Source organism: Gossypium hirsutum, chromosome D05, assembly GCF_007990345.1.
Source record: "Gossypium hirsutum isolate 1008001.06 chromosome D05, Gossypium_hirsutum_v2.1, whole genome shotgun sequence".
Taxonomy (NCBI): domain Eukaryota; kingdom Viridiplantae; phylum Streptophyta; class Magnoliopsida; order Malvales; family Malvaceae; genus Gossypium; species Gossypium hirsutum.
Window position 1 is genome coordinate 52,593,982 of NC_053441.1, and position 72,089 is coordinate 52,666,070.

At 33.0% G+C, this 72,089-nt stretch overlaps 2 protein-coding genes, 1 long non-coding RNA gene, 1 other non-coding gene and 1 pseudogene across 22 annotated transcripts in view; 4 read left to right on the forward strand and 1 right to left on the reverse strand.

The window, feature by feature from the left end:
• Window positions 1-16,820: 16,820 nt before the first annotated feature.
• On the forward strand, window positions 16,821-18,033 carry LOC121216740 (uncharacterized). Its single transcript, XR_005912909.1, has 3 exons — window positions 16,821-16,975; window positions 17,080-17,148; window positions 17,727-18,033. It is a non-coding gene; the product is annotated as an uncharacterized lncRNA (long non-coding RNA).
• Window positions 18,034-18,813: 780 nt separating this feature from the next.
• On the reverse strand, window positions 18,814-21,122 carry LOC107903799 (protein unc-45 homolog A-like; annotated as a pseudogene).
• An 18,811-nt stretch (window positions 21,123-39,933) lies between these two features.
• Window positions 39,934-40,832, forward strand: LOC107902942 (E3 ubiquitin-protein ligase RHA2B). The gene has a single exon (XM_016829043.2). It carries the CDS (start codon window positions 40,056-40,058, stop codon window positions 40,467-40,469), a length of 414 nt encoding a protein of 137 aa, XP_016684532.2. The 5' UTR covers window positions 39,934-40,055; the 3' UTR covers window positions 40,470-40,832.
• Window positions 40,833-42,335: 1,503 nt separating this feature from the next.
• On the forward strand, window positions 42,336-42,442 carry LOC121218104 (small nucleolar RNA R71). Its single transcript, XR_005914367.1, has one exon. It is a non-coding gene; the product is annotated as a small nucleolar RNA R71 (small nucleolar RNA).
• A 28,482-nt stretch (window positions 42,443-70,924) lies between these two features.
• Window positions 70,925-72,089, forward strand: part of LOC107903836 (transcription factor bHLH103-like) — a 3,501-nt gene continuing 2,336 nt past the window's right edge. For 10 of the 19 annotated variants that reach the window (XR_005912911.1, XR_005912912.1, XR_005912913.1 and 7 more), the window contains exon 1: window positions 70,925-71,465. Coding sequence is in view for 5 of the 19 variants with exons in the window: in XM_041092136.1 (XP_040948070.1) it covers window positions 71,418-71,465 (48 nt within the window). In the remaining 14 variants the exon portion in view is untranslated. Of the gene's footprint in view, window positions 71,466-71,991 lie in introns of all 19 variants that reach the window. The other 9 variants (XR_001685978.2, XR_005912920.1, XR_001685976.2 and 6 more) reach the window with 2 other exon arrangements.

Genomic DNA, 72,089 nt, shown 5'->3' on the forward strand with positions numbered 1-72,089 from the left:
TTATTTAACATACATTAACATGTATTTATAGTTTACTATTTTAACCTTATTTAAATAAATTATAAAACATATAATATAAGGGAAATGTTGACCATTTCCACCCACTATCATCTAAATGGCCTAATTGCCATTTAAAACCCCCATTTTTAAAAGACAACAATAATTAGGTGCTTTTATATTGGACCCTTAAATTTTCATTTTACGCGATTAAGTCATTTTCTTTAATCGGCCATTCAAATGATAAAATTTAAATACGAAAATTTCACACAATCAAATTCACACATAATAAACACACAATATAATATTAAAATATTTTTAACTCGAATTTGTGGTCTTGAAACCACTATTTCTGATTAGAGTCGAAATCGGGCTGTTACAGACCATGTGTCCCACTCCTTGAGCACTACAGTGTCTGAGCTATGTCACACAGCCTGTTACCCCTATTTTCAAAATTTCTAAATTTTTCTCAAATTTCTTATTTGTTTCAAATTAGTCCTGAATTGCTTCTAAGTTGTTTTAAGAGCCTTGAAAGCTCGATTTAAGACCCAAATGCACATGTATGCTAGGGTTATAATGAGTTTTAGGTAATTGTTGTTAAATGATATGATTGATATTAATTGTTTTGATTTTCTTAGTAATGCTTCATAACCCTAATTCGACGACAGAGACGAATTAGGGTGTTACAGGTTTGGTTGTCGTAGTTGCTAAACTTTTACAGTCAAAAGCTTCTACCAAAGCACGAATTTCATCTCTTAATCTCCACTCAAACTTATCACACATTTCTTTCTCGGACTAGAAAATGTTTTTAGTATATCTACAGAGTCTAACAAATTATAATTCATATTCCATCACATACATCATTCATTGTCTAAGATACATAAATTATTTTTTCATTTGTTCTACATACATCTGATTCACATACCTTTTTTTTAACTTATCTAGGAAGAACACCCAATCGATAATCTCTTTAGGAGTCACACTAATCAATGTTTCCCACATTTGATTGGTTTCTCCTTTCAATAATGATATAGCACACAAGTCTATATTCTGGTGTACATTTAAGTTCTTTTATCACTCTGTAAAATCGAGACAACCACTGCTCAGCCACAGTGGGATCATCACTTTTATTGCCAATAAAAACTTCAGTTTTTAAAATTTTTTCAAAGGAAATCAATGAAGAAGAAGAAAACATAAAGGTGTTCAAAAAGACCACCGCTATCCTTATATACACCACTATCCTTATATACTTAAGTACGGAGACAAAGATTAGTGGAAAAATTAGATAATTCCACTAACACTCTTGATTCTCTTGATTAAGTGCACTTAACATAATTTAAGTTTTATCACCTACAATAGTCTATCTTCGTTGTAACTAAATCTCAACTTAACTAACCAAATTACCATAATTAAATAATAAACAAATCTAAACAGCTGCAAACGTAATGATTTTGCCCAAAGCATCTGTATTGGGAAAATTCTTAATAGAAGAATCTGCCAAACCACAAAACGGCCAAAACTAAGAGTTCACCAAATGGCGTAATACACATAATTCTATATTTAGCCAAAGAAAACATTTTACTTACTCATATATATCCTTATTTTACCAAATATACACCAAATAGTAACTAGGTATAGAGGCTTCGTCGGGTGGGCTATTACTTAAGAATAGAACTAATTTTAGAGGGTTGTGGACTTACTTGATTTATATATTTGAGTATCTATCCTAATGTCTATTTTCAGATAATAGGGGCCAAAATTAATAAGTATTGAAAGTGATATTGAAATGTGATATGATTAAGAATGTTGGAAAAATGATGTGATGAGTTTAATAGGTAAACATTAATGTATTTGATATTTGTTATAAATTCTTAATTCAATTTCTTTTTAATGCATTGCATTTTAATTATATTAGAATCACTGAGTAATCAATACTCAACGTACAATTTTGTTTATTTTCGTTCGCAAGTCTCATACTTGGATTTCCATAGGTTGAAAATGTCAAGGTATCCATTCTCAACAACTCAGCTCGGGAATCATTTTGCTACTTCTGTTGTATGTATATGTATATACATAAATGTTTGTGTTGGAATGACATGTACCTAGGTTATTTTGGGTTTGTTTACCAAATGGTCACTTTTATTTACTTGGTGCTTAACCTATATGGTTTTATAAGATGAATTTTAATCTTTACTTAGTATATAACTATGTTAGTTCACATAAGTTTGATTATGAGAAATAGTTGGTTAGATGATGATAAATTGAAGGTTATGATTTGATGATGTTTGATGGTGTTTATGTGTTAGATTGATGGTATTAATATAATGTATAGTGTAGGTGTACTTAAGGTTCCACTTGGTATAGTTTGGATACTTGAAAATATGAAAATAGGGTCAATTTACCATTAAGGCTCAAGACAACTTGAACATGCCTTGAGACCATAAGAACCAAATTTACTTTATTTTTAACTTCCATGCTTAGTGTCTCGAGACTTGGAAATTTAGACTCGAGACTTCTTATTTAAGTCTTAATACAAATGGCCTTTGTCTCGAGACAACTGAACTTTGAAGATAAATTAGTTTTTCCCTACTCCAAGTCTCGAGACAAGAACTCCTTGTCCCAAGGCATCTAAATATATGAGACCATGCCTTAAGACACAATTCTTAATGTCTCGAGACAGTCTAACTTTGAAGCAAAAATACTTAAAATAAATTGACAGCCATCTCGAGGGAAGAAGCCCCCTTTCTCAAGACACATCGTTGAAATTTGATAGTTGAGTTTAGGTTTGAGTTCCAACTCTTAATTTGACTTTTTATCATCTCATAATTTGATGAGTTAGATTAGTTCACTTAACGAATGTAAGATTATGTTTGAAATAGATGTTTGTTTTGATATAAATGATAACCATTTCTAAATGATATGATAATTGTTGTAAGTTATCCTAAGTTGCTTCTGCAACGTAATATGATATCACATATTCAGATTTAGCGATCGGGTCAAGTGTGGGGTGTTACAACAAAAATAATATAAAAAATAAAAAAATTAGTAATTTTTTAGAAATATTAGAAATTTTAATATTTCTAAAATTTTATAAATCACATTTATTAGAGCTTGAACATGATATCATTGTCTCTTGGAAGGATATCACCTACAATAATTATTTTATAATTCAATCAATTGGAATTTATAATTGGTAGATATTTTTAAGTGATATAATTGGAAAAAAAAAACTTATCCAATTTTATCACCTAAAAAGAACTACCAATTATAAATTCCAATTGATTGAATTATAAAATAATTATCGTAGGTGATATCCTTCCAAGAGACAACAATCTCATTTTCAAGATCTAGTAAATTTGATTTATAAAATTTTAAAAAATTTTAAAATTCCTAATTGTAGCGACCTGAAAGTCAGGGGTGTTGGGAAACATACTTTCAGGACCTCGTTTATGTGAATCGGGTTTGTAAATAATTTCATTAAATATTTTTAGAAGTGCCTTAGAAGGGAATTGAATGATAGTTAGATAATTTTAAGTATTAAGTGTTTAATTAAAGTAAGGAGACTAAATCAAATAAGTGATAAAAGTAGGAATTTATATTAAATTATAAGGTGGATCAATATCAAGGGACTTATTAAATAAATAAGCCATTGTTTATATAAGCATGTGATGGTGGACGGTTTTAATCAATATTATTAGTATTATATATGTGTTATGTTACTATAATAATTAAGTTAAAAGTTAATATAAAAGAATATATATTATTAATAATAATAGATGAGAAATATAGTTAGTGGGGAGAAGAAAGCCAAGCAGAATATCTTTATTTTTTTCTTCTTTTCGAAACAAAAAGGAAAGGGGGAAGAAGTTGCACGGCCAAAAGCTTTGTTGCATGTTTAATTTGGTTAGTGAAATTGGGTTATTTTTGCATAGAATTTATGTTTTTGAAGTCTTAATGTTATGAGTTAAATTGTTGATGTTGAAATTTTGAGAATTAATGATAATCGTGGAAGTTACTGTGGATGAGAAATTCAAAGGTTTGGTGTTATTTTGTAGAATGTTGAATATTCTTGAGGTGATGATTAAAGTATAAACCTTGTAGGCTAACTTGGTCAAATTAGGTAGTGATTTTTGTTGATATTAATTTCTAGGGACTTAAATGTTGTAAATTCAAAGTAACATATTTTAAATTGTGATTTATAGTGGTTAAGGGAATGCTGGAAAATAATATAAATTGGTTTGACGGGAATTGATTCGGGAAAATTAAAATTGGGAGGGGGTTTGAATTAAGGATTAATAGTATATATATTGAATGCACAGATGTGAAATTTTTTTAAAGGGTTAAATGTTTGAGTATAAATATTCTTAGTGGTTGGATTATTAAATTAAATTATTGTTTTTAGATCAAAAATCGAGTGGATCAATTACTAATCGTGGAAAGGAGAAGGTTATCGAGTGATTCTCTTCGATTTTAGTAGCTTTCGTAATCCGGTAAGTTCGTAAACTCGAATTTAATCTTTTTAATTATTTATTTATTTAATGTTATTTAAATACTTGATATACAATCTTCTATTTATATTTGAATGATGATGTTATTTAATGAATGAGGAAATTGTGGAATTAAATAATGATAATTCGTTGGTTAATCCAACTAGAGCTGGGCTCACTATTAATTCGTCAGTTTATCCAACTAGCGCTGGGCGCAAATATCGTGGTATATCTAACTAGAGTTGGGCTCACTATTTATTTGTTGGGTTATCCGACTAGTGTTGGGCTCAACTTCCATAAGTTTATCTAACTAGTGTTGGGCACACAATTGTCGGTTCATCCAATTAGCGCTAGGCGCAAACTCTTTCACGGTTTATCCGCTAGGCATCGGGTGTCGTGTATCAACTGGACTTTACCACAAGGTTATATGAATCATCGAATAAGGATGGTTATAGGTATTACTAAAGAAGATTATATTACTTATGTATATATATTTATTCATTGGAAGATATGATATATTATTGAGGTAGATTATTAAAGTTGTGAAATAAATTCAAATGCTTTAGATATACTTGTGGTTATTCAAATAAGTGAAGTTTACTTAATGTGGATTGGTTTCCATGTTTACAGGTTAGGTAAATTGCAGACTCGGACTCAGCATCCTACAAGAATCCCGTACTCAACGTCAGTGATGTCCTCTTTTGTATTTTTGGCATGTACCTATGGGGTATTAGTTGATTTAAAATCTTTTGAATATAGATAGTTTGTATAGGATGTTTTGTAGTGGTATCTTGTGAATATGTTAATGGTGTTTTGGTATATATATGTTTTGAAGTTTGTATTTGGTTTGGTAAACCTTAACACCTCACTAAGTTATGTCATTTTGGTACTTTAAAATGCTAGTAAATAAGATACTCTTGGTATGTTGATGATAGTTTTGAAATGGTCATTTTTTGCATATTTGGAACATAATTGAACTAGGTTATCATCCATGAAATGAAGCAATATTGGCATGTTTTGTTAGTTGAAGATTTGATACAATTGTGGTGCCTTTGAATCGCATATTGGTTAGGTAAAGTAGGTTGTTTGAAATAGAATGTTTATGTATTTTTGGTTGATATTTGAACGCCTTGAAAATGTGCCCAAATGTATGAATGGTTAGGTAGGAATTGGTTTTGAAATGACTTCAGGTAATTTTTTGGTTCACACGGGCTATCACACGGCTGTATGTCATCTGGGAGTTTCTTGGTGTTTCAAGTCAGTGAGTTACACGGCCAAGCACACAGCCTGACACACGGGCATGTGTGGCAACTCAAATAGTTACACGGCCTGACACATGGGCGTGTGGGGCATCCCAGTGAGTTACACGGGTGAGGACACGGACTAGGACATGGCCATGTGTCCCTTGTTCAAAAGTTACACAACCTGGGGTGATGTCACGCTAGACATACGGCTGTGTGACCCCTATTTTTCTATTTTTGCATCTTTTTCTTAAAACTTCTGATTTGTTTCAAATTAGTCCCGAATTTCCTCAAAGCTATTTTTAGGGTCGTGAAGACTTGATTTCGGGACAAAATGCTTTGGTTGTTCACTAATAGATGCCCTTCATCAAATGATTAGACATAGCCTTTACTCAGGTTTGTTCTTTAAATTTATTTAGTTCTTTCTTCATATTCATCATATACTCTAGCCCATTTTAATCTTTCTGATCTTGACTTAAAGCCAAGCAGATATTGAACCCATTACAGAAAGATTCATCAGTTTATTAACTTTAATCATATTTTAACCTTGTATAATGCTTTCCATACACTTGATAGATACCTGATACCATATTGATCTTACAAAAACCTTTACAGAATTATACTAAGCACTCTATATAGCTTTGTACAGGACACGCCACAATGGAATCTATTAGAATACTCCACAAAGGCTTTCTATTCAGAATAAGCTATAGGCTTTCCACTCAGAACACGCCACAAAGGCGTTCCTTAAGAGTATGCCACGAAGGCGTTACTTATGGAGTTTTTCAAAAATGCTTCCTTTTTCATAGATTGCCACAAAGGCTTCCCATTTTTTCTAGCATGTTCACGATAGGGATTCACCTAGACTCACATCTCGTGATGTTTTCCCCTCATTGTCTTGGGTCACGTAGAGAACCCCCTTTAGGTAATCACCTTCTTTTAGTTCTTTTCCATATGATGCCATGGCCCAATCATGGTCTTACACAATATGGTGTCATAGCCATGGACTTTTCCTTTCAGAAACTGTGTTTAAAGTCCTGACGGACCCCCTTTTAGACTCCACCGCGGTGAACAGACACAAACTCACGTAACAAATCATTCATGCATTATCACCAAACTTAACATATAACTCAGACATGTTCTTACAATCATATTTTTAACTCTAGATTTCTTATCACATACTATATACTTGACAGATTCATACAAACTATACATGTAAATCCTATCCACATTCATATATTAGCATACTCATCGTACCATCCTTTTCTAATCTCAGCTCATAGTTCATACGATTGTTCACAGAGATATTTTGAATAAACAAGTATGCATACACAGGAGTTAGCTTAGGGACTCACCTGACAATCACGAGTAGCAGCTTGAACCTTAGATCTAGCATCCAATCAGGGATTGCAGCAACCACTTCCTTATAAAATAGAAAATCACCATTAAAACTCATTTCAAATAACCTTGTCGTCATCTCTGACCCAAATAACCCACATAAAAAGCCTTACTTATTCAACTTACGATTCATACATTCTTAAAAGCCTAATCTTACATAACACACATGAAGCCATAAAACTTACCTTGATATGGAGAATCATCCATATAATCCACGATTTTCATCTTCAACTCAAAAAAATACATTTTTGCTTCTTAAGCCTTATATAACAATATTCTATAAAAAGGAAGAAGATAACTCCCTTATCCAAATCTTAAATATCCATTAATATAATATAAGTCCCTACTGGAACTTAACAAGTGTCACATTTTACTGTATTGCCTTATCTAAAAGTTCACAACTTTTGAGAAACCTACTTGAGTGCCCTTTTATCTTTTCTGTATTCCAGTTCACATTTAGTTGGTTCTTAACCAACTTACCTTGTAACATAACTTGCATAGTACCACAATTAAAGGCGCACTATTCTTCTAGCGTGAACTCACACTTTCAATACCCTTCCACTTGGTCACTACCTTATTCAAATTGACATAGTCATTTGACATAGCATTTTCATTAACTGAAATGCATAATTGTATCCGCCACCAAAATGTACCTGGGCGAATACCACTCCACCAATCATAATACCTTAGGACTATTTGTCAAATCATGTACCCGCTAGAACTGGGGCACTACACATGACCTATTCGCTATCTGCCATCTATTAAACTTAGAAATGAAACCTTGTTCTCTTGATGTTGTGCTTTGAGCTCAGTCCTTCCGGTAACACCTCGTTTTGTCAGTTGAATGTTCTGACCAGGAGGTGTACATGGGTCAAGGTCTGATTCCAAAATATTTTTCCAGCCCAAGCCTATTTTTGAATCGACCCACTTAAAATGCCCATTTTACTATTCAAAAATTAATAAACTATTAAAAATATATTTTTAGTTACTATTTTATATCTATTTTATAATTAAATTTTAATTTAAAAATATATTTTTATTATTTAAATTGAATTCGGGCTAAGCTGGGCCGACTGGAAGTACAAAAAACCTTGTCTAAGCCCAGCTCAAGTTAGGTCGGACCTATTGGGCCAGGCAAGCTAATTGACCCAACTTAAGCTACTCGACTCTTGGATAGGTCCAAACCAGTGGTTCAAAATTTTATTTTAATAAAATTACAAAACTTATTTTCTGTTAACATTTTACCAAAAAAATATTTTATCTTATTAAATAATGCTTCTATTAATTATATTAAATCTTTTAATAATGATTACATTGATTATTTAAGACATCACTGGATACGCTGGTAACCAATCACATCAATAGTATTTCATAGTCAAACCAACATGAACTTGAAGTTCTAGCCAAGCAAAACCTGGATTGGGGGCAAGTTTTTCAAAAAAGAAGAGCGGCCCGACCATTCAATATAATTCCCTTTGTATTTACATAAACATAAAAACGTTTGTTGAATTTGAAGGGGAACATGGTCCAACACAATCATGTTGTTGCATGTTGCTCGGATTGAATCTTAGCTGATTTTGTTACCATTTTTTTCTTCCTTTTATTTTTTATTTTTAAATTTTCATAAACTACTTTAGAAAGGTTATTCTCTATTCTATTCCACAGTACACTTCTTTTGTTTGTCTTAGCCAACCTAGATCAAGATTCTTGTTCAAAGATTTGTCATGCTTTGCTTTTCATCTCTTTTTCATGCAATAATAACATAGAATACGACAGAATATTTATTTATTTTTAATCCAAACAAATTTGCTTAATAATTTAAACTCAAACACGTTCAAATAGTACAGTATTATATACAAGCATTCTCAATTTTGTAAAGCTAAATCCCACTGCTTTTAATTAATGAGATAAATCTCAATATTAAACATAAAATTTTGATCCAATATGTATTATGATACATCAAACTCTTATTTTAATTCAATTCTACATATTTAATAAATAAATACATTAATGTATTTTTGTATTGGATAATTATATATGATTATTTTTGCTTGCAAAATAATGCTATATCAATAATTGTAGTAGTGGTTTGTGAAAAGTGAATCAAATTAAAATTTAATGTATAAAATTAAACAAAATCAAAACTTATGTATAACAACGCAAATTAAATCAATGTTTTATCCCTTCATTAATTTAAGATGGATTACAACTTTAAATTTTTAATAATAGTTAGCATAACAAAAATATGGAAAAATATTTGTACACTATTAGTGAAATTTTTAGACTCCACAAGCAATGTTAGGGGTTAAAAAGTATCATGTAGAGATATAGTAAAATATTAAGAAAGAGTGATATTTGGTACACTGATAGTGTACTATTTTTATTCCACAATCAATATTAAAAAATTGAAACGTGCCTTTTTTTTAATATTTTAATATACCTTAAAAGATACTTTTCAACCCCTGACCCTGTTTATGTGTGGAATCTAAAAACTCCGCTGGCAGTATACCAAATAATTTCTATTAAAAATAAGCATTTTAAAAATACACATCTCAATTTTTAAGAGTGTTTGTAAAATAAATAAATAAAAAGTTTATTATCAGTGTATCAATATTAGTTTTAATAAAAGAATTTGCTTAAAAAAAAGTAGGGAAATCCAGCAAAATAAGATTTTGTGATAAATTAATCAAAGTTAAGGAACTTTCTTGAACTGAAAATTTTCGAAAACGTTAAAAATCCTAAATTAAGATTTAGCTAGTGATTGCCACAACTCATAGGGGGGATAAAGTTTATGATATCAAATTCATTATTTTCTTTAGATTTTCTCATATGTATCGAAATGAAAAATGTTACATCATTTCTGAATTTTATCGAAAATGTAGATAGAGAAAACAAAGTTAGAAATAAACAAGAGGGCACACAAAAAGAATCTGCCCCTTGGCTTTTGAGTGGTAGTACACAAAAATGCAGGAAACCAGATGCCTGTCATAGTCTTCAGATATATACACATATATGTACACATGAATATATGCAAGTTCACAACCAGACATACAAACATTTGTAAGAATCTATCAAGATTTGAGAAATGATTTCCAAAGACTTAAACAGTGAGTTTGAAAGAAAGAAAATCTCATTTTACTTTTTTTTTTTTTTTTGTTGTTGAGGCCTAGCTTAAACTTTTGATTTTCTTGTTTAAGTACTACAAGATGTTGTATGAGTCCATCAATATTTTCCACAAAGCTAGAAAACAAAACTCCGATTAAAAATAATACCGAACTTATTGAGGATCCACTCGTGGGCAACTTTAATACTTTTCTTCCTAGTCCCAATAAGATCACTTCATATATCCAATCATGTATCTTGAAAGTTATTAGCTAAATTTTGAAATGGACATTTTATGGATGGCAAAAACTAAGAATACAGAAATTAGAATTTAGGTCAAATGGTAGGATTCACTATTGACAACTACAATTTCCCTGGAATATAATGAAAGAAACTAAGCATATCATGGCTAAACATTTATATCCACAACTTGTCCTCTGACTAAGTAAAAGGTTCCGTAATGTTATTATTAACATTAACTTCAACTTCATCCCTATTAAGTTTAACTTCTTAAAAAATAATTGACTTAACAAGCAACACATATAAATCTAAATGAGTAAAGTTGCCATTAATCAATTTTGAACTAGGTCGTTAAGTTATCTATTGCCTCAACTTTTAGGATTAATACTAAAACAAATCTAAAAACTATTACTTTATCTCATACCAAAATCTAGGTTTGGGGGTACGGTTACACGTGTGAAAGGTTAGAGCATCCTTACAAATACCTGTCTAGAGATGGTTTTGCAAAATTAAGGTTAGAGCATCCTTATAATTAAGGTTTCTAATTCTACAATCCTTATCTGAACTCTAAAATAATCTTGAAGTCTAAATTCAAGTTCAAATCCACGAGACCTAAGTCTAATAAAATTTAAATCAAATTTATTCTTTAAACTTAAAAATCTAATTTAACTCTAAAAGATAAATCCAACTCAAATCTAAACAAAATCCAACTTCAAAAGTCTAACTTTTACCAACTCCTTGATGTTGCGACCTTAGAAATTGTTCATTTGATGAGTCCAACTCCCTAGTTGATGGTGAAGGATTGGTGTCGTGACATTGACTCCTCAGTGTCCCAACCTTGGCTCCAGATTAATCATTTATTTCTATTTTTGCATTAACCAAGTATTTGAAACAAGTTCAACTCAAATATTAAGTCTTTAATGACATATGTTTGTCATTTAATCAGGAAAACATTAAGATGCGGTTAAAACTAAAATTAAACATGAAATCCAAAAAGTGTTGAAAAATAACAAAAGACACTATAAAATACTCGAGAATAAGCTCTTTAAGTATTTAAATAGCCTAACTTGACATATGTGAATACGACAGATCAAATGACTTCATGACTAAATAAGTTTATAATTAATAGGCAAAAAGTTGAAACTTAATTATAAATTATAAATTATTTGAGCACTAATTATATATGTCCAATTGGTCCCTCCACTAGCTTGTTGAAACCATAAATGAATTGCATGTAGAACCAAAACAACATAAATGAATGGAAATGATGAAGTTAGAGAAATATGCTGCATTCACAAATTAATGTGTTTTCTCACTAATTAAGTATAAAAATGACTTAAGAATTAATTTAAAATTTTTGAATTATTATTTAATTAATTATAATTAAATAATTGAAGTTCGAAAATGAAATTAAATTTTTTAGTCATTATGAATCATTTGAATGTGAAATTTAAATATATTTCCTCATAGATTATTTTACAGTAAAGTTGTCATGACTTTGACGAAATTAGAATTTGGTTGAAAAATTATTTAATTGACAAATTAATTTAGTTAATTGATTAATTAAATTAATTAAATAAAATACTATTTATTTTTGGAAATAGAAATCAAATATCTAGTTGGGTTAAATTATAAAGTGTTGGGTCAAAAGTTCAGAAAGTATATATAATTGCACCCGATATAGGAGAGATCCAAAACCCCTCAGATTACATGTGAGGGGCAGTAGTTCTAGTGTTATTACCTAGAGTGTGCCACCCCTCTATTCCTAGTTAGACTAGAGGAGTGTTTTCTATTAAATAAATATTATTTGTGCTATTCTTTTTCAACCAGGATTCTCTATCTCTTCCTATAAATAATGGAACTAGTAGAGCTATTAACACACAAGTTTCATATATTTTAATTTTTCTAGAAATTAGTGGGATTTTATTTCCTAAGAATAAATTTCACTTTCTAGGAATTACAATTTCTACTAGTTTCTATTTGAGAGAATTATTTTCCTACTGAAAGAATAAATTAGAGACCATATACTTTTTATTCCTACCATAATTTCATAACATGTTTGCATTTTATTCAATTTGATCTTTGATATAACAAAGCTAATAATTAAATTTTACAATTTAGTCCTTTTCATAATCTAAGCTTAATTCCTATCAATTTCAAGCCTAATTCAATCAAATCTCAATCAGGGAAACTTATCAAAATATCACCAGTTGAACAAATCGTATATAGGTTAGCTAAATTAAGCACTCATGATAAAAAAAAGTCTATAAAAATCAAAAGAAAATGGATAAAAACTTACTTGAAAAGTTAGTAAACAATCAAGCTAGGTTTTAAAGTGTTTTTTTTTTTCTCTTCTAACATGGTGGGCGATGGCTTTGAGAAGAAGATGATAACTTAGTCATCTTTTTCCAATTTCTTTTAGTTTATATAGTTGGTTTAATTTATAATTAAACATGTTTAATTAATTTAATCATACTTAATTATGCTTTAATCACCAATTAACTAAACATAATGTCATCAACCATCAAATCCCACTATCATCTATTTTAATTTGGTTTATTTATCATTTTGGTCCTTTGGATGATTGTTGTCTAAGTCTCCAAGCCTTTTTTTTCTAATTAAATCTATAGCAATTAAAATTTTACAATTTAGTCCCTAGACCATAATTAACCATATATTCGACTGAATTGCTTAACCAAATTTCAATATATCTATACACTAACTTTGTAAATATACCTATTTAATATTTATGGACTCAGTTTATGAAAATGAGGTTTCGAAACTGCATTTTTTGACAGCACTGGAAATTAGGTCATTACAGACTAAATTTGCATTTTAATCCTTGAACATTTCAAGCATTTTTATTTAGTCCTTTTATCACTTTTCCTCTTTTGAATTTATTTTCATTAAATCTTAACTCAATTATCATATTTTATTTCATAACATTCCTTTATCTAACTTATTTTTCAAATTTTCTCACCGATTCTTTATATACATTACCGAAATAGGGCCACGTGTCTAGTTGAAAATTTTTGGGATGTTACAATGATTTAAAAAGATATAGAGAAGATGAAGAAAGAGTGAATGGAAGAATATGAAAGACAATGCCCTTTGAAACGCTTTGAAGAGATGATCTCCAATAAGCTTTACATTTGGTTCTAACCAACCCCTTAGGCCAATCACCTAGTAAATTGGAAGGTGAGGAGATTCTCACAGCTTCACTAAGAAAAACCAAGAAGAAAAAACTTCTAAAAATCACAAGAAAGCTATCTTGCAAAAAACTCAAAGAGTTGATAAACTTTATCCAATGATTGTGTGTTTAGTGAATAATGAAGAAGTCTTTATTAGAGGTGATCATGGGTTGGGCTACTCGGCCCGGCTTGACGGTCCGCCCGAAAAATGAGAGGGTTCGGGTAAAAATATAGGCCCGAAATATGGGTTTGGGCAAAAAAATTAGGCCCGTTTAGAAAACGGGCCTAGCCTCAGGTAAAACTTTTTTGGCCCGAGCTTGGCCCGACCCGAATTATATATTAAATATATAATTTTATTTTTAATCAAATATACTTTTTAAAATTTAATATGCTATTTTCTTTGTAAAATATGCTATTTTCGTGTTGTAAAATTTAATATGGTCGGGCCGGACTCGGGCATAGAAATTTTCTTTCGGGTTGAGCTTGGACAAATTTTTAAGCCCATATTTCGGGTCGGCCCGGCCCATGATCACCTCTAGTCTTTATATAGGGTAGCTAATTGCATCAAAATAAAAATCTTAAGTAGAATGAAACTCTAATTAATCTAAACAATGAGTAATTCTAGTGGAACTAAATTTTCTTGTTAACTAAGAAACATAAAAGTCCTAAACAACTTAAAGTACTTAAAAATAACCTATAATTCAAAATAAATAAATAATAATATAAAACCTAAAAAATATGATATTTGACTCATATATAACCGAAAGTAAGTCTTACAATCGAACCCAATATAATTTAAACTTGAATTAAAGCCTAAAACTCGTGATTTTTCTTAATAATCTAGTCAATAAAATTTTCTTGCGTAGTTTTCACTAAAATAGTCATAACTTGAACTCTCGAGCTCGAAATTGGGTGATTCAAAGTGCGTTTCAAAACTAAGAGATAACTCTTTGAATGGTATAAAAACATCTCAACTCATAAATTCATGGATCCCATCTAAAAACTATTTGCAAGTCAATTGATCTTTAGAGCTTGAAAATTAGTAACTTCGATGAAATTAAGCTATTAAATTTACTTCAAGTTTTGTGATTCTTTTAGCTTGTCAAATGGACTTATGAAAGGTTAAACCCAATATATTATTGGCTTGAAATTTGGGCCCATACTTGTATCATAAGTTTTTCCATGTACCCGGAAGGCCTTTGGAAGTAATATCCCATATTCATGTGTTAGACATAAGTTTTGTACATGAATATTTTAAGTAAAAGGAAGAGTTTGAACAATATAAAGTCATACAAGAAAAAGAAAAAAAAAGTAAATAAGTGATCTTAATAATACCCTTGTTAGGATGGGCTTTAAGGACTGATTGGTCATAGGTACCCAACATCAACCATTTCATCTAGCTGTTAAAAAGGTAGGGAAAATATATTGAAACAAGGTTAAAAGGATCTAAATTGTGACAAGTGACAACACAGTGCGTAGACCATAAAATATATAACTCACTAGCTATTTGAATTGATGAAAAAATATGTTTTTAGTTTTGTAAATTTCAGGTCACCTTCTTAGAGTTACATAAAGACATGGTCAAACAACCACAAAAGTAAGTATATGGAAAACTTAAGATTGTTTATATGGATTTAGGGGCAGGGGTAAAGCTTTTTTTTTTTTTTGAATTAAATTATATATTTTTATGATAGTATAAAATCTGGTGAAAACTTAAAATATTTTTTGAATTAAAGTAAGTATATGGAAAACTTAAAAAAAAATTTTGAATTAAATTTTTATAATTTTTAAAAGATTAAATTAATTTTTTATCATTTTTGGAAGGGCTAAAATGTAATTTTATCATTATAAATTTAAAATTTTATAAAATATAAACAACTTAAATGAAAACATTTTTATTTTAGATAAATCTTTCGATACGCCCTGCTTTTATATATATATAAGAAAAAAAATCACAAACTAACTTTGTATCTTTCAATTATATTAACTTTTATAAGCATAATTTGCAGTTGGGTTATACGAAGTGTCCTTCAAAATCCTTTTTTATAATCTTTATATCAGTATTATTTCACGCCAATTAGAAAAAATAATATAAAGTTTATATTTTACACTTTATTAAAATGATTTTATTAAGTGTGGAATAGGCTTTATAACATAAGTGTTCATGCAAGAATAATGTAGTCTTTATAATATGAGAAATTTATTAAAATAATCACTCAATTATTAATAAATTTTTTTTAGTCATCTAACTATGAAAAGTTATAAAAAGGTCACTCAATTATTTAATTTTGTCTTTTTTGGTCACCCAATTATCTTGGATTTTTGGGTGTTTTTATTTTTATGTTAGCCTTCCGGTTATCAAAAAAGACAAAAATTGAATAGTTGGATGACCATTTTGTAACTTTTCATAGTTGAGCAACCAAAAAAGAGTTGGGCAACTATTTTGTAACTTTTCATAGTTGGATGACCAAACAAAAAAAAAAACCATAGTTGGGTGATCTCTACTGTAATTTACCCTTGTCAAAACTTAAGTAATGTATACGTGTTTGGAAAGTCATAAGATACTTATATTTAAGTGTATTTAATCGTAATTAATCGTATAATTACCCTCAATTCTCAACCCCTAATAATAGGGAGAGCGTAATTGAGCTTTTCTTATTACACTCAATCCATTAAGATCCATGAATTACAATGATTAAGCAAACATGCCACACATTTGTAATTACAAACAATTGCACTTATATCTAATTTTTTTTATATTACCCAAATACAATTATTAAATAATTTTCCAAACATTACCATAATTATATTAGCTCAAATAATTTGGTTTTTATGTTTGAGCTTTAAAAGAATAAACGTTCTGCTTTATTAAAGTCTGTATTATAAATTTCATTATAATTAAATATATGTATTAGTGGTTAAGTATCTTAATTTTGTGTCTAAGGTCTTGAGTTTGATTCTCAGTTCAATCCCTATCTTAAATAATTTTAAAGTGTTTTTAAATGAATTTGTTAAAAATATATATATTAATAATAATTCAAGTGGTTATTTTAAATGTTGTGTCTCTTGAGTTTGTTTTGAAATAAACAAATAAATTAAGTATTTAAATTACTTTGGGTTTATCCATCTTGTTTAAAAAAGAAAAAGATTAATTAAATCCATTTTCCCTAGTTACGTCGCAGACCCCAATTTCAAAATTGAGTTTTCTTGCTTTCATCTTCTTCTCCATTCCTTCAATTTTTGTTTGGGAAATTTCTTTTAGCGTGGGTTGTTGTTAATTTTTAAAGCCGTAGGTTGATTCTTTGATTGCAATTCAAGGGTAAGTATTTAAGTTTAGTATACTATACGTTTTTCTAGAGGTGTTGGTCATTGGATTGTGTTTAATCAAATTAGTGACCTTGTATAAATTTTGATTCATTTTAGGAGTAGAGCAAGAGGCAGTGGACGATCCTCCAACACTTTAGAATTTGCGTACTGGCGGCTCGTTCATCAGTAAGTGTGTGGTTGTGTTATGAAGGGTTATTTTAGTTTGATTGGGGGTTGTTATTAGTTACGTTTCCACGAATTGTCATTTAAATTGGTTACGTTAATTATCAATTTAGATTTTGGGATTATTTGTGTTGCATCAGCATCAGAAAAATACCAAGTGTGTAACGAGAAACTCGAAAATCGACAATCGGCGAAAGCTGAAATTGGGGCTTGTCGACGCCACACAGTTGTGTGGTAGGCCGTGTGCGAGGCCGTATGTGACTCACGGGCTAGGCCATTTTGGGCGTGTGGGCCCAAATTTTAGAATTTTTCCCTAGGGTTGTATATATCGTCCCAGTCAACTGTGGACCTTCCGTAGGGTCGGCATGTCAGGTATAAGCCTTAAAGCATGAAATCTATCACTCTGTTAGATTGAAATTGACGTAAATAATATCTACATGAGTATTGTGTAGTATGGTATGTATGATCTGTTATGTTATGTATGAGCATGTTTAGTATTTGTTATACGGGCATGCATGTGATATACGCTCTGGTATCTGTTATTTTATTTTATCTGATGTTCTATCTGTATCTGGCTATAGGGCGTGTTAATGTATTATGAGGAGGAAGTATTCTATGTAAGGCGATATTTCGCCAATATACTGGTAGCAAAGCTGCGACTATTCTGAAAAGTGTCGTATGAACACTATGCGGTGTGTAGGGCTGGGTGGGTGTTTTATGCCCCATGTGGTGTGTTGTGATGGTCGGAGTTGGTGTGTAGAGGAATGGGGTAGGATTTTGCATGTTTGTATTTGTGTGATTCTGTTATAATTCTGATTGTGCAAAAGATTTACGTTTATATATGTTCTGCCATGAGATTGAATCTGAATTTATGTTTATATATGCGTTACACACTAAGTTATCAAAACTCACTCTCTATCTATCTGAAAATTTCAAGTAACCCTCAGACTTAGGCGGGTCGGTGCAACAAGAGTTCGGTTGTGTCCACATTACCATAAAACTATTTTTACTTTAATTTGGCTTACTTAAATTTCGGTTTTGAAAGTTTTGCATAATTTGGACTCTCCGGACTTTTGGGACTGTTTTTGGTTACGAACTTTTATTTCGGTTTTTTGTTTAGCATAACGATTGATTAAACGATTTTTATGAAAACGACAATTTGTCTGAAAATAACGGTTTTCAAGGAAGAAAAATTAATTTACCAAAATATAACATTTTAAGAAACTCCGCTGCAAAATATTCAATTTTAATTGAAAGATGTAAACAAACAACTATTTTAATTTAAATAAGTATATCCACACGTTTTCTAAACAAATTAGGCTTACTAAGTAACAACCGTTTACGATAATTTCAAATAAAAAGGAAGTTGGATTTATAATGTTTCTTCGTAACACTTTCGGATACGGCCATAATGTCTAGGCTAGGTTTGGGGTGTTACGAAATTAATTAATTAATTAACTTGAATTGATTATTTAATTTATTTTAATTTTTAAAAAATAAAACTTCGCTCCATTGCAATAAACTATGAAAATGAATAAATATATAAAATCATTATATCGGCTTTTATGGAAATTATCGTATTCTACAATCAAATCAAAATTAGAATGGCAAATGTTAAATAAGATATACTGCAAAATATGAATGATATAAATAAGCGTGGCGTATATATGAAAATGAAAAGGAATTGTTTATTAAATGCGATGCCAATAGATTCAATGGTTAGTGACAGATAGTAATCAAATACATATCATATAACAAAGAATTTTAGATATTCAGTACCAACTATACAAACAAATAAGATACAGATTTTGTATTAACTTTCCAGGAAAGGAGAAAAAAGACGAAGACGACGACAACTATGATATAAATATGTGCAGCCATTTCCTACATATCCAACGCAACCTGAAATTTTTCAATGGAGGAATTCAAAGCAGGGAGACAACTGTAAAATATGGTTCCCTAGCTTTAGATGTACATCATAGATCAATCACCACCACTTTACGAAAAAGTTCAGGATTTGGAAGATTCATTCATATCAATCTATTTACCTCATCCCGTTTCACTTCACCGGTTGAACGCCAACAGTTCTTACCCGGAACCGGTATTGAGGCTGAGACTCCTCTTCACTGTCGTCATCATCATCATCACTAGAGTCATCTTCAACTTTATCCCACCGTGCATAGTCCAAAGCCGAGTGTCCTTCGGTTTGGGGATTGCTTGCCATCCTTTGGAATCTTTGATGCCCTGTTCTATAGGAGCAGCAACTACAGTTCTTTGAGCCACACTCTTCTGTTCTGAGTGTCCCTTGGGTTTAGGTATCTTGTCGTGTCCTTTGGAATATTTTTCATTTGGTCCTTGAGGTGTGGCAACTACTTCCTGCTCAGCAGATCCTTTAGCATTGGGGAAAATCATTGTTTCTTTTACCAGATCCTCATTAGGCTGAGCATTCTGATCTTCCCGAACAGCTGGCCGTACGATATCTTCCTTTGCATCATCTTGTTCCTCTCCTTCCTCCACTGCATAGGGTTCCCCATGTTCTTCCTCTTCTTCCAACTCTGCTTCAGACTCGGGTATTGGAGCAAGAGCCTTCCCTTAAACAAAGAAAACAAAATCTAAAGATCAAATACATGTCAACTTAAAACAGACCTATTGGAACCAAATGAAGCAATAGCGTTTGAAATGACGATGAACAAACAATTGATTTTATATTCGCCAAGAGCAAATAATGGCAGAGTCTATGTGAAATGATACGAAAAAGAACTGCAATAACAAACAAGACGCCACACAAAATAGTTGAGAAAGATTTACAACCAAACAGTGATGAGAGGATGTACCACTTGCGTCCTCAAGCGAGCTTGAAGGTCATAATAAACTTCCGAAGAGGGATTCAACTCTATGAGCTGGTTGACATCAAAGAGAGCTGAATTGTACTCCTTTAACGTGACTAGTGTTTGCGCTCGCAACATCAAAGCTCCAGTATGCTTGTGGTCAAGCTCAAGAACAGAGGTACATTCTTCTGCTGCCTAAGGTTGAATTACTAACATCAGTTTGCAGACAACATTTTCCATGCATTGAAGTAAAACGGATAAACTATGATGCCACACATATAAAAGGAAAAAACATAGGAGCAAACATAATTTGTTCATAACTAGTCTTACCACATCATCTTAAGTTATGCAAACCCTCTAAAGGAAGAAGGTAGAAAGGGTGCCTCAATCCCACATCAGAAATGCAATGTTGAAAGGACAACATATGACCTTAAGATATAGTACAAAAATAAATAGGTAAAAAGAATAAACATGTGGCAATGAATTTATACAATGACGAATCATATATAATTGCAATGTGTATCAATTAATACTACGACATCATGACAATGATTTTAGTTTATAAATTTATACAAAATCAAATACAAACCCATATATATATACATACATATATCCAAAAGCATTGAAATTATAATACATAATATCCCAAATGAAACATGAAACAAGAATTAAAATTGATTTGTTGTTTTCATATTCATCCATCAAAATAAGATTGGAAAAACTCTCACAAAATCAACTTCTGCCCATGAAAAAAGAAATTCTCGGTGATCCCGAGGTCCGAATACTTCAATCAGAACCAAGATTATTTCAAAAAAACTACTGAATAAAAAAACCCAAGAAGCGAAATCATAGGCAATTGACAAAAATAGGGAAAACCTTTTTGAAATGATGTAATTTCAAGTAACAAGCAGCTCTATTACTGTGCAAAGCGATCTTTTGAGGCTTGGTCCTAGCAACCGCCAACGCCTCCGTGTAGTAAACAAGGGCTTCTTCATACCTCCCTTCTCGATACATCTGGTGGGCCCTCTCGATCTTGTTAAACGACGACGTCGCCATAATCACCCGTCACCTAGTTCTTCCGATCTGGTTAACTGTTATGAGATTTTCAATGGAACAGATTTCCTTTTAATGATATAGAGAAAGACAAAAAAAAAAGTGAGTTGGAGTTTTCTAAATTATTATTATTGTTATTGTTATATAATTTATTTATATAATTTTTTAGGTTATTTATATAATTTTTTTTGAAAATTATTGATAAGGTGATAAAAAATTTTAAACAATTTTATTAAGAAAATGTATACTTTAGTTGATTAAATGATCAGAAAAGGCCAAATAAATTACAGAAATGGGCTGTTTTGTTAAAAAATTACTGGAAAGGATCGATATCTCTAAAATGCACTGAGTTGGCGTCATTTTCAAGAGAAATGCAGAAAAGCGTATCTAGCTCAACGCTTTTTTCCCTGATGACCAGTAAAACGCACCCACATCAGCGCGCTTTTACTCGTGTTTTCTCAGTACCAATTAGGGTTTAAGGTTTTTTTTAGTTTTTAAGTGTTTAGGGTTTTATTTAATTTTTAGGGGTTCTAAAAAATAATTTGTACAGGATGGGTTCTGAAAAAATAATTTTGTGGGGATGGGCTCTGAAAAAGTAATTTTGACGATATGGGTTGAGTTTTGGAGAGAAAAAACGCTCTAAGTAGGATGCACAATCAATAAAAGTATTGAAAACGCTTTCAACTAGACGCCCTTTTCAGTACTGTTGCTTCTGAGAAAATAAATTTGAAGAGATGGTTCTGAAAAAATATCCTGAAATTCTTAAGATGAGGTTTGTGAAAAATACCCCGAATAGTGGGGGTTGAGGTTTGTAGAGGAAAAACACTCCAAGCAAGATGCACTGTCAGCAAAAGTACTGAAAACGCTTCTGGCTGGACGCCCTTTTCAATACTGCTTCTAATAGTGCGTCCTGCTTGGAGCATTTTTCCTCTACAAATATCAACCCCCACTATCCGAGGCATTTTACAGAAAGGAGTGGAATGCTATCCCTTAGGCTATAAATGACCCATATTTTAGCATTTGGTGGCATAAGTTGGAGCAATAGAAATTAAAGAAGTTCAGAAGAATAGAAGTTGGGGTTGAAGGTATAAGTTTATTTTTCATGTTAATATTTATATGAAGCATTATATTTATTGCATAATGTTTTGATTTTTCGTGTTAATTTTTCGTGTTTCAAATTTCTCTCGATAAATAAATTGGTTGAAAACGATTGGACGAATTAGTGATATTATTTATTGCGACGGTGAGGTCCATGATACCGAGAACGACGTGATTTTTTATCGGAGAACACAGCGCAATTGGATTTTAACCAGAACATAGAGTTGACAGAACTTCGTAAAAGAATTAGGCAAAAGAAAAATCTTCGGATCTATAACAATGAGAGTTTCATCTATTATGTATTTATTTTGTGTTTCGGCCAATCTCGTGAGATATGACTCATTTGATATCAAAGGTGCTCGGGGCTTAGAGACGATGGTGCAGACGCACCTCGAAAGTGGATCACTGTTTCTTAAGTTATATGTGGAATTTTTAAGACCAGATGAAGGACTTGCGACTTCAACACCTCTTCCTGTTCAAGAGGCGAGAACGGTTGAAAATGTCAATAGGACATCTACTTTGTTAGAAAGTTCCCATTATGATATCCAGGAATCATCAATGGGAAGCCACTCATCTGTCTCAGCCCTAGATTTCAATCGCGGGAGGTAAAACACCAAACCATTAGGTTTTGGTGGTAGAACGGAATACACGACCCATGTACGACACTTAATTAGTGGATGGGAATGCACCTTAGTGGGTCGATGTTCAACGCTAGGAATACTTACTAGGAAACGACATCATCTTCCAATGGTTGGCAATCAACATGTGATTTTGGACGTTCTGAAACGTACACGAGAAGAGATGATGTACTCCATACAACGTCCACCTGCGAGGGGACTTCTACGTGGCAGATGTTGATGGGTCGAAGAACGAAGATGTCAATGAATCCGATGTGGATCTATCCTAGGGGCCCGATGTCAAGGTTCAAAAGTTGCATTATTTTCTGAACCGAAGCCTATTCCAACTGAACTTAATGACGGTGAAAGGAGTGAAAATGAAGAAGAAGAAAATTTACGATTCACGGTGTACTCACCGTCAGCCTACATGCATAATATCAATCTTTCAGCAAAGGATGCGTTGGAGTTTGCAGAACTACCACACAGGAGGCTTGGCCATAAAAGTACATCATTAGATTCGAGTGATTTAGAAGTGGGCAACGAGTTTTCCAGTAAATATGGTTTTCTCGCTGCATTGAACCAATACAAAATCAAGAACATGGTTAACTTCTATGTGGTTAAATCCAAATTTGAAAAGTTTGAGGGGAAGTGTATAATGCAAGATGATAGTTGCTCATGGAAAATCACGGCTTTTGTTAAGAAGAAGAAGGGGTTATAGACGATAAAAAAGTTCACTGATCCGTATGCATGTGTTGCCTCTGGTATAGTATCACTGGGTTATTAAGGTTTAGGGTTATTTCTAATTAATTTAACGTTCTCGTGGAGTTGTAGGTGTTTCACGGGATCATCTGAAGTTGGATTCAGATATGATCGTGGGCCTAATAGTACTAATAGTGAAAGCTGATCTGAGAACTGTTTTGTTGGATTTAATTGCCAATATTCGTAGTCAATTCAATTACACGCCTTCGTACCGCAAGGCGTAGATAGCAAAGCAGAAGGCCTTGGAGAAGATGAACAGTAGGTGGGACGTATTGTACAACGAGGCATGGCAGTGGTGTTAGGTGCTAGAGAGGTACGTACCAGGTTGCATAACAAATCTTGAAACGAGTCCCGCATACTACAACGATCACTTGCTCTATTGGTGCCGAGTGTTCAAGCATTTGTTTTGGACCTTCAAGCAAAACCGGGATACATTCTAGTACTGCAAGTCGTTGGTACAAATAGACGATACCTTATGTATGGTAGATATACCCATCGACTGTTGTTGGCTGTGTCACAATATGGTAATCGGAAGATCCTTCCAATTGCGTTTGCAATAACACAAGGAGAGAAAACAGACGATTGGGATTTCTTTGTGTCTAGGTTGAGGAGGCATGTCTGCCCCCAACCTGATATATGCGTCATTTCAGATTGGGGAATTGGAATACTATCTGCAATTAAACAACAGGGAAACCTTTGGGACACACACCATCGGTACTGTCTAAGGCATGTTGTGTCCAACTACTACCAGCAATAATGGTCTACCACTGAGTGATGGTAAGTGACCAACATAGGTACTTAACCGCCACCAATATTATTTGGTTTGTAATATTTCATTTGTATTTTTATATTTTTGGTATGTAATCGTCGCTATGCATTTATATTGACAAGGTACAAGATCATGAATGGCCGTTTTCACCAGATGTTAGAAATATTACGGTCAACTAACTCGGCAGGGGCAGCATATCTCACTAACATACCATTCAAATAGTGGACACAAGTATATGACGGTGGGCTACGATATGTCCATATGACCTAGAACCTAGCGGAATGCATCATTTGCCGATAACCTCGGTTGTGAAAGAGACATACTTTCATTTGGCGGAACTGTTCCCAAAGCGAGCTGTGAGTTATATCTGGCAATTGCAGCGAGGTCATGTATGGTGCTTGACGGTACTGAAACAAATTAATAATGGTAAGACAAGAGCCAACTGTATGCACATAGTTTGCCACTCATATGACGACCTATGGTTTCGAGTGACGAAGTTTGACAAGCCGAATCGAGGTATTATCGGGGAAGTGTACCGGGTACACCTGAAACATAGGATTTACGACTATAGGATATTTGACGCACTTTATTTTTCATGCATTCATGCAATTGCAGGTTGTATGAATCTCCATTTGGATCCCATGAGCTTTGTCGACAAAGTGTACAAATTAAAAAACTTGTACAACGTGTGGAGACATGTATTCCCACCAGTCTCAGATAAATATAAGTGACCGCCTATATTGCTTGCTCCATTTAAGTTGTTACCTGATAGAGAATTGAGTCACAAACTAAAAGGTCAATTGTGCTTGATTGGAATACACGACAACATGGATATTTGAGAGTGCTCAAACCAACAGAGGTAATGCAAGTGGTGTAAGAACTCGGGCCATACAATGTCGTCATGTCCACATTGAAATTAAACATTATAGTATATGTCTTCATGAGATTTGTTAGCCATTGTTAATCCAAACTAAAATTGATATTTCTTCATGTGAATTTTGAACAAAAACATTTTATATTTCTTTTCAAATCAAATCTTATTGCTATGCTATGTAAAAATAATCAAAGTAAATTTCTATTTTGATTAGGGTTTAATGGTACAATAATCAAAAGATTCAAAAGAACATTTATTTTCTTAAATGATACAATATACAATTCATCAGTGCATATACCAGTTAGAATATGTTCCACACTGGGGTGATTGACGGTTATACGTTAGATTCTTTCTAGGTTCAGCTTTCAGGCGGGATTGTGGTTGTCGGGGTTCACCTTTGGTCGATATAGATCATTTCGGTCTATAAGTAGGTGGTTGGGAAGATAACCTTTTTAACAGCCCCGTTTGAACCTTAGGAATTCGTAGGATACAAATGACATGTCATTAGAGTTATCGATTTCAGCTCTTATGAGCTTATCGATCTTAGCTTGTATGAGCTTACCCTTATTCAGCTCGGATGAGGTTACCGTTTATAGCTCGTATGAACATACATGTACAGGAATTGTCGAATTACAGTTCAGTACACCTCGTGTCTACTATCTGCGTATCTAACGATATTCTAAATGGCTCAATGGGCACAGTTCTGTTACGAGTTTATATGAGTTTGATACGAACTAGTACAAGTATTTACATGAATTACATGGACATGGTTTATATATGATATACGGATACATGGTATAGATGTTACATGTACATAAAATTTAAAATAATTGTTGTGTTTAGGTTGGTACTAATTTGGGTGAGAAATATGGCTTGAAATATGACCTATTTTCGTCCATACGGGCAGAGACATGAGCGTGTGTCTCAGCCGTGTGTGACACACAACCAGGTGACATAGCCATGTGTCCTTTGTATCTTTTAAAAGTACAAGTCTGTATGCTCACCAAGTGACATGGCTTGGCCGTGTGGCATAAGTCAAAGAGTTACACGGGTACGGACATGGGCTGAGACACGGTCGTGTGTATTTATTTTGAATGCTCACACGACCTAAGACACAGGCGTGTCTCTTGGCCGTGTGAGTCGCACGACCTGGCCACATAGCCATGTGATCCCTACAGTTTTAAAAATTTTATAAATATTTGAATTTTTTTTTGAAATTCTAATTTAGTACCGATTTGTTTCTAAGTTATATTTTGGGTTTCAAAGGCTTGTTGTAGGGACATTATGCATGTTTTCAGTTGGTTTTTGATATGAATGCTAAATGATATAAAATGTTTGAAATTTCTGTATGTCTGATCTGTAAATCTGGTAATGCTCCGTAACCCTGTTCTGGTGATGCATACGGGTTAGGGTGTTACATTTATTGGTATCAGAGCTACAGTTTAGTTGATTCTCGGACTAACGTAGCGTATATAAGTCTAGCTATACATGTCATTATATAACCTGTGATAGTGTGATATCTTCTAACCATTTTAAAACATGTTTTCATATAGCAATGTCATCCAACCGAGCTGATTCTGATGAAGTAGAGAGTAACGCTTAAGCCCCTATTCACGAGGTAGCTTCGAGCAATGTTAGGCCCATATCTGAGGGCCAGAGAGGAGAGGCTAAGAAAGCCTTCTTCCAGATGATGAATGAATGATTCATCGAGTTTGTACGGACGAACCCGGCTACTCAACAACCTCCACCCACTCATGTTCCCCAATCAGCTCCCGTTATTCCTCAATGTACAAAACCAATCCGAATTAGTAAGCCTCTTATTGATAAGATTAGTAAGTATGGGGCTGAAAAATTTTGAGCAATTGCTGAAGATGATCCCGAGAGAGCTGAATTCTGGTTAGAGAATACCATCAAGGTTTTTGACGAGCTATCCTGTTCACTGACTGAATGTGTGAACTGTGTAGTATCTCTACTAAAAGATTCAGCTTACGAGTGGTGGAATACATTAACTTCTATAGTGCCGAGAAAGAGGATCACTTGGGAAATTTTCCAATTTGAGTTTTGTAAGAAATATATTAGTCAAAGGTTTCTGGACCAGAAACGTAAAGAATTTCTGGAGCTCAAGTAGGGCCATATGTCAGTCTCTGAATATGAACGAGAATTTTTTCGATTAAGTAAATATGCTCGAGAGTGCATTCCGACTGAGATTGCAATGTGTAAACGGTTTGAATATGGATTAAATGAAGATATAAAGTTATTAGTCGAAATTCTTAAGTTGAAAGAATTTTTTGTACTGGTTGATCAGGCACATAAAGCCAAAGAGCTGAGTAAAGAGAAAAGAGACACTAAATTTGAAGCTAAAGGTTCGAGAAATAGATTTACGGGAAAGTCACAACAATCAACATTGAAGAAATCTAAAGAACATTACTACCGTTCTACTGTTTTTGTGAGACATTCTAATATAGATAGAGATACGAGACGCTTCAGTCCTAAACCTCAAACTACCTTTGTAGTGAGTGTGGGTAGTGTTAGAAACACTAAACCCTATTGCAAGTACTGTAATAGGCCACATTATGGTAAGTGTCGAATGAAAAGCGAAGCATGTTTCAGATGTGGTTCCTTCGACCATTATATTAGAGATTGCCCTGAGAAGTCTAAGAAAGAGAAAGCTCAGACCACGACGCCGAGAACTATTACTGTGAGAGGTAGACCACCTTTTAATCCTGAAAATATGAGTGGTAGTCGTGGTGTAACGAAAAAATCTACCATAAGATCTGAGGCTCGGGCACCAGCTAGAGCTTATGCTATTCGTGCACGCAAATATGCTTTTACGCTAGATGTTATTACCGGTACTTTTTCTCTCTATAATACTAATGTAACTGCTTTGATTGATCCTGGATTGACCCATTCATATGTTTGTACGCATTTAGTGTCTAGTAAGAATTTACCTGTTGAGTCCACTGAATTCGTGGTTAAAGTATCAAACTCCTTAGGTCAGTATGTTCTAGTTGATAAAGTTTGCAAGAAATGTCTTTTAATGACTTAGGGTTACAGTTTTTCGGCTGATTTGATTTATTACCGTTTGATAAATTTGATGTGATTTTGGGCATGGATTGGCTAACTCTGTATGATGCTGTTGTAAACTGTAAATGAAAGCTTATCGTATTAAAATGTCAGAAAGGTAAAACTCTTCGTATTGAATCAGAAAATTCGAGCAGGTTGCCTATTGTGATATCGGCTATGTCAGCGTAAAAATATGTGATAAAAGGTTGCAATGCTTACCTTGCATATGTACTGGATATTCAAGTGTCTAAATTGAAGCTTGAATCAATGTCAGTGGTTTGCGAGTATTCCGATGTGTTTCCAGAGGAATTACTTGATTATCACCGATCAGAAAGGTCAAATTTGCTATAGAACTTATATCGGGACAACACTGATATCGATAACACCATACAGAATGGCTCCTAAAGAGTTGAAAGAGTTGAAAGCATAGTTGAAAGAGTTGACTGTTAGGGGTTTTGCTCGCCCTAAGTTTTCACCGTTGGGTGCACCGGTTCTGTTTGTTAAGAAAAAGGACAGATCAATGAGATTATACATTGATTACCATCAACTCAACAAAGTTACAATCAAGAATAAATATTCGCTGCCCCGCATTGGCTATTTGTTTAATCAGTTAAAAGGTGCCATAGTGTTCTCGAAGATTGATCTTCTTTCTGGATATTACCAACTACGAGAGAAAGATTCAGATGTGCCAAAAATTGCATTCAGAATCAGGTACGGACATTATGAATTTCTTGTGATGTCGTTTGGATTAACTAATGCACCTGCAGTATTTATGGATTTGATGAATAGAATCTTTAGACCGTATTTAGATAGATTTGTTATAGTATTTATTGATGATTTTTTGATATATTCCCGAGACGAGTCTGAACATGCCGTGCATTTGAGAATTGTGTTGCAAACTTTGCGAGATAAACAACTGTTTGCTAAATTTAGCAAATGCGACTTCTGGCTTTGAGAAGTTGGGTTTTCGGGACACATAGTATTGGCTAAAGGCATCAGAGTTGATCCGAGTAAGATTTCAGTAGTTGTTGACTAGAAACCACAAGGAAACTTATCTGAAGTCAGAAGTTTTCTGGGATTAGCTAGTTATTACCGGAGGTTTGTAAAATGGTTCTCAATGATAGCTACACCGATGACGCGATTATTACAGAAAGATGTGAAATTTGAATGGTCTGATAAATGTCAGCAAAGTTTTAACCAGTTGAAAGCATTATTAATCGCAGCACCAGTTCTAGTTCAGCCTGAGCCGGGTAAAGAATTTGTGATTTTCAGTGATGCGTCATTGAATGGTTTGGGTTGTGTTTTAATGCAAGAAGGCAAAGTGATAGCTTATGCTTCCAGATAGTTAAAGCCATATGAAAAGAATTACCCGACACATGACTTAGAGTTGGTCGTTATTGTGTTTGCGTTGAAAATTTGGCAACACCATTTGTTCAGTGAAAAATGTCACATATATACCGATCACAAGAGTTTAAAGTATCTAATGCCATAGAAAGATCTGAATCTGAGACAACGTAGATGGCTTGAACTGTTGAAAGATTATGACTTAATTATTGATTATCATCCGGGAAAAGCAAATGTAGTTGCAGATACTCTGAGTAGAAAATCTTTGTTTACTTTGTGAGCGATGAATACATGATTGACATTGTCTGATGATGGCTCAATCTTAACTAAGTTAAAAGCTAAACTGATATTTCTACTACAAAGCTCAGAAAGGTGATAATGAATTGCAGGCTAAATGAATACAGTGTGTATCGACTTCTGATTCAGAATTTTAGATAGGACTCGATGGTCAATCCGAGAGAGATTCAAGTTTTCGAAGATATGCTTCGTTTTTGTGTTTTAGAATTCGAAGGCAATTGGGAGAAATATTTATCGTTGGTTGAATTTGCGTGTAATAATAGTTTTCAGTCAAGCATAAAGATGGCATTGTATGAAGCTCTATATGGTCGTAAATGTTGAACTCTGTTATACTGGACTGAAATTGGTGAGAAACAGATACACGGGGTTGATTTGATTCACGAGACTGAGGAAAAAGTGAAAGTGGTTCGAGATAGTTTGAAAGCAACTTCAAATCGTCAAAAATCGTATGTAGATCTTAAATGTAAAGATATGGAATTCCAAGTTGGTGACAGAGTATTTTTGAAAGTATCACCCTGGAAAAAAATTCTTCTGTTTGGTCTCAAAGGAAGTTGAGTCCGCGATTTATCGAACCATATGAGATTACTGAAAGAATCGGACCTGTTGCGTACCGATTAGGTTTATTGTCAGAGCTTGAAAGGTTTCATGATGTCTTTCATGTGTCTATGTTACGACGATATCGATCTGACCCTTCACATGTTATCTCTCCAACAGATGTTGAGATTCAGCCTGATATGACATACAATGAAGAACCGATCAGAATTCTAGCACGAGAAGTAAAAGAATTAAGAAATAAAAACATAGCTTTAGTAAAAGTTCTCTGGCAACGTCACAGACTAAAGGAAGCCACCTAGGAACTTGATGAAGCTATGAGAAAGCAATATCCAAACCTCTTTTCTGGTAAGATTTTCGGAGACGAAAATCTCTTTAGGGGGAGAGTTGTAACAGCCCGTTTTTAGTGAAATCGGAACAGTAGTTTCGGGACCACAAATTCGAGGTTGAAAACTTTATTTTAATATTATTTTATGATCTACAGCATGATAGTATTACCGTATAAAAATTTTGTTAAGAAATTTTACTATTTACATGTTCAATTTGATAAAAAGGACTAAATCGCGTAAAGTGAAAAAGTTGAGTTCTAATAGCTAAAGGTATTAAATAGCTATAAAACTTTAAAGTGGAAGTTCTTATATGGTAATTAGACCATTAAATGTGATAGTGGATGTGCATGGCTTGACATTAGTGTAATTATTAAATGTTTTAAAGGTTAATTTGGTAAATAGGTAATAAATGATAAAATAAACAAAACATTAAAGCTTTCATCTTTATTTTTCTTCTTCAACCAAAATTTCAAAAAAAAAAAAAGCTATGGATGAAGCTTCATTCAGCGATCCCTATTATGCTTGCATGTGAGTATTTTTCGTTCTGTTTTTAATGATTTCTTTGTTTCCGAGACTGTTGTAGCTTAATCTAGCTAGCCCGAGGAATAATTTGCTAAACCATTGAATTATTTGAGTTTTTCCAATGATGAATATGTTAGGATTTTGAAGTTTAATGGTAGAAAAAGAATGGTTGTTGTTAGATAAACAATTTTTGTAAAGGAATTTTTGTTGAAATTATCAATTAGGGATTGAATTGAGAAATGTAATAAATTGTGTGGTAAAAGTGTGAAATTGTGAAATATATGGGATGTTATAAGCATGTTAATAGTTCGACTAGGCTTGGGTAGGGATAAAATTGAATGAATTTCATTTTTCGAGCCTAGGGACTAAATTGCAAAGAATTAAAAATATATGGTAAAAATGGTAATTTTTCCAAAATTGTGTTGGACTAAATTGAATGGGACTTGTATTGAATTGAGTTGAACTCATTAGTATAGATCTGATTAAACCTCGTATAGAGTTAGATCGAAGCAAAGAGAAAATCTTGGATTAATCGCCTTCGAAACTACGTAAACTCGTCGAGGTAAGTTTGTTTAATTAAATCGTATATTTATATGTTTTAAATTGAATTATATGTTTGTGAATTGATTAATTTCCATGAATGAATACTGATTGCATATCAGACGACATACAACGACTATCGAGCCCTGTTAGAACCTTAGAATTTGTAGGATACAAATGACATGTCATTAGAGTTATCGATTTCAGCTTTTATGAGCTTATTGATACTCAGCTCGTATGAGCTTGCAGTTATTCAGCTTGGAAGAGCTTACCGTTTATAGCTCTTATGAGCATACATGTACAGGAATTGACAGATTACAGTTCAGTACACCTCGAGTGTACTACCCGCGTATCTAACGATATTCTAAATGGTTCAATGGGCACAGTTCTGTTACGAGTTTATATGAGTTCGATACGAATTAGTACAGGTATTTACATAAATTACATGGAAATGGTTTATATATGATATATGGATGCATGGTATCGATGTTACATGTACATGGAATTTAAAATAATTGTTGTGTTTAGGTTGGTACCAATTTGGGTGAGAAATATGGCTTGGAAAATTGGCTATTTTCGTCCACACGGGCAGAGACAGGGGCATGTGTCTCAGCCGTGTATGACACATGGCTAGGTTACACGGCCGTGTGTCCCCTGTATCTTTTAAAAGTACAAGTCATTATGCTCACACAGCCTAACACAAGAGCATATGGCACAAGTTAGAGAGTTACACGGGTATAGACATGGACTGGGACACAGTCGTGTGTCGTTATTTTGAATTCCCACACGGGCGTGTCTCTTGGCCGTGTGAGTCACACGGCCTGGCTACACGACCGTGTGACCCTTGCAGTTTTGAAATGTTTTTAAGTTTCTGAAAAATTCTCTGAAATTCCAATTTAGTCCCGATTTGTTTCTAAGTTATATTTTGGGCATCAAAGGCTCGTTGTAGGGACATTATGTATGTTTTCAGTTGGTTTTTACATGAATGCTAAATGATATAAAATGTTTGAAATTTCTGTCTGTCTGATTTGTTAATTTGGTAATGTTTCGTAACCCTGTTCCGGTGATGGTTATAGGTTAGGGGTGTTACAACCTTATTAGGAAAAACAGGTTTGGAAAACGCAGCGAAAAATAAATTTAGGAAAAAATTAGAGTTTTAAATTTTTTTTGGAAACAAGATCTTGGTTGTGATATCTAAAGTAATAAGCATTTAGTTAAAATTGCATATTTTCAATTCATTTAGGATGAGCGTTTCAACCGAGTAGTCTTCTCCACTATCCTCAAGCTCACATTTGCCAAGTGTGGGCTCGCTTTAAATCAGAAAATTTTTCACAAAAATTACTATAGGGTAATTTTGTAATTTCTCTAAACTTTCGGGTCAAGTTGTAAATCAAAAAAATATCTCTAGATATTTTTTAGAATAATCTTTTCAGAGAATTTTCTCTCTACAACTTTCTCTTAAATTCAAGTATGTGTAAATAATGACCCAATGCTTTTTTTTATATAGGGAGAGTTTAGAGAGTTTAACTATGATTAAACTTAATCACTTTAATATTAAATTAATATAATATTTATCAAGATAAATATTAAACTAAATTTAATAGTAAATCTTATTAAAATAATAGAATGCTTATCTTAACATTAAATTAAATTTAATATTAAATTAATAAAATACTATCAAGATAAGTATTAAATTAAATCTAATATTAAACTATTAAAATAATATTATTTTTAGAATAATTAATCTGAATTCAGATTCTCTAGTAGAGTCTCAGTAGGAGTGTAACTCTTCCACTGCTCAACCATCGACGACCAATCACCGGTGGCCACTGGGATGCTACCGTTGCAGCCACTGGCACCATCGTATCTGGTGATGCAGGTGCAACACTTTTACGGCACCCAGAGCTGGTTCGATTGCTACCAATTCGATCCGAGTCAATGATGACCCGACTGGTCCGGTCTAGCCAGCGGTTGGATCGTCGGTCCGGTTTCACATACCGGGCTTGGTTCGATCAAATTTTGGGTCTTAGTCTCAGTTTTGGGCTCCCGGGCCCAATTTACGATCTCAGGTCCAATTTTCAAGTTCAATTACCCATTAGGCCAATTACCTGACTTGAAAATTAACTTCAAAAAATATTATATTTGTAACATCCCCAACCCGTATCTGTTGCCGGAATTGGGTTACGGAGCATTACCGGACATATCGGATAACTTATCACTAATTCACAAATAAATAACATACATAGCATACTTTAATTAGTACATTACCTAAATACATGCCACAATATCAAAAGAAAGGCACATCACTAAAATTTATCTGAGGTCGGGATTGCTCCGGATGCTGAACCAGACACTGGCTTTCTACTAACCTGCGCACGGAGACAACCGTACGCTGAGTATAGGAATACTCAGTGGTATTGCCATATTTCAAATTAATAACATTAATCGATAAATTATAGACATTTAAATTTATGTCTAAAATTATTCATTAATTATCTCGTACTTTAAATCATCTTGATAATTAATAACAATAAGCAATATTTCAATCTTATATTTAATTGTATTCATACCTTATTTCACTATCTAAATTTTTATTGGATTTTTCAACAAAAATTATAATAACTAGTTTTATAAAATTGTATTCAAATTAACTCATACACTATTTCTTAATTCAATTTATACCATTAATCTTTCAATAAACATTTAATACATTAAATAAACTTGTTTCAACAACAACAACAACAACAACAACAACAACAACAATAATTATCTTTTAATTCGATTCTTTCATTTATAATCAATTTACACTTATAATCTTTTAACACTCAATTTATTCATTAAATCCATAAATAAATTTCAATAACTTGTATTCAATTAAATTCACATATTATTTCACTATTTCAAATCATTTTATTTTCACTTCTCATTTCTCAACAATAGCTATTTTAATTTGCTTTTCTTCACTTAGATTTTTACATTATCTCATACTACCAAAACCACTTCATGAACTATATCATTATCTATTTCTTGAACCCATGGTTCATACATTTCATTTTCTATATCTCAATTTAATATCTCTTTTTGATTCATATTCAAGATCATTCAATAAAATTTATATTATCAAAATTATTCATTTACCCGTATTAACTTGACTCGGACTCTGACAGATACGCGGATTCCACCCAAACACACCAGAATATCCAACCAAAACACACCCGAAATAAATATAAATCCTCCATAACACACCAATATATCATATCCTCCCAAACACACCAATAAGGCATTAAATGCCTCTTCGGATAAACCGAAGCATATAATAACATAATCATCTTCTCGCCGAGCTACAAATCTCCTCATCACATCACAAATCCTATGGCATGCCATTTGTATCCAATCTAGTCCGATAAGTTAATAGGGTATTCGAATCACATTTCAATTCAATCACTTTCTATTACTTTCAATTCCAATTTAATCACAATTTAATTCAATACATTTTTCATCTTCCAATCAGTATACCATCAAATGCTCATACATATTCATACTTCATTTTAATTTCATTCAATTCACATACGATTCAATATCATTTAATTAAATATCCATATTCACTTTATTTTTATTTACTAAACATATTATTCAAAATTCAATAATTGCTATTAATAAATTCAATATCAATACGTATTTATCATTCAATTCAATCATGATACTTACTTCAATTTGCTTATCATGTATATTAATTTAAATTTTAACAATTAATAATTAAATTCGAATTATGGTAATGCTAACCGTAAATTTTCTCGAGTCGCTCCTTGTTCACCTTCTCCTTTCCTTTATTGGACAATGACTCTTGCACGACATTAGCTACGTAATTAAACAATTAAAAATCATTAATACACAATTTCATCAAAATATTTCCATTTATACCTAAACTTTACCTAAATTCTAATTTAATCCCTTATCAATACTAATTTTATTTTCCCAATCTAACTCCATATTCTCTCTTAATTCTTACTATAAACTCATTTTAACTTTTCATTTTCACCATAAATTCTTAATTTCGAAATTCTCTCAATTTAGTCTCTATTAATTCAAAGCCTATAATTTATTTTACAAATCAACATTTTACTAACTTCTAACTTGAAATTTAATCAATTTAACCCCTAATTCTTTCATTTATTCAACATAATCAATGTCTAGAAATATAATAACTTCTCAAATTTCAACATAAATCCAATAATACTTTGTTCTAGAATACCAAAAACTCAAAAATTATAAGAAAAGGACTTAATTTGACTTACCAATTAAGCTTGAAATCTTGAAATCCCAAAATTTCTTCTTTTCCTTTCTTTTTTTCTTTTTCTTTCATTTCCTTCTTTCCTTCTCTGTTTCGTTTGCGTATTATGTTTCTATTCCCTTTTTCTATCTTTTATTTTTTTTATTTAATTAGTTTAATATAATAATAATAAAATAATAATATAATATTACTTACTTAAATAATAAGTAAATATGTAATCATTACTAATATATATATTTCATTTTTTCACATGTCATCATATACACCATGCATTTGTTAAAAATTTTGTTTATTTAAAATATAATAATATAATATAATTAATATAATTTACAATATAATAAAATAATAATATACTTAAAAAAATCTAAGATTTTTATCATGCATATGCCGACTCAACTTTTGAAAAAGGCATAATTTCCTATTTGGCCCTTTTAACTTTTCTTTAATCTATTATTCAACTTTCACCCTACTTCAATTGAGTCCTTTTTTTACAATAACTCCTAATTAAGTCAAATTCACCTAATTAGCTACACAACCAACTTCTTAAATATTTATAATAAATATTTACAAGTTTGATTTATCGGAACGGAGTCCCAGAAATCTATTTTTTAATTAGATCCTTTTTAATCAATTAACCATCGAAACAATAAAATTTCTTAACGAAACTTTAATACTACCCTAATGACACTCCTTAAATATTTATAAAAAATATTTACGACTTAGTTTATAATATTGAGGTCTCGATACCTCGTTTTTGACCCAATTTACCTAATAATTTATTTTAAATCACAAAATTCACTAATTTTAGAAATATTTCTAAAATCACGTTTAACTTATAATTATTAATTAATAAATTTTCTAAATTTTTCATCGGATTTAGTGATCTCAAATCACTGTTCTGATACTACTGAAAATTGGGCTGTTACAATATTAATTTTAATTGATTTGATTAATTTAATTTTACTTTATCAAAATTAATTTTTCCAAAAATCACTTAGATTTTCCAAATTAAATTTTCAAGAAAATTCTTTAATCAAATTCTCTAGTTGAACAATTCTTACAACTACCTAATTTAATTCCACATTGAATAAATCGACTCAATTAAATTATTCCCAAAGTCGTAGAATTTTTTCTGATTCAAATGCAGTCCGATTGAGCTTTTGTTGAGTTAGCGAAGGGACCAATCGAACATATACAATTAGGCTTTAATGATTGCAATTATTTCCAAAATCATCGTTCCGATAATTCGCAATTACTTAATCATGGAGTCAATTCACAAGAAGTACCATGATTGAAAACTCCATATTGTATACTTTTTACGAAAGCAATTCATCCAACTGTTTTATCTAATGACCTGATCATGTGTGTGTTACCCTCATATGATATCCTCGATTCCTTTGGGTTAAATCCGTTCTCTCAATATAATCCTATTTCATCTCATTGCCACTATTGTGTCTTCTTAATGATTAATATGATCACTGTCAATAAATGACTGTGATAAATTACTCGTTCGAGAACGCTCCATATTTATCAATCCACACAATGCCAATGAGCGGATATCATTAACTCTTTAATTGAGCTATGAATTCCACTGTTGCTAGTAAAGTCATGCCATACACAAGTCATGTACCCAACATATTGGCTATGGGCTCGATCATCTTTAGAGTATAAGCCTCCACTTATATCAAAGCACATGAGTTGCATACGCAAGGTTAGTGACTAACTCAGGACTTAGGTAAATCACACCATGAACATCACAAGTGAATTAATTCACAGACGAATTCAGAATTAATTCATCTTGGGTCCAGTCTAATATATCATTCTACCAATGAATACATCTATGTCTCTACTCATGGAGTCAACTGCTCCAATAGCCAAGACAAGTCATCTCCCCAATTGGAATTGTAGACGACATAATAATCCTTCTCAATATTTGAATCAAATGCTCATTTTGACTCTTTTATGGGATTACAGGCTCATTTAGATTATCTACTGAAGTAAGTTGTCTTTCTCGCAATATAAACGTTCTTAACAACGCCACTTATCTTCAGTTTGAAGTTTAGACAATCAATGAGCTAATATTTGTTTGTTACAATTTCTCTATGCATGCAAAATATAAAAGGCATAAATACAAAAGATATAATAATGAAATGTGAAATTAACTTTATTTATTTATTCATCGTTCAAATAAATAGAAAATAGTTACATGTTTACTACAATATGTCTAGTTCTATGTTTGGTTTGAATTCGTTCGAGTCCATACTCGAAGCAATTTGTGCTACGAGAATAGTGGAGAAGGTTGTTAGGTTGAAAGTCGGAAACGACAAGGATCCGTCTAGTTGAAAACACACGTGAGATTTTGGTAGAGAGTTTATTGCTATAAATATCACAAATCGATTTAGTTTTCAAAATTTTTATTTTTTGCTATGCAAAAATACTATTTTTGAACCGGATTTTTTCCAACAAATATTATAGTACTTTACCATTATAAATTTTAATACCATTTCCACAATTTTGTATCAATATTTTTTAAATTTGAAAAGTAAAAAATAATTAAAATTAAATAAATGAATGAAACTATAACGATAAATAATTTATTAATAACATGAAAGAAATATTTACAACTAGTTTATATTCTCGTGTATTGCACGGGTTTGTTGTTTGTGTTAAATTTAAAATAATTTTTTAATATTAGTTTTTATTTAAATTTTTAATGATTTATTTTTAAAAAATCATTAATAAATTAAAAAAGTGATGTAATTACAAAATATTAAAAAAACATTTAACTAATTTTAGAAAGGTCATATTAATATTATTTAATTTTAAAAATATTTCATATTGACATAATGGAAAAATTCATTATGATTTGAATATTAATTTGAATATATTATAATTTAAATAATATTACTAATAATTCTTTACATGCTATTTACTTTATACGTTATTAATTTAATTTTTTTAATGTTAAAATTGTATTTGAAAAAAAAAATATTTGAATGTAACTAGTTCTTATTATATTTAAAAATTATAAATTTAATTTGATAAATGTTATTAATATAAGTTTTTTTAACCTATATTTTAAGCTCAACAATTTAATATTCATTAATTTTAATATTATAACATTTAAGGTTAATTCAATTAAGTAAAATCATAAAAATAAATAGATAATTTATTTAAAATCAATTTTATATTTAACATATAAAAGTTATAAATAAAAATTTTAAACAAAAGACATGGAATAATTTTAAAAATAAAAAATAGAGGGTAAGAGTAAAAGAGTAATTTACCCAAATTATAAATAAGTTCTTAAAATAGAGAGTGTCATGTGCCAAAAAAAAACTATAATGTAAGTATAACTATTTATTTCCTTTTTTAACCTCATATTGCTATAGTATATATATTAATAGTGACAATAAATTATATATAATTAATAGGTTTATACTCTTATTTATAGTAATCTAAGATATGTTTATGTAAGACAAGTTAACTAAGAAGATTTATATTTAGTGCACCAAGCATCAAATATAAATTAAAATAAAAATATAAAAGAAATTATTTTATGAAATATTTAAAATTTTAAATTAAATTAAATTGAATAATTGCATGGCACATAAGGAAATTTTAAATTATCAATGTATCAAAATTCTAGGCCATGTGCAAATAATTTTTTTTAAAGAAGTTTTATTCCATTGAAATAGCTATTCAAATGCATAACACATAATGTTATAAGTCGAACTTTCTACTATAATACTAGAAATTTTTGTCCTAAAGCAGGACTTTCCTCTTTTAGTAGGATGATTTTCTTTTCCTCTACTTTTCCTTTGTTTTAAAAGTCTTCATTGTGAATGGTTTGTGCAACAGTTATTCCACCCGCAATTTCCATTTTTCCCCTTTTTTTCTTTTTCATTTTCAAGAGGTTTAACTCTATAAGTATCCCATCTTTGCTTGAATCTGAAAGCTCAATATCTTCGATCATGGGGATTTACAAGTTTCTGAAGTACTTCTTGTCTATGCTTTCAGTGGTTCGGCCTTCGAAATGGGCTTGGTACTTCTTGCTTCATTACTCTTTGTTCCCTTACCACATGCCAACATATATTGTTGGTGAAGGTTTCAATAAGCTAGGTGACTCCGATAACGCTGTTTCCGAGTGTGCCATTTGTTTATGCAACATCGACGACGATGACGAGATTAGAGAACTGAGATGTGACCATTTTTTCCACAAAGTTTGCTTGGATAGATGGAACGGGTATCGGGGTTCTACGTGTCCCATATGTCGCCGTCCTCTACTTCGACCTCTGAAACTAGGCGCCCCCGCCGTGGAAGTCATACTTCTCAATTATTGTTCTTTCGATGATTCAAACCACCGCGAAACCTTGTGGCTGCGTTAAGAATATATGGTACTTACTTTACTGATGGAGGAGCTAAGTGTGAAGAAAAGCAGCTAAAGTTGATTGTCTGACAGGCTATGGAAATCTATATCTAGTGTCGGTATAATTACACATAAGTATTATGTAAAGGTTGTCTGATTTGAAGTCTATGAATTTCCATTACCTGGAATTTTATTAGCTACCTTACCTTTCTATTGAATGTGAGTTTTTTCCTCTCTCTTATCACACTGAATTGAGATGAATTTACACGCATGGTTTATGGTTTTAAACTTTGAACATGCTAGTGGAAGACTTGAAACCTATGAAAAAAAAATATGTACTTCTACTTTTTAAAATTAAAAACCCAATATTCTCTTAGAGCAATGGTCGAGACTTTTCTACTTTAAGATTTAAGGTTTGGAATGTTAGTATTGTATTTATAAATAGATTATTTTAAAGATTAATTTAAGGTTTGGAATGTTAGTATTGTATTTATAAGTAGATTATTTTAAAGATTTCATATAAATTATTAAAAGGTATAATAATCAATATAATAATATTTGACGTTTATCAAAAATTAATATTTTAAAATTTTTTTAATTAAATTTGTGCTCGATTGACTCATAATATTTAGTCAATAGACTTGTATAATATAATAAGTTAGATCAACTTTCATCTCTTGTTAATACTTGCTATTATATATAATCCTAATGATTTAAATATGGCCAGAACTAGCTAATGATGCAACAACAATATTATTGATAAAAATAAAGGTGTTGGGTTCTTAAGTACTCAAGTTCAAATTTCACAATGTACAATTTTTATGTGTGAGTCTTTAATTCGACCGTTTGTAGTTGTCATGTATGGTTTTCGTCCAATTATATTCAAATTTTTCATCTTATATTTTGTAATATTTAGTTCTATTTTTTAATTACTTAATATTTATTTGTAATTGTATTGTATTTATACTTGCAAACTCTTATTAGATATGATTTGATAAAAGAAACTAATAAAAAATTAATTAAATATGACTAATATATCAAAAAAACTCTTAAACCACTACTGTGTCTAAACAAATCATTTACACTATTTTATAGTTAAATAAACCCTAATCTATTATTGTTATATATTAAAGCATTTAATTTGAATTGAAATTATTTTTTTCTTTTATTTTTACATGTTATAAGTTTATTAGTTACAAAGATTCAATCTGAATCTCTTACTTGATTATTCAGAGGTTGGCTTTGGATTAAGACATCATTTTTTGTTACCTATACCTTCAATAGTTTTTCTAAGCCTTTGGAAGGTTCAATTTGAGGTTGTTTTTGAACTTGTTGGGTAAATACAGGTGGTCGGGTCGGTCTAGGTTGTGCATAAGTGTTAGTGTGTCCAGCCCCTTGGTTACTCCAAGAGAAATTAGGGTGATTTCGCCAAGATGGGTTATAAAAATTAGATTGCAGTCCTTGCCTTCCTCGGTTCTGGTTCTGGTTAACCATGTAATACACGGATTCTGGGTTTGATGGGCATTCTTCGAAGAAGTACCCTTCCCCACAATAAACACAGGCTACATTTTCGAATTGATTCGGTGGTTGAGTTGTAAAATTATTAAACTCATTAGTAGTAAAGTTTTCAAGCATTGAGGATATCAAGGATACCTGAGATGCAAGTGAAGTGAGAGCGTCCAATTCATGTACTCCAGGGACTTGTCTTCCTGATGCTACTCAATTGGTTTGCCATTGATAATTGTTGCTGGCAACCCTCTCGATGATTTCCTAAGCCTTGTTATAAGACTTAGAAATGAGAGCATCGTTAGTAGAAGCGTCCACTAGCATCCTCATGTGAGCATTGAGACCGTTATAGAACATTTCTAATTGGATTCAATGAGGGATTCCATGATGAGGGCATCTTCGTAATAGTTCTTTAAATCTTTCCCACACCTCATACAGGGGCTCGTTATCCATCTGTTGGAAAGTAGTGATCTTGTTCCTCAACTTAGCATTCTTGCTAGGTGGGCAGTACTTCATAAGGAATCATTCTGCTAACTCTTGCCATGTGGTAATAGAATTTGGTGGCAATGAGTTCAACCAGGCTTGAGCTCTGTCCCTTAGTGAATATAGAAATAGCCTTAATCATAGTGCATCTTCGGGTACTCCGGCTAATTTGAAAGAATCACTCACCTCCATAGACAATCTTAAGTGAAGGTGAGGATCTTCGGTAGGCATTCCACTAAATTGGCCCACTGTCTGAAGCATCTAGAACGTGACTGGCTTCAACTCAAATTGTTGTGCCTTGATTACGGGTCTCCTAATACTCGAATTAAGCTCATGAAACACTGGCATGGCATACTGTCTTAGAGCTCTATCCCTATAATCATTAATAAGGATAGGATTTTGAGAATGATTTGCTCCTTTTCCTTGATTCTGATTTTCAAAGTTTATCTTTTCCGTAATTCTCTGAACTGCCTGTCTTCTTCTTTGTCGAAAAGTCTGTTCAATCTCAGAGTCTACAGGGAGTAAGTCGATAATTCAATCAATACTCATAAACACCTGAAAAAATCACATAAAAATAATAAAATTAAAATTTAATAGAAAAATAAATAGATCAAAATGAAAAATTAACAATTTCACAAATAATGTCTTTTAAAACAGTCCCTGGTAACGGCGCTAAAAACTTGGAATGACAGAGATGTGCAAGTGTACACAATTGTATCAAGTAAATTTCGAGTTATCGTACCCACAGGGACTGAAAGAAAAATATTTATGAAATGTAAATCAAACACTTTGGTGATGGGAAAAATATGTTGTTTTGAAGAAGTGATTTAAAAACTAAAATTTAACTAAGTAATAAAAATAAAAAGTAAAGACTCCAATAAGTAATAAAAATAAAAAGTAAAAACTCCAATGCACGATTTCAAAAAGATGAGTTTTAATCAATATGACATAATTGTGTTAGAACGATTACATTCCTTAACTTAGAATTACTAAATCCATGTTCATGTTGTTACGAATATTTTCACTGCAACTTGGTAATTTGTTAAGTATTTCACATACATACTTACTAAATTAACCAATCTCTTGAACATTTCTCAATGTCAATTCAAACAATTAATCAATCTTCATAAGTACATATAAGATTAAGTGAGGTAACAATATATTTCTATATTAAAAGAATTTAATCACAATAATCTTGCAAGTTATGCAAGGCTAATGTACCATTTAATACCGTTGCTAATTTAACATTCAGCTACATTAGAAGATTAAACATGCACAAATTAAATATTGTGTCAATTAATTACAAATTTCAATACGTTTAATATTTAATTCATTTGTTGCCTTACATTTTATAATGCAAGTATAACATAAGCATGATTTTATTTGATTGAACAACTTACCAAGGTCTATAACAACACAAACATGATTTTAATAATTTAAGTGGACAGAATGGAATCAATCTAACATGAATTACATTTAAGCCATTTTAAATAGAACAAGAACAACAACACAACAATTATTCATATTCATAATCACAACATAAACAAGAAAATTAAAGAGAAGGGAACTAGGAAGCAAATCCAGTATGTCTCTGAAGCCAGACTAATGCGTTCCTCTTCTTCTCTGCTCGTTCTATTGAACCGAGGCCTCCACAAACAATTGAATGATGCTATTCCAAGGTGGAAGAAAGATCTTTTTCAAGAGGGAAATCAGCAAGGGAATCAACAAGAAAAAGGGAAAACAAAGAAGGGAAAGAAAAAGAGAGAGTGAGTGAAAGAGAGAGAGAGAGAGATGTGTGAGAATGAATGGTGTTTTGAATGAGAAGGGAAGAGGGTATTTATAGGTGTGAATGGCTGCTAAAAATAGCAAATAAATTTTAGCCATTCATTCTCTCTTGGCCGGCCACACATGATACAAAAATTAAATGTTTCAAGTTTATTATATTTAGCTTGGGGCAAAAAGATAAAAGCATAAAAAGTGGAAGGGTTTGAATAACATTTAGGAGAAGCTCAATGACTATTTTTGCAATTAGGAAAATCAGCTAAAATCAGCTGATTGGATCAACCATAGGGACGGTTTTGGGTTGCCAATTTGCTTGGTGGATCAGTCTTCTATACTTAGCATACTAGGCCAGTTTTTTCCTTCAAGCTTTATATTAATTTTTAACCCAATTAATTTTGGATAAAAATTAAATATAAAGTAAATAAAATAAGAATTATTTGGACCATCCTTGGCTGGAAAATAATTTAGTCATGCTCTTGGTTCACTTGATGCAAAAATTTCCCCAACGATTCAAGCCTTTCAAGGTGTCTGCCAAACCAATTTTCACCTTGTGTGCAAAGCTGTCAAAAATAAACTAAATTTGTGAAAAACTCTTATAAAAATAATTAAAATTCAATATTTTAATAATTTAAGTTCAATTTAATTATTTTATAATTAAAGTATGAATTTTGACAAAAATTACAATGAAAGTGCACGAATTAGAGCTTAAAAGGTGCTGAAAAAGTCTATATATTTTTGTGTTTCTAGCTCTCAAATGACTTGGCACTTTACATACACATCAAACACAATACAAAGACATTATTAACAGCAACATACATAATCAAATTAATCCAAAATCACAGATCCAAGCCTCTTAACTTCTACACCAAAAATTTAACTAGTTTTGTCGAAATAGGTGTTTAATCACTCAAATCTCGCATCTAAGCTTAGATTTCAACTTCATACATCTAAATATCATCTAATTATAGATCTAAATATCATTTTGTGTTTTATTGAGCTTAGGAGTAAAAAAAAGATTAACCAATTTTGGAAGAAAAATTTTGATTTGGTGTTTGACAAATTTTTGAAGAAGATGAAGAATTGGAGGGAGGGATTTGTCGGGGTTGTTAAATAGGCACCAAATTTTTAAAAATTGGGTCATTACTCATTTAGCCACCTCTAGTTTCTTCCGTTTTTTAAATAAGTCATTGCTTTTCAATTAAAATAAATTTCAAAATTATTTTCAAATCAAACTTGTTTTTTAAAATATGTTTTAACCAATTTAATTCTTGGACACTAATTTTAATTTCCTAACCTAAAATTATTAATTTTAATTATTCTAATATTTTATTTACTTAACTCTAAATTATTTAATTATCTAACCTATTTACGAGTTTCAATTCACTAACCCCAATCCTACTTTCCCAATTCTACTAACTCTTTTTTTGGGTGCGACACTTTTGACAGATTTTAAATAGTTAATAAATAATAAAATACATTTTTTAAGATATCGTAAAGAGTACGTTTTTTTCAAATATTCTTTTAAATTTTATTAAACAGTTGCATCTAATTATAAAAACAAAAAGTATTTTATTATATTTAAAATTTTAATTTTTAGAATAAATATGTTTTTCAAAAGCCATGAGATTATTTATCATATATTTTAAATTTTCTAATTTTTTTCAAATCTTTAATTTAAAACATAATTAATATTTAAAAAATTATTTATCATATATTTAACTACAGTTTTAATTAAAAAATTAAAAAATGTAATTTATTTAATTATTGTTTTCACATTTATACAAATTTAAAACTAAAATAATTGAAAGTTTTCATTTTATATATTTTAATTTTTAATGGGTTTTGTAGAAACAAATTTAAAATAGGTAATGCATAATATATTAGAACATAATTTTAAAAAATTGTAAAATTTTGTACGTACTTTGAGATTGTCACACAATTAAAGCACAAATTTGGAGGGAAAAAAACACCAATAAATAATTATAATAAAAATTAAATTTGCAAAAAAGGATTAAATTGAATATATAATAAAATTTTCTTTCACTGAGAAAAATATAATAAAATTTTATTAAAATAAATAAAGTATAATATATTCAAGGATTTCATGTGCAATTATACCCAATTTTATTTTAAATTAAAGTTAAAAGATAATAGTATTTTAATAAAAAAATTCCTATTAAAATTAAAATTTTAATAAGAAAATAAAATAAAAAGATAATAATATTTTTAAGTATTATTTATCTAAAAAAATAATTTAAGGAGTAATTTAAATAAATTAAAATTAAAAAAATATTTGGAAATATATTATCAAATTATATATTTTGAAAGGATAATTGAGTTAGAAAGTTATAAAATATTTTTTAATTATAGAGGTTAAATAAATTATTTTAAAAATTATAGAAAAAGAGGAGATGCACCATTTGTCGCAATATGGGCTTGTGTATAATTTTATGTATTTGTTTATAAATCATTTATGTTAAACAATATTTAATGTTTAATTTTATAATTTAATGTTAAATAATATTAAATAAATATAATATAATTTATTTAAATTAACATACACAAAAAAAAATATGATAATTGAATGTTGATTTTCGCAACATAATTTATTTAAACTATGTTAAATAATATTTAATGTTCAATTTTATAACTTAATAAAATAAATAATTGAAAAAATAAAGGTTAATATAGTCTATTTAAATTAATATGCACAAAACAACTACTACAACGGCCAAGAACTCGATGAAGGCGCACCAAGTTGACAAAACGAGAGGCCTACACACGGAGGTCCGAGAACAACCAGAAAAGAACCCAAATCTCCCACAAACCCCTGAAAAACGCCGCGTCCCCCAAGCTCTCCACAACCCAAATTCCATTTCGTGAGAAACTAAACATCGGGAAATCGAGCGAGGCAGTTGGCGCACCTATCCTTGAAGCATGACGATCCCTCTCCACCATTAGCTCAGCGAAATCGGGGATCCCCCCTCTGGTAAACCTGACCGCCACCTCGGAGGCCCTTGGAAGCTAATAAGTGGGCCACTGTATTCCCCTCTCGGTTAACATGCAGAAACTGACACCTTCTAAACTGCCCAACTAGTGTCATGGGTTGCGCGTCGGTGCTCGCAACCATGACAAACTGGTGCGATCCATCGTGTTCGAGGGAGGTCATTTAGCCCAACCAAACTGGCCCAACCAAACTGGCCCGGTGATTGGAGAGATTAAAAGCCCATCTCAAGAGCCTGATAGAAATGGGAAGTGTTCTAGAAGATATAATTATGGAATCTTAGAGTTCTATTTGTATATAGCTGGTTATGTAAGCTTAGAGTTCTAATTGTATTCAGCTTTTAATTATAGCTATTGATATACTGTGAGGCTCAACTATAAATAGGGACCTCTTTGCTCATTGTAGATTCATTGAGTTATTAATAAGAATTTTGAGAGTATTCACTCAAACTTTTCTCTCAAGTGTTCTTGCTTTTGTTCATCTTTCAAGGCTCGTTCTTACTTCGTTCTTCTGTTGTTCTTCGTGAAAATCTTAAGGGAATTCTATTGAATCCTTTATTGTTGCGAGTGAAGTTGACTTGGGCGTTTTTGCTGCTGAATCTTTTTTTTGTTACAAGTTAGGCTGACTTAGGCGTTTTGAGCAGAGAAACTGCCTAAGGCCGCACGGATCACGTGGGAAAACTCTAAGTCCGTGACAGTTGGTATCCGAGCTAAGGTTCGAAGCCACCGTTGAAAGATGTCAAAAGAAGTTGAGGGAGTGGAGACCCGTGGGAGGGCTAGGAAAGCCAGTCGCTCAAGGGACTATTGTCAGCTTTAGAGGATCGCGTCGTCACTCTCGAGAGTTCAATGGGGGATATCAAGGAGAGGGTTGAAGATGTTGATGATAGGCTCCATGATGGGCTGCAGTCCATGCAGGAGCAGCTTAAAGAGTATGTGACGGATAATATGAAACAGTTGACTGGTAGAGATGATGCCATTGAGGCTATGGTGGTGGCCTTGAAGGGAGAGATTGCGGAGCTCAAGGGTGAACTCACAATCTACAAGGTTGCCTTGGGCAATGGTGGGTTAGCGGCTGCCGCACCCAAGCCCAATATTGATGTTCCCAAGCCCAAAGAGTTTAAGGGAATAAGGTCCGCAAGAGATGTGGACAACTTTTTGTGGGGAATCGAGCAATACTTCTGTGCCAAAGGCATCACAGAGGATGTCACTAAGGTAACTACTGCTGCGATGTATCTATCTGACGTTGCTTTGTTGTGGTGGCGACGTAGGTCCACTGATGTGAGACGTGGTGGGTCTGAAATCGGAACATGGGAGGAGTTTCGATGTGAGTTCAAAGCACAGTTTTACCCAGAGTATGCCGAGGATGAGGCTCGGGCAAGGTTGCGTCGGCTTGCGCAACAAGGCACTGTGAGGGAGTATGTACAGGAGTTTAGCGAGCTTATGCTCCAAATCTCAGATATGGGGGAGAAAGAGGCATTCTTTTCCTTTATGGACGGATTAAAACCGTGGGCGAAGCAAGAGTTGCAGCGCCGAGGAGTTCAAGAGCTCACCAAGGCTATGTCAGTAGCAGAATCACTTGCTGAATTTGGTAGGAGGAAAGACAATTCCAATTCTTCTAAACCCAGATTAAAGGGTAATAATGAGGGAGATAAAGAAAGGCCCAGTAGGAACGGCGATGGTAAGAAACCTTGGGACAAGAGAAAGAGTGGGCCTATAAGGTGCTTCCACTGTGAGGGTCCACATATGATCAAGGACTGTCCAAAGAAGGCCGCTCTCAAGGCTATGGAAGCAAAGGGGGAGTCCGATGTGGAGGATAACAACCTTGGATCGATACTAGGGGGTGTCGAAGATAGAATGAGCCATGGTTTGATGTTTGTAGACATCATTGTGGCCGGCAGAAAATTGAATGCGCTTGTCGACACAGGCGCTTCTGATTTATTCATGTCTGAGGAGGCTGCTTGTAAACTAGGCCTCAAGATAGATAATGAAGGGGGTCGGATCAAAACAGTGAACTCGGAAAGTATTCCAATCAAGGGGGTTGCAAAGGGAGTGGATCTTCAGCTCGGCAATTGGTCAGGGAAGGTATCCATTAAGGTAATACCACTTGATGACTATGATTTTGTGGTGGGACTAAGCTTCCTTGATCAGGTTAAAGCTCTTATTGCCCCTTCGAGCAATTACATGGTGATTTCAGATGCGAAACATCAATGCATGGTGAAAGTGACAAGGAAGAGAAGTTTTGAGGGAAAAACACTATCAGCAATTTAGTTTGCTAAAGGTGTACGGAGAAATGAAGTCTCATATTTAGCCACCTTGAAGATCGAAGAGACCGCTGAGTCTGTTAGTGAGACCCCGAAAGAAGTGGGACAATTGCTACAATCATTTCGAGATGTAATGCCTGCTACTTGCCAAAAAGTTTGCCACCCAAGAGGGAGGTGGACCACAAAATCGAGTTAGTATCCAATGTGGTGCCGCCAGCAAGGGCCCCCTATCGTATGTCTCCGCCAGAATTAGAAGAGTTGCGGAAACAATTGAAGGAACTTTTGGATGCGGGATTCATTAGACCATCTAAATCCCCATATGGTGCGCCAGTGTTGTTCCAAAAGAAGCACGATGGGCCCTTAAGAATGTGCATCGATTATCAAGCTCTAAACAAGATCACCGTGAAGAATAGGTATCCTATTCCTCTTATCGCAGATTTGTTCGACCAGCTTGGTAGTGCAAGATGGTTTACCAAGTTAGATTTGAGATCGGGGTATCATCAAGTTCGGATAGTCGAGGGGGACGAACCAAAGACAGCTTGTGTGACACGGTACGGTTCGTATGAGTTCCTTGTGATGCTTTTCGGACTCACGAATGCCCCAGCTACATTCTGCACCCTAATGAATAAGGTACTTCAACCCTTTCTTGATCGTTTTGTGGTTGTTTACCTTGACGATATTGTGGTCTATAGCAAGTCGCTTGAAGAGCACGTAAGACACTTGAGGGAGGTGTTCCAGACTTTGAGGGAAAATGAGCTGTTCGTCAAGGAGGAGAAATGCTCATTTGCCCAACAAGAGGTGTCATTCTTAGGCCACATTGTGGGAGGTGGTAAGATCCGAATGGATAAAAATAAGATTCGAGCCATTTCAGAGTGGGAGCCTCCAACCAAGGTAACAGAGTTGAGATCTTTCCTTGGATTGGCAAATTACTATCGCCGCTTTGTCGAAGGCTACTCCAAAATTACCACTCCCTTGACGGACATGTTAAAGAAGGGGAAGGTATGGGATTGGAATCCAGAACGTGAGAAGGCCTTCAACCAATTGAAGCAAGAAATGACGAGGGAGCCCGTACTTGTCTTACAGGATTTTACGAAGCCTTACGAGGTACGTACAGATGCATCAAATTATGCTATTGGGGGAGTACTGATGCAAGATGGACACCCAATTGCTTTCGAGAGTCGAAAGCTTAACGAGACGGAACGTAGATATACGGTCCAAGAGAAAGAGATGACTGCGGTAGTACACTGCTTGCGCACATGGAGACATTATTTATTGGGTTCCAGGTTCGTGGTCCTTACTGACAATGTTGCCAATAGTTACTTTCTAACCCAGAAAAAGTTGTCTCCCAAGCAGGCTCGTTGGCAAGTTTTACTAGCAGAGTTTGATTTCACAATGGAATATAAACCAGGAAGTGCCAACAATGTTGCTGATGCACTTAGTCGAAAGATGGAATTCACAGCAATCAGTCAACCTGATGGCTCTTTGTTGGAACGCATTCGAGAGGGATTGTCCCATGATCCTACGGCCAAAAATTTGATTGAGCTTGCCAAGGAGGGAAAAACAAGAAGATTTTGGCTTGATGGGGAGCTAGTATACACTCATGGACACCGCCTCTATGTGCCCCATTATGGGAAACTCCGTAAGGAAGTCATGAAGGAATGTCATGACTCGAAATGGGCAGGCCATCCAGGGATGCATCGCACTTTGGCCCTTTTGGAGGATCGCTATTATTGGCCTCACATGGGTGCTGATGTGGAAACCTATGTGAAAACTTGTCTAGTGTGCCAACAAGACAAGGTTGAGTTAAAGACTCCAGCCGGCTTGCTTCAACCCCTGCCAGTCCCAGAAAGGCCATGGGAGAGTTTATCCATGGATTTTATTATTGGTTTGCCTAAGTCCGACGGGTTTGCTAGTATTCTTGTTGTGGTGGACAGGTTTTCAAAGTATGCGACTTTTATTCCGGCGACCAAAGAGTGCCCTGCTGAGGAAGCAGCTCGGTTATTCCTTAGACACGTGGTGAAATATTGGGGAGTGCCACTATCTATTATCAGCGATCGAGATGGTCGATTTACTGGTCGGTTCTGGACGGAGTTGTTCAAGTCAATGGGCTCAGATTTGAACTTCTCCACGAGCATGCATCCACAAACCGATGGGCAAACTGAACGAGTAAATGCACTGTTGGAGACGTATCTTCGGCACTATGTGAGTGCCACACAAAGGGATTGGCCAAAGTTGCTGGATGTGGCCCAATTTTCATATAACTTGCAGCAAAGTGGGACCACGAATCAAAGTCCATTTGAAATAGTGACGGGTCAACAGCCACTCACACCCAACGCTGTTTTGACCCATTACACAGGACCAAATCCGGCAGCCTATAGATTCGCAAAAGATTGGCAAGAGAAGAATGACTTGGCTAGAGCTTGTTTACACAAGGCAAGTAAGCGTAGCAAGAAGTGGGCCGATCAGAACCGAAGGGATGTACAATTTCAAGTGGGTGACTCAGTCCTTGCTAAACTACACTTGATTTTACGATATACTGGTTTGCACAAGGGTCTTGTGTGAAGGTATGAAGGGCCGTTTAAAGTTGTGAAGAGAGTGGGCAAGGTGGCCTACAAGCTGGAGTTGCCACCAAAACTTAAAGTACACCCAGTCTTCCATGTAAGCATGCTTAAGCCGTTTCATGAGGATCAAGAAGATCCGAATCGAGGCAAGTTCGAACGAGCACCGATGGGGGTAAAAGTCTCGTATGATCGTGAAGTAGAAAACATTGAGGCAGATCGGGTAATTAGACGAAAGTACCACCGACCACAGCATGAGTACTTAGTTCGATGGAAGGGACTTCCTGATAGCGAAGCAAGCTGGGAACCTGCTGAGGCATTGTGGCAGTTCCAAGGGAAGATTGACCAGTTCCATAAGGAGGATGCGACGAGGGCGTCGCTAGAACAAGTGGGGGAGAATGTCATGGGTTGCGCGTCGGTGCTCGCAACCATGACAAACTGGTGCGATCCATCGTGTTCGAGGGAGGTCATTTAGCCCAACCAAACTGGCCCAACCAAATTGGCCCGGTGATTGGAGAGATTAAAAGCCCATCTCAAGAGCCTGATAGAAATGGGAAGTGTTCTAGAAGATATAATTATGGAATCTTAGAGTTCTATTTGTATATAGCTGGTTATGTAAGCTTAGAGTTCTAATTGTATTCAGCTTTTAATTATAGCTATTGATATACTGTGAGGCTCAACTATAAATAGGGACCTCTTTGCTCATTGTAGATTCATTGAGTTATTAATAAGAATTTTGAGAGTATTCACTCAAACTTTTCTCTCAAGTGTTCTTGCTTTTGTTCATCTTTCAAGGCTCGTTCTTACTTCGTTCTTCTGTTGTTCTTCGTGAAAATCTTAAGGGAATTCTATTGAATCCTTTATTGTTGCGAGTGAAGTTGACTTGGGCGTTTTTGCTGCTGAATCTTTTTTTTGTTACAAGTTAGGCTGACTTAGGCGTTTTGAGCAGAGAAACTGCCTAAGGCCGCACGGATCACGTGGGAAAACTCTAAGTCCGTGACACTAGCCTCTTGATGTCCCGGATGTAAGGCCCAATGATCGACTTGTCATGGTGAGGGGAACAGAGTTTGCGAATCACAGTCAGAGAATCGCCTTCAAAATCCACCTCCAGCATACCCAAATGTCACGGCTTCCGCAGTAAAAGCAGAAGGTATGTGTGTACTCACCACTGACGTTGATCCAATAACGAAACTCATGTTGTTTCTAATTACTATCCCCGTAGAGGAAGAGGGCATAGGCGCATTGAAAGCAGCATCAAAATTTACCTTTAAACAAAACCCTTCAGGAGGCCGCCACCGCTCAGTCCCAATCCGACGACCAGGCAACTTCACATGCACCGCATCAAAATCCAAGAGGTAAGCCTGCACCCTACAAACAACATCCTGAATTTGAACTATGACATTTTTGTGAACCCGCTGATTTCTTGCATTCCATATCAACCACAAAGCTCACATAATAGACCGAGAAACAGAACCAGTATACACAATGAGAATATAAAGCAACCAATCCTAAAACGAAATTTGGGAAAACTCACTAGGCCAAGTAATGTGCAGCTCCTCCCAGACACTAGAAACTGAAGGGAAGTCACGGAAGATGTGTTCTAGAGTTTCAGCCAATGCCAAGCACGACGAGAACAATGAGGAAGCACGAATTTTCTTGTTGTAAAGGTTAAAATAGCTAGGGATAAAATAACGTGATACTGTAATCTTTATTTTTACCGGAAGTTTTAATCTTCCATAAAATGTTGTAAAAAGGTCTGTAAGGATTTGTATTCCTAGTAGTTTCTGATGTAGTAAGTATCCGATAACCACTACGAACAGTGAAGTCTCCTGTGCTCCGTCTCTAAACCACAAAATCCTCATGAGCAACTCGTGATAGGGGTATACACAATACTCTATCTGCAACATCCTTACCAAATATGCTGGTAAGTCGTTGCTCATCCTACTGTCTAGTTGTCTGATCAACGAACTTTGAAACAAAAAGGTTTGAGGTACTAACCTCTATGTGTTGTAAATAACAACTAGGTAGGTCTGGGATCCACACATTGTCCCAGACCTGAATATTGGTACCCACACGCCAATTCAGGCCCTAACGCAACAATCCCTTTGCAGCCCAAATGCTCTTCTAAAGGTAAGAAGGGTAAGTTTCGAGATTTGCATTCATAAAATCACTATGTGGGTAGTACTTCACTTTGAGTGCTCATGCCAACAGTGAATTAGGGTGTTTAAGCAATCGCCAACCTTGCTTTGCCAACAGAGCCACATTAAACTTCGCCAAAGCACGAAAACCTAATCCACCATTTGACTTTAAATCGCATAACTTTGACCAAGCACACCAATGGATACCTCTTATTCCCTTCGACCGTTTCCACCAAAATCCACTAATAACTTTTTCCAAATCGAAACAAAATGAAGCAGGTAGTAAAAAATAGGACATTGCGAAAGAAGGGATAGCCTATAGAATGCTCTTAATGAATACTTCCTTCCCGCCCTCGGACAAAATCCTGATGCACCAATTCTCAATCCTGGAGCGCAACCGATCTTTCAAAACCTGAAAAGCCCTCTTTTTATTAAAACCTACCATATTCAGAAGTCCCAAATACCACTCAGACTCCGTAAAGGCCCGAATGCCCAAACAAGTAGAAATAGAACCCACAAGAGAACCATCAACGTTTGAGCTGAAAAGGATAGGGGCTTATCAAAATTGATGCACTGCCCCAAAGAACACTTATGCTCAGTCAAAATATCCTACAAAACCAAAGCTCCTTGAACTGTGGCCTCCCCAAAAAGAATACAATTATCTGCAAACAACAAATGTGATACTTGAAGTTCACCACGGCTAATCTCTGCCCCACTGACCAAATTATCTCAGAGCGGTTGTTGCATATGAGAGGACAGACCCTTACAACAGATAAGAAAAAGATACGGGCTAAGGGGATCACCCTGTCGAAGACCTTGCCTTAGAGAAAACGCACGACCCACCTCACCATTCAAAATTACAGAGTACGAGACAGAGTGAACACAATGAAGGACAAGATCCATCCAGTGTTTTGAAAACCCCATTTTCAACATCATGAGTTCCAAAAAATCCCACTCTACCCGATCATAGGCCTTACTCATATTTAACTTTAAAGTAAAGTGCCCTTTCCTCCCTCTCATTTTCCGATGATAAGTATTAACAATCTCATAAGCCAATATAATATTGCCTGTAATCAGCCAGTCGGGAACAAAAGCACTCTAAGCCTCATACACACACAAGTGTAAAATTGTCTGAAATCTATTAACTAACATCTTTGAAATGATTTTATACAAGACAACACACAAACTAATAGGACGAAATTGTTGCATACGGGTAGTGGTCACTACTTTCGAAATTAGCACTAGATGTATTCGATTAATAACATCAAGGGACAAACCATCATTCAAATATTCCAAAAAAAACACACTGACATCTTGCCCAACGATATGCCAACACTTCTGGTAAAACAAATTAGGCAGTCCATCTGGTCTTGATGCCTTTGTAGGTACCATTGACTTCAAAGCCGAGACGACTTCTTCCATCGTAAATCGAGCCATAAGGGCAGCATTTATGTCACCAATAATACCAGGCCCAACCCTTTCCAAAATATGACCCGGGTCTCTCTGCCCTTGAGAGTTGAATAAATCCTCGAAATACGTAGTAGTTACATCAAACAAAACCTCTCTATCCTAGGCCAAATGGCCATTGTCCTACATCAAGTAACTAACTCAATATACTGCCTCCTTTGAGTGGTTGATTGATGAAAGAACCATGTATCTTGGTTACCCATCTTCAGCCAATTCATCCAAGCTCTCTATTCCCAATACAAATCTTCCTTATCAATCTCTATATTCAAGTCAAGTTTTGCACTCAACAAATCCAATATGTTCTCATCGTGTCTGTCCATCATGGTAAGAGTCATAACATGATTTCACAAATGATTGAGACTAACCCCCTACCACTGTGCAAACTAGCACCCCAACCCTTTAAGACATGGCAAAGCCTCGCCAAACGTTATGGAATGTATCCCACACTACTTCCCCAGAGATCTCGAATTTTTGGCTCACAAGACTCCTTCAAAACCCACCAAGCCTCAAATCGAAAGGGACACACACTAGAACGAAATGAACGGACAGTATCAAGGAGTTGAAGGCAATGATCCGAAAATATATATGGCAAATGCTTCAAAGAAAAATCTGCAAAGCGATCCCACCACGTAGAGTTTACAACCCCCTATCCAAACGCTCTTAAATGTTGTTAGTCATAAAATTCCCTCGTTCTTAAGTAAACCAGGGACCTTCAAACCCGAGATCATCCAAGTAGCAATCAGTTAAGGCATTTTGAAATTTCATTATTCATCATTCATCACGCAAGATGCCCTCTTCTCAAAAGAGAATAATATTTTGTTAAAATCACCATGCACCGACCATGGCAAAATTTAGTCACGTCCCAAAGTTCGAAGTGTGTCCCATATTGTAGATCGAAATTGCATGTTTGAAGAGCCATAAAATTCGGTAAAGCACCAAGTTGCTTCCTTAGCAGTCTCCCAGACATCTGCATCAATATGGAACCTCGAAAAACTACATAACTCCACAAGTACATCCAAACTCCATCCCAAACTAAAACCCTCATCTTACTTTTCGCTGATACCTCTGTGCCATGTAAAAACTCATACATTCTCACTTGAACCATATGGTCACAATCAAATTTTGTCTCTATGAAGAAGACAATATGGGGATTGTACAGTTTCAGCATATGCTAAAGCATGCGAACAGCCCATGGACTCTCCAACAAAAGATCCACATGGCTGCCAGTCAGCCTGCTCCTTGACGGCCGCTGATAAATTCAAAGGACAAGCAATAGATATAACACCCTAACCCAGCCCGACTGCCAAGCCCGAATATTAGGATGCCATACCATCGTCTCATGTCATACACAACAAATAAAATCTCATTCTAAAAGAAACGTCTTTCATATTATCATTCATATAGGTTTTAAGTCAGTCTTACTCTTTAGTTATCATCATTAGATGCTAAACATACATTACATAGTTTTGTAATAATAATTAAACATGCATAAGGTCTAGCAAAATATCAAAATTGACCACGTAGGTATCGATACTGAAGGTGAGGTATCGATAATTCTCTCAAGTGGTATTGATACCTCTAGAAAAATCGGTACCAAAATTACTTACTGTTTCTCACTTAAAAACCTAAACCTCAAAAATTATCAGTACCTTTGCCAAAGTATCTATATTTCTACCCAGAGTATTGATGTTTGTGATAGGGTATCGATACCAAATTATGTTACTGCCTCCCTACACATTTCAAAATCATAGAGGTATCGTTTTTACAACACGAATATCGATACCTCTGCTCCAGACCAGAAAAATACAACATACTTGAGCATATAAACCATTCCAACATGTACCAATTCATCATGCTAACATATCGTCATTAAAAAAATATAAAAACGACCATAATACTAGTCTCAAATATTGAAAGTAAGTCCAAGCTATAATCAACATAATATGAAACAGATCTAAAAAACTTAGGAGCATATAGTTTATGGAAGCATCCAAAACATCATGGCAAATATTAGTAAAAGTATACCACATTGCCTTATTCCCAAAACATAAACAAATAACAATAAAACCTATGAAATCATGGAAATGATTTGCTTGGATCACTCCTCGAAACCACACCGCTCACATCGGCACACAACTAATTTGCAATGTTTAAAAAGAGTGGGTGAGATTAACAAGCTCAGTGAATGCCTAGAATAACTATCATGCAAACAATTCAGCAAGCATCAACAAAAAAACCATGTAACACAACCTCAACAATTCCAACTCTAGTGTCATATACTTACTCATGCATTATTACTAGTTTATTTACATGGTAATCATATTCACTTTTAAGCATATATCACATTACACATATAATCACATAACATTTAAACATATATCATAATACTCATATAATCACATAACATTTAAGCATGTATTACAATACTAAAAAATATGTTTATAGATAAATTGACACTTGAGTTATGAAATGCAAAAGTGAACACTACCACCGCTTATCGGATACATGGATCTCCAACACTACATATAGACTCATAAAGTCAAATATGTCCCAAAAGTGAAGCATAAAGTTAACACTCTCCTTATTTCCCCTCACACGTCCCGCTAAATGGAGCTTTAGCTCACATTCCCTTATCCCTCCAACATGTCCCAAGACCTTAACACCGAAAATCACTGTACATATAGGTGAGTACTCACAATCCTATGGCATGTCAACTATATCCAACGGTTTCAAGATCACAAGGCCAAAATATTATAATTCAAACACATATCACTTATCGATTATCCATGCACTATCATTGCATATTTGCATTTTTAGCAAAACACTGTCACTAACATTTAACATATATATAACATGTACACATTTGCAATTTCACAACAGTTATCATAACCACATATCACATGTTATAACATCTCACCTCAATTCACATATTCATAAACACATAAGCACATAGTTCACAAGATAACATAGGTATGAGAAAGCTTACACTTATAATTTAGAGTAGGGGTTTAGGCTACTACTAAATTCTCAAATAACACATTGAATCATGTCTACAAGCAATTATTCCAAACACTCACCAATTATGTTTTTGCTAAAAAGCCGAAAGGTTAAACTAATTTTTCCTTACCTTTCCTTGCTCAAAGAAGGTCCTATTGATTCCAACGCTTCAACAAAGTAAATCGCACAACAACACAATCAACATTCAGCCAAAGACTCACATCAAACAATCCAAAAACACAAGCCTAAGCTAGGTTCTCTTTTGACCGAAACCTTCGACATAGAAAATTTAAAATTCAAATATATCTATCTATAGTTAATATTTTTTCCTAAATTGATTCAATTCATCTAATTATTCACTTACGACTAATTCTCAACCCTCAAACTACATTAATTTACTCAGCTCATGGTATCGACTTTTTCGGCATGTTTATGGCTATTTTTTAAAAAACTCATTAAAACTCAAGAAATCTTTAACGAAACTTCAAGGTAAGTTTAGGAACCTTATTTTCATATTAAAATTATCATGTTAAAACAAGTTGAAAAAACTTTGAATCCATATTTTTACTCAAAATCCCAAAATTCGCCATTAACGACCCAATTTTTAGCTTTTATTTGAAACTTGCAATTTAATGACTAAAAACTTAGTTTTAAAGACTAAATAACATTTAAAACTATTTAGGAGTTGAATCGTTACCTTAGATGATAAGAAATTGAGCGTTTGATCAAAAACTTAAAAAACTCGAAAGCTTGACATTGGATGAATCTATGGTGTTTTTGGGAATCTATGGACGTTGATAGGAATAAAAAAAATTAGAGTTTGGCAATCAAAACTTGAATGAGAAGAGAAAGAGAAAACAATGGACAACAAACACAAAGTATGGGAGAAATCTAACTTGGGTTTAATAAAGATGAAGGGGGAAATAGGTTAATTCAAAACTTTGGTAAAACTGTAATATAAATGCTCACAATTTTGTCTCTGATACAAATCAGTCCTTATTTCAAAATTAATGATCTTTTAAACATCTTTTTAAAAATTTGAATTGATTTTCTAAAGACCATAGACAAAAAACATTTTCCAATACCATGTTAACAAAATTCTCGATAACTCTAAAGCTAAAATTTCTAAATTACCCTTAAAACTCTTAGGCCCTATTTTGGGGTGTTACAGGAGGTCGCTTGTCGCCAACCCCTGGTGAATCCGACCCCTTAGAAACAAACCCAGAGGAACATACAATTCGTTGTCTCTTTTTTCCATCAATTCCTGCCAATAGAGCATCTTTCGAGTAATGGACCATAGGCATTGTACTGTGCAGACCTGCAATATGTTCAGTAGCCCTCAAGATGCCCCTTCCAAATTCACCCCCAAAATCGAATTAAGAGACATTTGAATAGGCGCTGAGGGAATCGTTAGTAGATCTACAAGTAAAAATGTACTCAAAAGAACTGTTTTAAGAGAACCATCAATAGTTCCCTTTTGTAGCCATATATTGTCCACAACTACGACTCGATGTCCCACCGCTCTTAGAGAAATATCCCAACCCATATCATCTGTAGTGACATCCCTTGTTAACTGAATGGGGCAGAAACTGTTTTCATGTCCCAGACGTCCACACAAAAAGCAGAAGAGAGAAAGTTTCTCAAAACGAAATCGAGCATAAACAAATTTCTCGGGGGATAATTGAATCTTTTTTTGATGCTTCAATGGTGAACAGATATCAATATGGACCCACAGCCTCAAGAAAGAAACAAAACCATCAAGAACCTATTTAACATCATACTCGTCAAAAAGCCCAACGAAATTTCCCAATGCTGAAGCAACTGCCTCCGAAAACACCCTATACCCGGCTCGATCGTCGTGCCCAAATATTAGGATGCTACACCTCCGTCTCACAACATACACAATACAAATAAGCTCATTATTAAAGAAACGTCTTCCATTTTAACATACGTACAAGTTATGAGTCAAAATTACTCTAATCATCATACATCAAATATTTTTACAAATATAATTAAACATGCATAGGGTTTATTTAGAAAAATTCTAAAATTGACTACAGAGGTATCGATACTGAAACAAAAATATGGATATTTTCTTTAAATGGTATCGATATCGATTGGAAAATCGATACCAAAATAGCATTTTGTTTCTCATCTAAAAATCAAATCTCAAAAAATATCGGTAGATTTCAAAAAGTATTGATTAATTTACCTCAAGTATCGATACTCGTGATATTGTATCGATACCAAATTACGATTCTAACTTCCTAGACTTTTAAAAATCACAAAGGTGTCATTTTTAAAACTCGAATATCAATACCTCTACTCCAGACCACAAAAATACAACATAATAAGACAAATAATCCATCCCAATCATAAGTCATTCAACATGTAACTAATACCTCATCAAATAAATATCAAAATGACAACAATAATAGTTCAATCATTGAAAACATGTCCAAGTAGCCAAGAAATATAAGAATAATAATATCCATAAATCCTAAGAATTAATAAGCTAAGAAAATAATCAAAACGTCATGGTAACATTTATGCAATAGTTCTATCACATTGCATTTACTTCCCTAAATCATAAACAAATGATAAATCACCTATGAAGTAATACTACAGTGTTGCTTTGATCAATCCCTTAGAACCACATTGCACACACCGATATACAACTAATCTGTAATGGTTTAAAAGGAGTGGGTGAGCTTAACAAGCTCAGTGAATGCCTAGAACAACTATAGGTGAGTACTCACAATCCTATGGCATGTCAACTATATCTAATGGTCTCAAGGTTCACAAGGCCAAAATATTCGCTATTAAACACATATTTTACTTATCATTTTTTCACTTTTTCACTACACAATCACACTATATTCACAACATAATCGCTGTCATATGGCACGTATAACATGCCCACAATCAACTCTTTCACAATAACCATCATAAGCTTATATCACATGTCATAATATCATAATTTAATCCACAATTTCATAACACATATTCACATATTAAATCAAGAGTATGAGAAAGCTTACACTCAAAATTTAGAGTTGGACTTTAGGCTACTACTAAATTGCCAATTAACGTATTGACTCGTGTCCACAAATAATTCTAAACACTCACCAATTACGCTTTTGTCGAAATGCCGAAAATCTAAACTAGCTTTTCATTAACTCGTAGATGGTCTTAACGAATCTGAAGCTTTAACACAACAAATCACACAACAACACATTCAAAAATTAGCTAAGGACTTAACTCAATCAATAAAAAATATAAAATCAAGCTAAGTTCTTAAGTAACTAAAACTTTCAACATAGGCAACTTGGATTCTGAATATCTTAGTTTATACTTAATCTTTTCATTTAAAACCGAATCCATTCATCTATTTAATCACCTGCGGCTAATTCTCAACCTTTAAACTACGCAAAACTATCCAATTCCTGATATCAAAATTTTCGACATGCTCATGGAAATTTTAACAAAAATTCATTAAAACTCAAGAATTCTTTAACGAAACTTCAAAGTAAGTTCAAAAAATTTCTAATTACATCAAAGCTAATTGAAAAACATTTTGAAACCATGTTTTTATCCAAAATCTTGAAATCTACCATTAACGAGCCAAGTTTTTTATTTGATTCAAAACATGCAATTTAATGGCAAAAACTTAGTTTTAAAGACTAAATAGCATTTAAAACTATTTAGGAGCCAAATCATTAACTTAGATGATGAAAATTGAGTATTTGATCGAAAACTTGAAAAACCTGAAGGCTAGACAATGGAGGAATCTATGGTGTTTTTGGGTGTTTTTGTAACACCCCTAACCCGTATTCATCGCCAGAATAGGGTTACGAAGCATTACCATAAAAACATAACTTAAATCATTCATTCCAAATCATTTCATAAATCATAGCATAATTCATCCAAACACATGCATATCGTCCCTTATTCGAGCCCTCGAGGCCTTAGAAAGACTTTAGAAACTGTTCGAAACTAAATTGGAAACATTTTGAACTTTATGGAAAAAATAGAAATTTCACACTGTAGGGGTTACACGATCGTGTAGCCAGGCCGTGTGACTCACACGGCTAAGATGTATACCCGTGTCTCAGGCCGTGTGGACATTTGAAGTAGAGACACATGACTGAGTCCGTGTCCGTGCCCGTGTAACTCTTTGACTTGGTTCACATGACCAAGCCACACGCCCGTGTGCCAGGCTGTGTAAATCTCGAAATACAACCTTTAAAAATCTACAAGGAACACACGGTTGAGACACACGCCTGTGTCTTAGCCTGTGTGGACAAGAAATAGGTCAAATTCAAGTCATTTTTTCACCCAATTCAAGCACACCTTAACAAGCCATTTGCACATATGACCAAGGTATCAAAACATGTTCAACCATGCATAAAATGAACAATTTCAAATGACTAAATTCCATTCAATCAATATACCATAAAGGCACCTCAAACACATACATTAAACATACCTAAACATGTGCATATTTAACTATTTCTCCATTTACTTGTGTCCATATCAAAACATATCAAAATGACTTTATCATTTGAACCACTTCTCACATGCATCAACCATTTAAACGTTACCAATCTAGCCATTTCCAAATGGTTCCAACAACCAACATATATACATACCTTATTAATGTTCAAATGGTCATAATTCAACTAAACACATTTGATTTAAATTCTATATCAATACATGCCATAAAAGATCATTTTGCAACCATGCAAACTCTTACCACTTTGGCCATAAAACCATGCATCAATTTGATCTTATACACACTGAATTTTAAACATCAAAGTGCCAAAAGCACACCAACCATCAAGGCATAAAATATCATAAGTTTCACAAATTCAAAGCAACATTACATGCCAATATCACACAAGCATACCAATTTGGCCGTTCAAAACAAATCATTACTAAACCATTTCAACATATGTCATCAAACCCAAAAATGCCAAAATGTCATCAATCATAGAACCATATTTACGAGCCAAATACCGTGGTCATATCATCAAGCACAAAACACCTATACATGTCATTATAATCGTGACCAAAACAAAAAAATCTACCAAATAAAATTGATGGACAGTGTGATGGATCTCCAACTAGCTTTTGATACGATCATGCCTTGCGAACGACCTTGGCCAAGCTTCCCAAACAAGCATTCCAATCTTTTTCTAGTTGATCAACTCGATCTTGGCTTATTGAGCTTGATTCAGGTCGCATTTCAGTTCCTTGAGCTCAATTCAGCTTAATCTTAGCTCATTGAGCTCGATGCTATTTTATTTTAATTTATGCATTTCGTAGTTGCTGGAATAATTTCATGCTTTAGCTCATGCGTGCAATTCTGGAATAAAATAAATGCATTTAGTTAATTCGGTTAGTTTAGTTTAAGTTAATAAATAAGTGTTAATAAATTTGTCTTATTAATTTAGTGTTAAATGTGTTTAATTTTTAATACATGTTTTTAATATGTCTAGCTACAGCATTTTAATGTGTATTAAGCTGAACATTTTAAGTGCAGGTTTTAAATGTGTCTTAGTTTATTTGTGTTTAATATGTCTTAGTTATTAATAGCTTTAATGTGTCCTAGCTGAATGCATCATTTTAATGTGTTTTTAGTTGCTGAATTAATGTGTCTAAAAGAGAATTAATTTGCTGAACTTATTTGTTTCAGGTACATGCATGGACAGTATGAATATAGTGTGCTCATGATTCAGTTTTTCCAAGCACCCCTTTGGCAAAAGAGTTGCTGATTTCTCTTCCCAAGCTGACCATTTAGCTATTTAATTCTTTTCACATTGCTGGAGGTTCTTTTCACATGGCATGGCTGTTCGGTTTTGTGCATTCACACACAAGGGGCTGTTCACATTCAACTTTCACACCTGACGGCCATTGGAGTACTCAAGACACCATTAAAATCAACAAGGCTATTCAGCTAACCAAAGCAACACAATTAAGTCATTCAAGCACTATGACTGAATCCAGCAGCCTTATTCAGCTCCATTCAGCACCTCAATTAATTTTGTTTAATTCTAGCTGATTGGAATCATCAAAGACTTTTGCTCCTTTGATTAGTGATTATAACATTTTGTGAGTTTTTCAACTCTCCTATTTCGTTTTAGACTTAGCGTGACTTATCTAGCTTGCTAGTGGTGTCATTCTGTTTCTTTTCGAACTTATCACCAACCCTAGTGTGGCATTCGTCCATCTAAATATACCTTCAGTTCCTACTTTGCTAAGTAACGGGTCGAGGTCCATCAACCTTTTTTTCTATCTTTCCCCTTAAGTTATATAAGTTTCGGGGTGATACTCATTATAGTATCGAATCGTTCTTGACGCGTGAGTTCTAATTTCTGTTTCCACCTTCTATCTTATCTATTTTTCTTTATTTTCTTAGCCGAACCCATCACATATCTTACTTAGCCATTTTGAACCTATTTTGGAAACTAAATACCACAGTTAGCCGAATTTAACCCCTTTGTTCTAAATCAAACGATACTTCTCATTTTAACGATCGGGCAATCCAAACGACTCAAATCTTCACCGAGGCGAGTTCGTATCAGTTTCCAACCCAATCGAGCTTTCGATAAAATGTAAGGTAAAAAAAACTACATAAGTAATGAATGCTTAATAAACTCGTATAAACTCTAAACATAATATTCCATTTCAATATTAAACTTTATAGAATAAACATAAATCTCTGCCAATGCTATAAGATTCATAAATCGATATGATCACCAACTCACAAATGAGTAAGTTTATTAATGTCTCATCTTTATTGACCATTCATAACAAGATAGGATTTCATGAGATATAAATATATATCATCAATCCCTTTTATAATATTATATATCTTTCTATTACTTATTTTCCATTCCGTCCCCAATGCTTATCATAAGCCTAAACAACATTATTAACTCTAGATTCAATGTATTTATCCATAGCATAAGTAATTTGCTCACATATAATACATTATAATACATCCCAATTACGTACTTACCATTTCATTTCTTTTTCTTTCCCGTTTCGTATGCATAGTACAAGCATAATTATAAACATCAATCATATCCACATGCTTGGCATAAGCCTTAGCACATCAACAACATATGTTAGTTCATTTAAACATGATTCATATGAATTTGACATGGATAACCATTATACTTGAGTATGATTCAATTGGATCATCCATCACAACATATCATGTTTTTTCATGTATCACCATTCTATTAAGTTTAATATAAACATGGTTTAGTTCTTATTGAACACTTACCGTTTCATTTGCATACACATAAGATATAAATATAACATTAACCATAGCCACAAGCTAATGATTAAACACATAACTTAGCAATATCATCACATGGTAAGATATGGGTACATAACATAGCATCACTTATATCATACCTTTCATAAACATGAATATTCATACTTTGATCATTGGTACATCATACCTTTCCATATTTGTCGTAGTGAAGTCAATCAGAGCCCTTATCAAAGCTCACACAATGTGTGATAAATGACAGTTGTACCCGTCCTTTTTCATATTCGATGATCGAAACCATCCATTTTCATTAATCGATGGTCATCACATCCCTTTTCATAGTTGATGGTCGTCACCATCCCTTTTCATATTCGATAGTCGTCACTATCCTTTTTCATAGTTGATGGTCATCACCATCCCTTTTCATAATCAACAACGAAAGTTATCCCTTTTCATAATTAATAGCGGAAGCTATCTCTTTTCATATTCGATGATCATCACCATCCCTTTTCATTCTCCTCGATTTTCCACCGGATCTAGATCTAAATTAATAATTTCATTCAATCTATTAATTTAGACAGTAAAATAATTTATTTTATGCAATTTAGTCATTTTGACATTTTTACAGAATTTCCCCTAACATATTATTTTTATTCAATTTAGTACCTGAGCCTAAAACATGCAAATTAACCATTTTTAAAGCAAACTCATGCCAACAGAATATTCATGGCATCCAATACAGATGATTTTTTCAACAATTTCACATCAAATCCTTGTATATTTACTATTTCAACAATTTAGTCCCTAATTAGAAAATTCTTCAAAATCACTTAACAAAATACTTTTAAATATCAACTAGCATTTCAAATTCATCATTTAACATCTAAAATCACATAGATTCATCAATGGCAAAATTCACAATCTTTAACAGTTTCAAAAACAAAGGTACAGGCTAGCTGGACCTAGGGGTGTTCATTCGGTTAACCGACCAATTAACCGACCCGAAATAACATTAACCGAATTAATCGACCTTTCAAAATTTTTAACTGTTAACCGAACCGAAATTTTTTCAAAAAAATTAACCGAACCGAAATTTTTCAGTTAATTCGGTCGGTTAACCGAATTAACTGAAAATTATATGTTTTTTTATTTTTGGTTAAAACTTAACCGAATTAACCGAATTAACCTAATTACCCGAATTAACCGAATTAACCGAATTAACCGAATTACTCGAATTAACCGAATTGAATCACTACATAATTAAATTATTTTTAGACTTTTAGACTTTAGTTTTAGTTTTAGTTTTAGAATTTTATTTTTATTTATTAAATTATTTGTAATTTTTATGATTGGGTTGGGTTGGGTAATTGGGTTGGTTGAATACTTGGGTTTGGATTGGGTTTAGGTAAATAGTAGGCCTATTTATATATTATAATTTTATTTATTAACTTTTTCGGTTAAACCGAAAAAATTCGGTTAACCGACCGGTTTCAAACCGAATTAACCGTTAACCGAAAAATCAAAAAATAATTAACCGACCCCCGACCAAAAAAATTTGGTTAACCAACCAATTAACCGAATTCGGTCGGTTAACCAAATTTTTTCGGTTTTACCCAAATTTTGCACACCCCTAGTTGGACCTAGTTGCAACGATCTTAAAAATATAAAAATTATTAGAAACGGGAAAATTTTACTTACCAAATCACCAAGCCAAAGTTGGCCGAATATGTTTCCTTCTCCTTTAGGGTTTCGGTGGTGGATTTCAAATGAAGAAAATGATAATGGATTTTATCATGTTTTTATTATAATATACCTATTTAATAATTTACTCTTTTACCCTTTTAATAATCAAACTTTAACAATTTATAAGCCACTAACATCCACCAATTCTCATAATGGTTTAATTACCATTTATTCATGGCATCCAATACAACTCATTTTTGCAACAATTTCACATCAAATCCTTGTATATTTACTATTTCAACAATTTAGTCCCTAATCAAAAAATTCATCAGAATCACTTAACAAAATACTTTTAAATATCATGTTTCCTTCTCCTTTAGGGTTTCGATGGTGGATTTCAAATGCATAAGATGATAATGAATTTTATCATGTTTTTATTATAATATACCTATTTAATAATTTACTCTTTTACCCTTATAATAATAATCAAACTTTAACAATTTATAAGCACACTAACGTCCACCAATTCTCATAATGGTTTAGTTACCATTCAAGTCCCTTTTCATTTATTCAAAAATCCATTTAATCACTCAAATAAAAAGTGATCAAATTTTACATCTTCTACGATTTAGTCCTTTTTATTTAATTAACTATTGAAACATTAAAATTTTTTAACGAAACTTTAATAACACCTTAATGAAAATCCATAAATATTTATAAAAATATTAATGGCTCGGTTTATAGAAACGAGGTCCCGATACCTCATTTTCTAAAACCATTTGACATTAAAGTCTTACCACTCGAACTTAATAAATCACTTAAATAACATAAATTATAAAATCAAAAACCTTTTCAAAGGCACATTTGATTTGTAAATATTAAATAATAATATTTACGAACTTACTCGTCGGATTTGGTGGCCCTGAAATCACTGTTTTCGACACCACTAAAAAACGAGTTGTTACAATTTTTCTTGAAATTCTATGGAGGTTTAAGGCTTGGGTGTTGATAAAAATCAAAAGATTAGAGTTTGGAAATAAAAAATCGATTGGAGGCTTGGGAGAGCAAGGGACGACAAAGAAATGTATTAGGGAAAAACTATCGTGAGTTTGCTATAGAAGAAGGAAAAATAGGTTGAATTTTAAAATTTGGTAAAATTTCTTCATAAACATACAAAATTTTGACCCTTTTATAAATCAGTACTATCTTTGAAATGAAAGGTCTTTAAAACTCAATTTCAAAAAAAAAATCACTACACCAAAACAGGCTTTTAGCGGCATTTTTAATGGCGTTTGCATAAAAAACGCCGCTAAAAATCGACCATTAGCGGCGCTTTATATAAAACGCCGCTAAAGATCGAGCATTAGCGGCGCTTTATATAAAACACCGCTAAAGATCGAGCATTAGCGGCGCTTTAAGGAAAACGCAGCAAAAAACCTAAACCCAACTGCATCGTTTTTTGACCTTTCAGGCCTTTAGCGGTGTTTTTGGAGAAGCGCCGCTAATGCTCAGGGGCTTTAGCGGCGTTTTTGGAGAAGCGCCGCTAATGCTCAGGGCTTTAGCGGCGTTTTTGTAAAAGCGCCGCAAAAACATTTTATATGTCTAATTACTATTTATTTTGTTTTTTTATTAATTAAAATTCAATTTATTTTTAATTAAATATTTGTTAAAAATAGATAAATTTGAAACAATGACACGTAGAAATAATTTGAAATAAAAAACATGGAAAAATATTTGTTAAAAATGGAAATATTAAAATACTATTATTTAAAATAATTTTAAAGTTTGTACAATATTACTGAGTGTTTTTTAATTTACGTATTAAAAAATTTCTTATATAATCGTAAAAGAGAATATTACTTTTAAAATATTGAATTAATTATCTCTATAGTTTAAGGTTTTTGGTTTAGGGTATATGGTATAGAGTTTAAGGTTTATAGATTATGGGTTTAGGGGTTATGGTTTACAGTTTATGGTTTAAGGTTTAGGATTTAGGGGTTATGGTTTATGGTTTAAGGTTATAGATTAAGGGTTGGGGTTTCAGGTTTAGGGGTTAAGGGTAAGGGGCTGAGGGTTAATAGTTAGGGGTTTAGGATTTAGGGTTTAGATTAATTAGTTTTTAATTTATATATTAAATAATTTATTATATAACTGTAAAAGAGATAATATTAAATTGATATATTAAAATTATGATTATAGTTTAAATTATTTATAAATAATTTATATATTAAATAATTTAATATATTAAAATAATGATTATAGTGTTCTTGGTATATGACTAATTGTTTTTTAATTTATATAATCGTAAAAGAGATAGTATTATGGTTTATGGTTTATTGTTTAAGGGTTGAGATTTAAATTTTAGGGGTTAGGGGTTTAGGGTTTCAGGGTTATGTTTTATAATTTATGGGTTAGGGGATAGGATTTAGGGTTTAGATTAATTAGTATTTTTTAATTCATATATTAAATAATTTATTATATAATTGTGAAAGAGATAATATTAATTTTGATATATTAAAATTATGATGATAGTTTAAATTATTTAAGAGATAATCGATAAACTTTATATATATTAAATGGTTTAAGATTTAAGGTTTACTTGAGATTTGTTAAATGATGAAATTTTATATAATCAATAATTAATGTATTTATATTTAAAAAATATTTAATCTAAACCATTTGATATATTTAAATATTAGATTTTTTTAAAAAATGATAAATAAATAAAAAAAGTAACATGTGGATAGGTAACTATCTATTTTGGATAGGTAACTATCTATTTTGGATAAGACTAAATTATAACAAATAAAAATGAAATATAAGTACTAAAATCATTCTACATCGAACATCTAGCAAAATAATAGTAATTATATTTTAGTTAGAAAAAAATATCTCTAATAAAATAGAGATTAGATCAGAAAAGAATAATTTAAAATCATGATTAACGTCTCAATCTTTAATAGAAATTTGATATGTGAGAGATTAATTGCTTATATTGGATAATTCTAACTTAATAGTTAATTACAGTGATTTTATCATTTGTTTTCTTATTAAAATAAAAATATTTATTTTGAGAGTACTTGGTTTTTTTATTTTATAAAAAATCAATTTATAAAAAATAGTAATAAAAAATATTTTATAAAATTACTTAACTAATAATTTTTAGTAGACAAAATAAAAAATTTTTAGCAGAGTAAAACGGTATCATTTTATTTAAAATGAAATAATTTTTTGCAAAAACGCCGTTTTTATCTAAAATGCCACAAGTAAAAAGTAATAGCCGCATTTTTTTTATAAAAAATGCCGCAAAAGGCAATCTAAAAATCCCGCTCAGTTTTTTGGTTACCCGCTCGTTACTCCTTCTTCTTCTTATCTCCCAAATAAAAGTTTCTACTTAGATTCTTTTTCCCTTTTAATCTCAAATTTTGCCCCCAAATTTCTCATTTTCAGCAACACCAAGTAAATACACCTACGCCAATCACATTTCTTTTTCCTTTTCATTTCACTTGACTGAATTCACTCACCATAGCTACTCATTTTCTCTCTATCTGTTAGGGTTTCTTTTAATTTTAGGCTTTCAAGGGAAACATACAGTTTCCTTTTAATTTTACTGGTGATTTCTATGGAGACGAAATCCTAGATGACAAGAAACCGGAGAAGAGGAGTGAAAGAGAGACTGAAACTTCTCATTGAATAAGAAATCAATAGAAGGAAAAAGAAATCAGATCTTTCTGAATAAGAAGAAGAAAATCAGTACTTTCTTTCCATTGAAGAACAAGAAGTGAAAGAGGATATCAAGGGAAAATGTCAAGAGAAAAACTAAGAAGAGCCGCACTTCCTCCTGTTCAAGAGGTGTTCTTTTTTTATTTCTATTGCTTTCAGTATTTTTTTTTTGAGATTATTTTCAGTGAAAGAAAAAATTTTGGAAATAACCCATCATTTTTTTTCCATGGAAAACTGGAAAAAAAAAGAAACAAATTGATAATTTCGTATGTTTTACATTTATGTACTTGTTCCCTAAGCTTTTGTTTGGTTGGTAAGAAAATAGAAGTGTAGGAGGGTGGAAGGATGGAAAGTTTCATTCAAAAGGAGGAGCTTTTAAACCTTTTTGTTATTTTAATCTTGGGTTTGTAGTATTTGCGTGTGGAAAGTTCTGTTCTTTGAAAAAACAAGCTCTTTTTTTTTTCTTTAATTCAAGAGAAAACCAATTGAGAGTGTAGCTTTAGATTTAAGTATGATTTTATTCTATTTTTATGCTGAGGAATGGTTTCTAATTAGACCAATAAATACTGTAGTTTTATATCGAAGTATGAGTTTATTTTTTTGGTGAAGAATGATTTCTAATTGCTTTGGTTTTGGCTTTTGATATGAAATGCAGAATATTGATAAATTAGAAAAAGCTATAAATGAGGGTAATTTCTATGGAGCTCAGCAGATGTACAAATCAATAAGTGCACGGTATGACACTATGACTGC

Bases quoted from the DNA above. Each gene is read 5' to 3' on its own strand.
- LOC107902942 (XM_016829043.2), top strand. From the start codon at position 40,056: ATGGGGATTTACAAGTTTCTGAAGTACTTCTTGTCTATGCTTTCAGTG.